Source organism: Hevea brasiliensis, chromosome 8 (genome assembly GCF_030052815.1).
Source record: "Hevea brasiliensis isolate MT/VB/25A 57/8 chromosome 8, ASM3005281v1, whole genome shotgun sequence".
NCBI classification, from domain to species: domain Eukaryota; kingdom Viridiplantae; phylum Streptophyta; class Magnoliopsida; order Malpighiales; family Euphorbiaceae; genus Hevea; species Hevea brasiliensis.
The window spans coordinates 32,196,801-32,268,889 of record NC_079500.1 but is presented as its reverse complement, the minus strand read 5'-3'; the positions used below and the strand labels follow the sequence as shown (position 1 = coordinate 32,268,889).

At 36.1% G+C, this 72,089-nt stretch overlaps 1 protein-coding gene across 3 annotated transcripts; it reads left to right on the top strand.

Annotated features, from left to right (window-relative positions):
• The first annotated feature begins 47,533 nt into the window (after window positions 1-47,533).
• LOC110672860 (cationic amino acid transporter 8, vacuolar) lies at window positions 47,534-71,336 on the top strand. 3 transcript variants are annotated; one of them, XR_009150674.1, is made up of 3 exons: window positions 47,534-49,488; window positions 51,914-52,016; window positions 71,186-71,325. XR_009150674.1 is itself a non-coding variant. In XM_058151527.1 (2 exons), exon 1 carries the CDS (start codon window positions 47,678-47,680, stop codon window positions 49,484-49,486), a length of 1,809 nt encoding a protein of 602 aa, XP_058007510.1. In that variant the 5' UTR covers window positions 47,534-47,677; the 3' UTR covers window positions 49,487-49,488; window positions 71,186-71,336. The 3 variants fall into 3 exon arrangements, 2 of the variants coding, with proteins under 2 accessions (XP_058007510.1, XP_058007509.1); XM_058151527.1 differs by lacking the exon at window positions 51,914-52,016 and having other exon boundaries at window positions 71,186-71,336; XM_058151526.1 differs by lacking the exon at window positions 71,186-71,325 and having other exon boundaries at window positions 51,914-52,436.
• Window positions 71,337-72,089: the final 753 nt, after the last annotated feature.

Below are 72,089 nucleotides of genomic sequence, written 5' to 3'. Positions count from 1 at the left end.
CACAATACAATTCAATTCAAAGTCAATTCCAATATCCAATAATTTTTATGCTCATCACAATTCAAAACATAAGTTTGCATTTTTCCATGCAAATTGCCCATCACAATTCAAAACATCTTCTATCACAATTTTCCAAAATATAATTTATTCAATCCACAACAATGCTTAATACTTATTGAAATACCATATCACAAAGCTAAATTCATACATATTATAATCATTTCAATAATCATTGAATTAAATTCAATACTTAGTAAATATAATACATAAGGAAAATAACTTTATTTAATCATATAAAATATTTAGAACAAAATCAATTAAAAACTAGTTGTGCACAAACCTCTGAAGAGTAACTTCTTAGCCCTGACTCAGTGTTTCCTTCCCCTTTCCTGAGTCTTTGCTAACTGAAACACACAATTTGAAGTGTTTCAGTACTCATTTAAACTGTTTCTAGCAATAAGGTTAAATAATTAATTTATTTAATTCTATTGTTTTCCTTAGTCAACCTATAATGTTGACCCTTGATGCACTCTAGGTGAATTAGATTTAATGTTACCAATATGTCACATTTTACATTTCAATATGCTACCAATATAGTGCAATTTACCATTTTTACAAGTTGGCATTTATTGCCAAATTATTTCAAGCATCATTGTATGTAAATGTCAAGTTCTTAATTTTTGTGTGATAGATTGGTCTAGCTTAAAGTCTTATTTCTCTTAGTTTTTAGCTTCTGGTCAAAGAAGCAAAATTGTAGCTCTATGTCTTATCGCACTCAGGGCAAAATTTCAGGTCATTCTGAGTTGTATAGACCAAGATATGGTCAATTTACTAAAGCTGGATAGATTGCACTAAAATGGCAACTTTAGGTCATTTTTAGGTCATTTCTGGTTCTGGCAATTTTTATACCCAAACTTATGCAAGTCTTTTGACTTTCTTATGTTCATTTCTGGGTTTTAGTGTCTTCATAAGAGTTGTAGCTCTGTGTCTAATCTATTCATGGTAAAAATTTCAGGTCATTTGGACCTGTATTGAGTGAGTGATGGTCAAAACACTAACTGCTGCCCAAATGGTCAATTTTCAGGCTTTCAAGTCACTAATCCTAATTTGGTCATTTTTAAGGTCAGTTTCTAGGCAGAATTTTAGCAATATTTCTACATGAAAGTTGGCCTATTTGGTGTCTAGTTTCACCCTCCATTGGCCTTATACCAATTGGGTTCACAATTTTGCATTTATGACCTAATTTATGTGCTGCTAATATACACAACCTGCACAAGACAATTACACTTCCAATTTGACATTCCTCCTCCTCCTCATGACTTCATTATTTATTCATAGCACTTCTACAAATACTAAACACAATTCCAGCAAGCATATTGGGCAAAACACTCAAGTGCTCAATGTACACAATACACCATTAATGTTTAACATTTACTTCAACCCAAATTCAATGTACAACAACACATATATCACACATACACTTCCATGGCAATTACACAAACTGCCCACCATTCAACACCATCATATTTCATTGATAAATTTCATAAACTCACACACAAATTCATGATATTTAAGTTTGCCCAACATGGCAGTTTACTAAAGCATCAAAGTCCCACTATTAAACCCTTAATTCAAGCACTAATATACACATACTTGGATATTAACTTACCACAACTTCCATTTGAGTTAATCAACCTTAATTCCCATCTATTAAATATAAGAATAAGTCACTAACCATGCATTTACATGGCTGCCAAAACTAAGGTTCACCAATACTCAATCCTTTCCTCAATTTTTCTTAGCAATTCAACTTACCCAAAGCTCAACACAAGGATTAGTGAAGGAAAATGGGAAGATTAAGCACTAACCTTTATTTGGAGCTTGCAAAACCTCATCAAAACTTCTTCTTTTTGCTGCCTATGTGTTACCCAGATGTATAGACTAACTTTAATGAAGAACTCTTGAAGAAACTAGAGCTTGATCATGGAGGATTGGAGCTTCATGCATGAATGGCCATGGAGTTTTATGGGAGAGCATTTCGGCCATGGATGAAGAATTGAATGAAATGAAATGAGTTAGTGGAGAAATATGTCCACTTTAGCCCTTTTATACCCCATTATCTTTAGGTTAATTAATATATATTATGCTCCACTAACCTTAGGTTAATTAGTTTAATAATCCACTTTTAATTATTCTAAATTATACCACTCATTTTTCCTTAATTGCATTTCATGTATAATTTCATTTTTCATGAAATTTTCAAAATTTAATACTACATATTTTTAATGGACATTTAGGCCAAAAGTCAACTCTAAGTGTCAATTGACCAAAATGCCCCTCTTTGGGTCAAATTCAGACTTTTCCGATTCTACCGATTTACTCCTTGTACCGTCGATTTCTTTAATTTTTGTTTTTCATTTATACTGACTTACTAATTTTTTTCTTGGACATTTCTAATGTCAATTATACCTCAGTAGATCTTTCATTATGTCCTCAAAATATTTTCTCGGGTTTCCCGCGATTGAGGGCTAGTCAACGGTCATCGCCGTAACTTTCCGGTGCGATCACCCATCGTTACAGGTTCGGCTCGTTTAACTTAGTCACATTTTACCTCTTTTATTTTTTTCTTAATTTTTCTTATCACATATTTCATTATTTTATGCTTCCTCACTGTCAATTAAGTGTAGTTCCAGACATTCCGACTTTTCGGGGCAGACATTAGCTGTCGGAACAGTAGGATGTACAGGCTACGAAAATGAGGGTGTTATAACTCTTCCCCTCTAAAAAGGAATTTCGTCCTCGAAATTCATCGGATTCAAAGAACTAAGAATATCATTATCTCATAATTTTATTCACTCCCCCCATCATTGTTTTCTTTTGCCTTTATTATTTCTACTCATGAAAGTCTATTATTCATTAGTTCTCTAATTTCTCATACTGGAATCCTTACTGGTCCTTCAGTCTCTTTTACCAATTCTAACTCTGTTAAATTACCCTTTGTCTAGGTATTCTGCATTTATCTCATACAAGACCTTATACCTTGGTATCTTCATGCTTATTTAATAAATATCACTATATACAAACTCTATCAATGAAAGGTATTTATTCTTACTTCCAGAGGGAATAGCACTACAACTTCTAAATATATTTTCAAATACCTCAATCATTCTTTTTTGAAAAAAATATCAAAATAATTATAAGACTCTATATCAATGTCTAGATATCTTTTCCGAACTCAGTTCAACGTACTAGTGTTCTGCACTTTCTGCCATATAAAGCTTCATATGGAGGCATCCCAATGCTTGATTGGTAGCTATTGTTATAAGCAAACTCAATCAAAGGCAAGTGCATATCCCAACTAGCTTCAAACTCAATCACACAAGCCCGTAGCATATCCTCCAATATCTGAATTACCCTCTTAGACTGGCCATCCGTATGTGGGTGGAATGCCGTGCTGAAGTTCAATCTAGTTCCTAGGGCTCTCTGAAGACTACCCCAGAATCTAGAAGTGAACCTAGGATCTCTATCTGATACAATCAATACTGGCACTCCATGCAGTTTTACAATCTCATTTATGTACAATCTGGCCAATCTCTCCAAACTATAGTCCATCCAGACTGGCAAAAAGTGAGCAGACTTGGTTAGTCTATCAACTATGACCCATACTGCATCATGACTATTTTGTGTCCTCGGAAGTCCCATCACAAAAATCCATAGTTATCCGTTCCCTTACAGTGCTTCATAGGGTGCCGTTTGTATGCTAGCTTAACACTTATTATTGTATACAAATTCTGTTAGTGGGAGGTATCTGTGCCATCTCCCCTCAGATTCAATGACACAAGTTCTCAGTATATTCTCGAGGGCTTATTACATTTAACTGGTTATTATCATTTCATTTCATTTCATTGTTTACAGAAACTCAATGAGTTTCAAAATTTACCTAAATTACTTGTTTCGACTGTCCATCCATCTGAGGATGATAAGTCGTACTGATATCTCTAAACTTATAGCAATTACTATGGTACAGGTAGTTCACATTATCGTAACCGAGTTACTGACTCCAGCTACCGTACAAGTGTAGTCTTTCGACAGGCTAGTTTTGAAGTTTTAAATTTCTGACTAAAATTTTCATATTTATTTCCCGTAATAGTACTCTATTCAGGCGTAGCTGTATCAATTTATAGATTACTTACAAATATTCTTATTTTATTGTATCACGAGGAAGCACATAGCTCTACACAATAATCTTGTGTCAGTACTGTAATCTGCAGCTTACAATACAAACATCGAGAACATTACATAGTCACTACGTTATAACTTTATGGACTAGGTTTTCTAACATCTTATCTGTACACTTATTTCCTTCTCTGTCTTTTAAAGTCATATCAGTGGTCTCTTCATGTAATTATTTAAATCTAAAACTCATTTCTTATATTTATGTCCAAGTAACCTATCAAAGCACTTGCAGGCGTTACGTATCGCCGTCCCCGCAAGCCCCTTCTCTGTCTTTGGTGGCAATTAAGGGTACCTATCAAAGCATTTGCAGGCGTTACATATTGTAACACCCTCCCGGTAGCAACTCCGTACATTCTACTGTTCCGGTGACTAGTGTCGGTTCGGACAGCTAGAACATCCGGAAAAATATTTAAACTAAAGTGAGGAACCATAATTAACTTAAATATTAATAAGAAAAATTTAGGAAAAATTTTAGAAATAAAATACAACCAAGTTAAACGAGCCGGTGCCCTAGCGATGGGTAACCCAGAGGAAAGTTGCGGTTCTCGCAACTAGGAGCCCTAGACCCGGGGGAAAAATCATAAAATAATTTTTGAGACTCCGGAGAAGGGTCATTGAGGTCCCTATGGCATTAGAATGCCAAGAAAATATTTAGAAAAATTTTTCAATCGGTACAGACAATTTTAACCCGTTAAGCCAAACGGAGGGCATTTTGGTCATTTCGCCTTCAGAGGTGATTTTTGGCCGACTTGTCCAGTTAAGTAAATAATTATTATGACATAAAATATGAATAAACATTACTAAAAATTAAATTGAAAATGAGTAGTGATGAAAAGAAAAGAAAAATCAAAATAAAGCAAATTATGACATATGATGATGTCATTTAAAAAGCTACCACCAATCACATTTAAACAAACATTTAACTAACTAATAAAAAGAGATAAATATGACTAAAATAATTAAAAAAAACCAGCTGCCTTCTTCCTCCCAAACCAGCCGAAACCCATGCCTAGCCAAACCTCCATTGATTTTGCAACCAAAGCTTCATTTCTCCCTTTGTTTCACTACTAAACCCTAAAGCCCTTTCATTAAAACTTGTCCACTCATCTTGGGAAAGTGTTTGGCAGCCTAGAAGAGGAAAGAAAGTGAAGTTTGAGCTTGGAAAATTCTTCCCTACAAGAGGTTAGTGCACATATATACCTTAAACTCTTTATTTCCATGATTAGAGACTTGAATTAAGTAAGAAATTGTAACTTAAATGAATAAAAATTTTGTGTATGTCCACCATGAATTTCAGCAGCCCTAAGGAAGGGATAGGGTTGATTGTTTTGATGGATTTAAAGTGGACTAGAGATCATGTTTAAAGCATGTATGTATGTGGTTAGTGAATGAGTTAGTAAATTAAGGCATCTTGTGTGAATCATAATGGGAAGCTAGGGTTTTGAGAGTAAAATGTGGACTTGGCCTATGAAATTGTTAAAGAACATTCTAATGGTCAATTAGTGACCATTTGAGGTAAGTTGACCATAATTTGGACTGAAATATAGCATGGCAAAGTGAAATGGTAGGCTGCCTAGGGACAGCACCAAGGAGGCTGTGAATCCAGCCTGTTTGGACTGCCATATCTTTGGCTGTGTAGGTCCAATTGGTGTTTGGCTAATTGGACATGAAACTATACTTATAATAGCACAATTTTTCTGAAGAAACCATGTCCAAAAGACCAAAGCAAGAGGACCAAAAGTTGGCCCCAATCCGGATACCCTGCAAACAGGTTCTGCAGAATGACCAAATGAACAGTAAGGCCATAACTCACTGTAGAATGGTCCATTTGACCTGAAATTTTTACAGCAACAAGATGAGATATAGAAAAACAACTTTTATGAAGAAACCTACCCCAAATTATGACCAGAACCTATTCAACAAGGCAGTGGCAATCACTGTTCATGGTACTGTAGATTTGGTAAATTCTGCAGATTGGAAATCCGGCCAGCTGTGGTTTTTGGACCATATCTAGAGTTACAAAACTCCAAATGGAGTGATTCAAAAAAGGAAATTCAACTAGACAAAATAAGGAATAACTTTTATGTTTACCATTTCCTCAAATTTCCAATGTAACAGTCCCTAATGGAACAGTAAACTTATGGTACAAAAACTGAAAATTCTGCCCCTTAGTGCTAAGCTTGGAAATGGATTTGGTGATTAATTCCAACAAGTTTTAAATGTAAAATGTGGTACATTGGGAGTGTCAAAACCAATGTACCTATTTTCTATCAAAAAGTCAACATTTTTGTTGACCAATGAGGTGAATAGTGACACCAAAACTTGAAATTCAAAATTTGAAGAATTCAAAAGTATCAAATGCCCTAGTATACCTAACAAGATTGGTTTGGATAGTTTGGCATGCCAATAGAGTTCAGTTAGCAGTACTGCACATGGCATTATGCCATTCTGTGATTTTATGGCTTTTAGCCATTTTGATATTGTGTTGAGACTTGGCCTCGTGCCAAATATTATTTACCGCTTGTTAGCTGTTCTGTTGCACACCGGGAGATACATATGTGACCGATGGTGTGACGGCCCGAGGTACTTGATACCCAGTGCCAGTTTACCCGTTTATCCAGTCCAGTCGTTCAGTAAAGGTTACTTGGGCAACCAAATGAATGAAAGTGGACAAAGTTAACGAAATAAATGGATATACAAATACAAAACAAATAAGACATATACATTCAATGCATATTTATTTCTGTTATTTCCTTCTATTTTATTATTGCACCACTAAGCATCATTGCTTAGCTCGTTGCTTTTGCCACGCGTAGGTTCTGGAGATACTGATCGTGAGCCCAGTAGACCGCAGACTGGGTGAGTCCATCCTGCAGCTCTGCACAGTGTCCGTGTCACCTCACCTTCTACACTGCATTGGTAGGACACTAGGTTTCATTTTGGTATTTTGTAACTAACTTTTATTTTCTCATATGTATTTGAAATTATGTAATGTATTTTGATATTCATGTAAATAATGAGAATTGTGTTTGTGAATGGAAAATTTTGAATATTTGTTTATTGCTTATGTTTGAATACTATGAGAAATGAATGTTTGAGTAATGGAAAGGTTGTTGAAAGTCATGTTGAGACTTTGTTGATAAAATGGAGTTGGGATTGATTGGAAATGATTTTGGAAGTGTTTTTCACAGGTTCCGAAGAACTGTTTTCTCCATTTTTAGCTGGTACTCTGCCGGATTTTTCTTTAAAATTTTCGGAACCTCAAGTAAATAATAATTTCGATAAATGGCTTAAATAAATTATATTTCATAAACTATACTCAAAACTATGACAAAAATTGATTAAGGTAAAATAGAGGGTGCCGATACACCGTGTGACATTGCTTACTCGGATATACTGTACACGGGTAAGGGGTGTCACATTTAGTGGTATTAGAGCACGGTTTAGGCGTTTCTGGGCCTAGATTGAGTCCATACCATGCATTGCATTTGTAAGAGTCGATGTGACACTAATGCAGATCTGTTTGTCTTTCTTATTTTGAATAGGATATGGACCCTACATCTCAGAGGGCAGTTGAGGAGGAAGTGGAGAGTCATGCTCCGCTCTGCCAGCTCAAGCAGAGCCTGCTCAGCCTCCACAGGCCATGTTCCAACAAATGGCCGAATTCTTCAGACAAATGGCTAGGGTAATGCCAGCAGTACCACCACCACCACCACCTCCACAACCAAAATCACACCTGGAAAAATTGAGAAAGTATGGAGCAGTGGACTTCTTTGGCAAGAGAGAAGATGATTCTGTTGCAGCCGAGAATTGGTTGAACAGAATAGGCAGAGTCTTAAAACAACTCCACTGCACTCCAGAGCAAAATCTAGAAGCTGTTGTATCTCTGCTGCAAGACGACGCATATGAATGGTGGGATACTGTGTCTAGTAAAGTACAGCCAGAAGCTATAACTTGGGACTTCTTCCTCTCCGAATTTAAGAAGAAATATGTGGGTACTGTATACCTAGAAGAGAGAAGAAGGGAATTCATTAACTTGAGGCAGAGACAGCTGTCAGTGGCCGAGTATGAGAAGGAATTCGTTAGATTAAGCCGCTACGGAAGGGAGATAGTCCCTAATGAAGCTGAAAGGTGTAAGAGATTTGAAGAGGGACTAAATGACAACATAAAGATCCAGCTCACTGCCCTGGGAATCACAGAATTTACCAAGTTAGTGGAAGCTGCAATAAAGGTTGAAAAAGTAAGAATCAGTGAGCAGACCAGAAGGGATAGACAGCAAAAGAGGGGCCCGGGTCAGTCTAGTTCATCTCCTGCACCTGGGAAGAGGTTCAAGGGTCCATCTGCACAGAGTTCAGTCCAGCCACAAGGTCAAGGTCAGTCTCAGGGGCCCAGGCCACAGTTTACCCCTAGGAGAGGTCAGTCCACACCATCAGTGGGCAGCTCTCCAGGGATGGGGTTCAGGGGACCAGCCCCAGCATCTTCTGCATGTCCACATTGTCTGAAGTGGCACAAGGGGGAGTGTTGGAGAGTGACTAGTGCCTGCTTAAGGTGTGGGTCAACAGAGCATCGATGAAGAAGCGTCACGCAGAACTACTCTGTTTGCTCCAACACAAGCGCACAGACCTACTCCTGCACCACGGAGGGTAGAAAATCGGCAAATCGAGGCCGTGGGACCATCACGAGGCTGCGTGCGAGCCGTGAGAGAGGCACGACGGACCACCTGCAAGAGCTTATGCCATTAGAGCTCAGGAGGAGCAAGATGCCCCGGACGTCATCAGGGGTACGTTCTCCCTCTACAATATACCTGTGCATGCATTGGTGGATCCAGGATCCACTCATTCATACATCTGCATCAACCTACCCGTAGAAAGGGGGATACTAGTAGGGGAGAGTGACCAAGACATTCTGGTCACAAATCCATTGGGCCACAGTGTAGTGGTGAACAAAGTATACAAGGGTTGCCCGTTAAGGATTCAGGGGTATGAATTCTTAGCAGACCTAATTGAGTTGCCCTTCCATGAGTTTGACGTGATTTTGGGAATGGACTGGTTGTCACGTCATCAAGCAATAGTTGATTGTAAACTGAAGAGGATTTCTTTGAAAACTTCTAAGGGTAATGAGATCACAGTTGTGGGGGAAAGGACAGATTTTTTATCCAACGTTATCTCAGCCACAGTTGCAAGAAGAATGATGAGAAAAGGCTGTGAAGCCTACCTAGCACATGTGGTGGATACTAGGCAGGCTAAGCCAAACCTGAGTGATATACCCACAGTAAGAGATTTCCCAGAGGTATTTCTGAAGAGTTGCCTGGTTTGCCACTAGAAAGGGAAGTTGAATTTGCTATTGAAACACTGCCGGGTACAGCACCCATTTCCATTGCTCCTTATAGGATGGCACCCATGGAATTGAGGGAGTTGAAAACTCAGTTGCAAGAGTTGCTTGATAAGGGGTTCATACGCCCCAGTGTGTCACCATGGGGAGCTCCAATGCTGTTTGTGAAGAAGAAGGATGGGACTTTGAGGCTATGCATTGATTATCGGCAGTTGAATAAAGTGACTGTGAAGAACAAATATCCGTTGCCTAGAATTGATGATCTATTTGATCAGTTGAAGGGAGCAGGAGTATTTTCTAAGATTGATCTCAGATCAGGGTATCATCAGTTGAGGGTGAAGGATGTAGATGTGCCCAAGACTGCATTCAGAACCCGATATGGGCATTATGAGTTTCTAGTGATGCCCTTTGGCCTAACAAATGCACTAGCAGCATTCATGGACCTTATGAACCTTATCTTCCATCCACACTTAGATCGGTTCGTAGTGGTCTTTATTGATGATATTTTGGTGTATTCCAAGACCAGGGAAGAACATGATGAACATTTGAGGATCGTTCTGCAAACCTTGAGAGAAAAGAAGCTGTATGCTAAGTTGTCCAAGTGTGACTTCTGGTTGAATGAGATTGCATTCCTTGGACATATAGTGTCAGCTGATGGGATTAGGGTGGATCCCAAGAAAATAGAAGCAGTGATGGAATGGAAGCCTCCCAGAAATACAACTGAGGTCAGAAGCTTCTTGGGGCTAGCTGGGTATTACAGGAGATTTGTGAAGGGATTTTCCTTAATAGCTGCTCCAATGACCAAGTTGTTACACAAGAATGTCAGATTTGACTGGATGACAAGTGTCAGACCAGTTTTGAGAAGTTGAAAGCTATGTTGATAGAGGCACCAGTGTTAACACAGCCAGTGTCAGGAAAGGACTTCGTGGTCTACAGTGATGCCTCTCATAATGGGTTAGGGTGTGTATTGATGCAAGAGGGGAAGGTGGTCACTTATGCTTCCAGGCAGCTAAGGCCACATGAACAGAACTATCCTACCCATGATCTAGAGCTTGCAGCAATTATCTTCGCACTGAAGATATGGAGACATTACTTGTATGGTGAAAAGTGCTACATTTACACGGACCACAAAAGCCTAAAATACTTGCCAACCCAGAAGGAGCTCAACCTTAGACAGAGGCGATGGATTGAGTTCCTGAAAGACTATGATTGTGTAATTGACTACCATCCTGGGAAGGCAAATGTAGTTGCTGATGCTTTGAGCAGAAAATCCATGACAACTTTGAGATCATTGAATGCCCGTCTATCTTTGGTTCGAGATGGAGCCATTTTGGCTGAGTTGCAAGTGAGGCCAAACCTGCTACAGCAGATTTTAGATGGGCAGAAAGTAGATGAGAAGCTAATGGCTATTATGAGCAAAATCTTAGAGGGAAAAGCAACTGATTATGGGGTGAAAGCAGATGGGTGTCTGTATTACAAAGGAAGACTGTGTTTACCAGATAATGGGGAATTGAAGGCCAGTATTCTAAAAGAGGCACATAACAGTGTTTATGCTATGCACCCAGGAAGTACAAAGATGTATCATGATCTGAAGCTTGATATTGGTGGCACAGTATGAAGAAAGACATAGCTGACTACGTGACTAAATGCTTGACATGTCAGCAAGTCAAGGCAGAACATCAAGTTCCATCGGGTTTGCTACAGCCTATACGCATACCTGAATGGAAATGGGATCGGGTCACCATGGATTTTGTAAGTGGACTACCTCTCACCCGGAAGAAACATGATGCAGTATGGGTGATAGTGGATAGATTGACTAAGTCAGCACACTTTCTCGCGATTAGGGTGACTACTCCTTTGGAAAAGTTAGCAGAATTGTATATCAGTGAGATAGTTAGACTGCATGGAATTCCACTTTCCATCATATCTGATCGAGACCCAAGGTTCACATCGAGATTTTGGAAGAAGTTGCATGAGTCCTTGGGTACACAACTCCACTTCAGCACAGCTTTCCATCCTCAGACGGATGGGCAATCAGAAAGAGTAATCCAGGTAAACAATTGAAACCAATGGAATTGATACAAATATTGAATTAAAATGATAATAATAACATGAAATATATGTCAGGTCCTTGAGGATATGCTGAGGAGTTGTGTCATTGAATTTGAGGGGAGTTGGGATAGATACCTCCCACTGGCAGAATTTGCATACAATAATAGCTACCAAGCTAGTATCCAAATGGCCCCGTATGAAGCACTGTATGGGAGAAAATGTAGAACTCCAGTGTGCTGGACTGAATTGGGCGAAGACAAACTGGTGGGGCCAGACCTGGTGAAACAGACTGAGGAGAAAGTGAAACTAATCAAAGCCAATCTAAAGGTTGCCTCAGACAGACAGAAATCTTATGCCGACCTGAAGAGAAAAGAAATAGAATATGCTGTTGGTGATAAAGTGTTCCTCAAGGTGTCATCGTGGAAGAAGGTATTGAGGTTTGGAAGGAAAGGTAAGTTAAGCCCTAGGTTCATTGGCCCATATGAAGTCATTGAACGTGTGGGTCCAGTGGCCTATAGGCTAGCTTTACCACCAGAGCTGGACAAGATCCACAATGTGTTCCATGTGTCCATGCTCAGAAGATACCGCTCAGATCCTTCACATGTCACCTCCAAGGAAGAAATTCAAATACAACCAGATTTGACATATGAAGAAGAACCTCTACGGACCCTGGCTCGGGAAGTAAAAGAGTTGAGAAATAAGCAGATTCCACTGGTGAAAGTGCTTTGGAGGCACCACAAAATCGAGGAGGCAACTTGGGAAAGTGAAGAGACGATGAGGCAACAGTTTCCTCAACTGTTTGCATCAAGTAAATTTCAAGGACGAAATTTAAATTAGAGGGGAAGAGTTGTAACACACTCCCGGTAGCAACTCCGTACATTCTACTGTTCCGGTGACCAGTGTCGGTCCGGACAGCTAGAACATCCGGAAAAATATTTAAACTAAAGTGAGGAACCATAATTAACTTAAATATTAATAAGAAAAATTTAGGAAAAATTTTAGAAATAAAATACAACCAAGTTAAACGAGCCGGTGCCCTAGCGATGGGTAACCCAGAGGGAAGTTGCGGTTCTCGCAACTAGGAGCCCTAGACCAGGGGAAAAATCATAAAATAATTTTTGAGACTCCGGAGAAGGGTCATTGAGGTCCCTATGGCATTAGAATGCCAAGAAAATATTTAGAAAAATTTTTCAATCAGTACAGACAATTTTAACCCGTTAAGCCAAACGGAGGGCATTTTGGTCATTTCGCCTTCAGAGGTGATTTTTGGCCGACTTGTCCAGTTAAGTAAATAATTATTATGACATAAAATATGAATAAAAATTACTAAAAATTAAATTGAAAATGAGTAGTGATGAAAAGAAAAGAAAAATCAAAATAAAGCAAATTATGACATATGATGATGTCATTTAAAAAGCTACAACCAATCATATTTAAACAAACATTTAACTAACTAATAAAAAGAGATAAATATGACCAAAACAATTAAAAAAAACCAGCTGCCTTCTTCCTCCCAAACCAGCCGAAACCCATGCCTAGCCAAACCTCCATTGATTTTGCAACCAAAGCTTCTTTTCTCCCTTTGTTTCACTACTAAACCCTAAACTCCTTTCATTAAAACTTGTCCACTCATCTTGGGAAAGTGTTTGGCAGCCTAGAAGAGGAAAGAAAGTGAAGTTTGAGCTTGAAAAATTCTGCCCTACAAGAGGTTAGTGCACATATATACCTTAAACTCTTTATTTCCATGATTAGAGACTTGAATTAAGTAAGAAATTGTAACTTAAATGAATAAAAATTTTATGTATGTCCACCATGAATTTCGGCAGCCCTAAGGAAGGGATAGGGTTTATTGTTTTGATGGATTTAAAGTGGACTAGAGATCATGTTTAAAGCATGTATGTATGTGGTTAGTGAATGAGTTAGTAAATTAAGGCATCTTGTGTGAATCATAATGGTAAGCTAGGGTTTTGAGAGTAAAATGTGGACTTGGCCTATGAAATTGTTAAAGAACAATCTAATGGTCAATTAGTGACCATTTGAGGTAAGTTGACCATAATTTGGACTGAAATATAGCATGGCAAAGTGAAATGGTAGGCTGCCTAGGGACAGCAGCAAGGAGGCTGTGAATCCAGCCTGTTTGGACTGCCATATCTTTGGCTGTGTAGGTCCAATTGGTATTTGGCCAATTGGACATGAAACTAGACTTATAATGGCACAATTTTGCTGAAGAAACCATGTCCAAAAGACCAAAGCAAGAGGACCAAAAGTTGGCCCCAATCCGGATACCCTGCAAACAGGTTCTGCAGAATAACCAAATGAACAGTAACTGTTCATTTGGCCATAACTCACTGTAGAATGGTCCATTTGACCTGAAATTTTTACAACAACAAGATGAGATATAGAAAAACAACTTTCATGAAGAAACCTACCCCAAATTATGACCAGAACCTATTCAACAAGGCAGTGGCAATCACTGTTCATGGTACTGTAGATTTGGTAAATTCTGCAGATTGGAAATCCGGCCAGCTGTGGTTTTTGGGCCATATCTGGAGCTACAAAACTCCAAATTGAGTGATTCAAAAAAGGAAATTCAACTAGACAAAATAAGGAATAACTTTCATGTTTACCATTTCCTCAAATTTCCAATGTAACAGTCCCTAATGGAACAGTAAACTTATGGTACAAAAACTGAAAATTCTGCCCCTTAGTGCTAAGCTTGGAAATGCATTTGGTGATTAATTCCAACAAGTTTTAAATGCAAAATGTGGTACATTTTGAGTGTCAAAACCAATGTACCTATTTTCTATCAAAAAGTCAACATTTTTGTTGACCAATGAGGTGAATAGTGACACCAAAACTTGAAATTCAAAATTTGAAGAATTCAAAAGTATCAAATGCCCTAGTATACCTAACAAGATTGGTTTGGATAGTTTGGCATGCCAATAGGGTTCAGTTAGTAGTACTGCACATGGCATTATGCCATTCTATGATTTTATGGCTTTTAGCCATTTTGATATTGTGTTGAGACTTGGCCTCGTGCCTAATATTATTTACGGCTTGTTAGCTGTTCTGTTGCACACCGGGAGATACATATGTGACCGATGGTATGACGGCCCGAGATACTTGATACCCAGTGCCAGTTTACCCGTTTATCCAGTCCAGTCGTTCAGTAAAGGTTACTTGGGCAACCAAATGAATGAAAGTGGACAAAGTTAACGAAATAAATGGATATACAAATACAAAACAAATAAGACATATACATTCAATGCATATTTATTTCTGTTATTTCTTTCTATTTTATTATTGCACCACTAAGCATCATTGCTTAGCGCGTTGCTTTTTCCACGCGTAGGTTCTGGATATACTGATCGTGAGCCCAGTAGACCGCAGACTGGGTGAGTCCATCCTGCAGCTCTGCACAGTGTCCGTGTCACCTCACCTTCTACACTGCATTGGTAGGACACTAGGTTTCATTTTGGTATTTTGTAACTAACTTTTATTTTCTCATATGTATTTGAAATTATGTAATGTATTTTGATATTCATGTAAATAATGAGAATTGTGTTTGTGAATGGAAAATTTTGAATATTTGTTTATTGCTTATGTTTGAATACTATGAGAAATGAATGTTTGAGTAATGGAAAGGTTGTTGAAAGTCATGTTGAGACTTTGTTGATAAAATGGAGTTGGGATTGTTTGGAAATGATTTTGGAAGTGTTTTTCAGAGGTTCCGAAGAACTGTTTTCTCCATTTTTAGCTGGTACTCTGCTGGATTTTTCTTTAAAATTTTCGGAACCTTAAGTAAATAATAATTTCGATAAATGGCTTAAATAAATTATATTTCATAAACTATACTCAAAACTATGACAAAAATTGATTAAGGTAAAATAGAGGGTGCCGATACACCATGTGACATTGCTTACTCGGATATACTGTACACGGGTAAGGGATGTCACACATATCGCCATCCCTGCAAGCCCTTGGGTGGTACCTATCAGAGCACTTTGCAGGCGTTACGTATCGCCATCCCTGCAAGCCCCCTAATACCGATATTCATTGTCTTTTAAAATCATATCAACCATATAATATCAATCCATGACTTTCCATGTAGGCAGTACTGCTATCTGTAATCCCTAATTGGTATACAAATCGATCCATACAATATAAATAAGCCTAGGTTTACTTTGAGCAATTAAGCATTATCAATTGTCTAACAAAATCTTCATGTCCATGTATTATGGAAAAGGTGGATCCTGCATCACTATTTCATGTGATTTAGCATGTAGTGGTAACGAAATTTCCATGTCAATATACAGTGGGAAAGTGGGTCCCACATACCTATTTCAAGTAATTTTGTATATAGTGACTTAGTAGAGAAAAGCCAATAATGTTTTTCAAGAACCTTTCTTTAGGTTCAATTTCGAGATTTTAAATTTCGAGATTTTAACTTTGCATATCACTTTGGACAGTTTGTGGCCACTGTTTGGCCCCATTTCCTAAAAGGAAATTGTTCTTTTATGTCTTGCTTTTATTTCCCAAATGACTATTCGAGCTCTACTCATAGGTTTCTCCCTCTTCCCTATTTCATGTTGCACTTGTGGGGTTGGGTTTGTACTTGGGCTAGGGCTGACAGATTATCAGTCATTTGTTGAAAGAAAGTGGCCATTTGCTAGGCCATTTGTGCAGCAATTTATACAGGTGGAGTTGATAAAGTCGGACTTCTGACTCTCTGAGAGGCTGGGGCCTCACCTTGTACTTTCGCCGTCAGAGACTGTTCTATTATCTTATTCTTCTCTTCCATATCTTATCACAGGATTTTCTATTCTTATACAACCAACACAAGGAGATTTCTCTCCATTAGATCATATTATGATGTAATGTACTGTATGTATCAAAAATTTGAGCAGTTGTATTTACCGACAAAAAGATTTCAAATTCACAGTTCAAAATTTACTTTAAAACTATTGCTCTGATCCCACAAAACATGTCACACCCTGCTCCCCCGTAAGATGTAACATGATCCCATTGTACACCTAATGAATTACCGTACTTCGCCTACCGATAACCCATTAGATATACTATAAGGGATTTTAAAACAATTTTCATGAAATTTAAATCATCGATTAAAATCTGATATTATAAAAATTTTTTCAAAATTTCGGCAAAGTGCCGGCTATGTTTTGAGAAAACAGTTCTTCGAACCTGAAAAGGAAAACACTCCCAATATGTTTTCTCAAATACAACTCCAATAACTTCATTTCAACTCACAATTCAAATCTCAATAATCAAATCAATTCATTTTTAAACCAATCTCATCATAAAGAATATTTAATTAATTACAAGACTCAACATTTATATCATAATAATTTACATTTAATTACATATCAAAATATTTTACAAGAGTTTTTATACAACTGCTTAAATAATTTACATACATATTATCACATGCATACATCAAAACCTATGTACATGGGTATACCTATGATATACCTGGAGCTAATCTGAATGTGTCTTCAAAGAAGCTTACTCAACTGCTCTATGCTCTTTTCACCTGCGACAGCATACAAAGCTATCGCTGAGTGGTGAACTCAGTGGTGCACAACTATAACTTAAAGCATAGTTCAATATACCTTAGCAAAATTACAGCAATTAATTTGGAAATCAAGATATTCATCAAATTCCAAAAATCAAATTATTCATTGCCAATAACATAAATCATTTGTATGAAATGACTTTGATCATGAAATTCAATTTATCCAATCATAACCAAACATTTAACGTAATTCTAACAAAATCAATTATACATAAATCATAATTGAAATCATAATTCTTTACCATTCAAAAACCATTCTTTATCTCACTAATTATGCAAGACTAATCTGAAAGGGCCATCTTTGGGGTGATTCTAACTGCTTATGGTCGAGGAGGTCGAATCGGATTCTAATTCCCTATGGTCGGGGAGGTCGAATCATCGTATACAGTACACATCACAATAATGAAACTTCCGAAAGGGCCGTAACATATAAACTTAGATCTAACCTCTAATAAGAGGAGAATCTAAGCCTGTGCACGTACCATGGTAATCAAAACAAAACTAACTCCATTGTCTCCGCAACAAATGAGAGAGACGGGTAATAACCTAGTCAAGCATCTATAGTGAGATTTATGCAACACCCCTATTTGTATAGCCTGGTATATTTCACTATTCTGGTGACCGATATCGGTCCGGACAATTAAGGGGGACTAGAACCACACTTAAGACAACTAGAGAAGCCTTAAACCCAAATAATTAGTAATTGTCAATTAGTTAAGTATAAATAAGAAAAACAAAACATAAGAAGTTAAACGAGCCGAGAGTCACAGCGATGGGTGACCTTCTTGGGAAGGACTGCGAAGTCATTTTAAACACAAATTTCGAACCGTAAAATGTGACGCCGCGGTCCTTAGGACCATTACGAACACAGTGGAAAAGAGAAAATCACGAAAAAAAACTGTTAAGCCAGTCAAGTAATTAGGTCAGGGAGCCGGAAGAAACATTGAATTATTTACAAACTGGGTTGAACTGGCGAGGGGCAATTTGGTCAATTGACCCCGAGAGCTAACTCCTGACCTAACTATCAAACAAAATTCGAGAAAAGAAAATTTTGGAATCGAGAATTAAATTAAAGAACTAATAGAAAAAAAGAAAGAAAATGAAAAAGTGAAGGAAGATGAGATCATGCATGATGCTATAAATCCTATAATTAATAAATTTAATTAAATGGATTTTTGGGTCTTCCATAAGACAAAATACATAAAAGAAGAAAGAAAAAAAAAAGACAAAAAGTCATCTTCCTCACATGTTGCCGTCTCCCAACTCTCTCTCCCTCTCCATTGTTAAGCCTCCATTAAAGCTTACACTCAAGCTCAAAATTCTTCACTAAACCTTAATAGCTTCCATAAAAACCTCATTAGAGCTTGTTTTAGTCACTTGAGAAGAAGATTGAAAGAGGAAAGAAATACAAAAGATAGAGATTTGAAGGAATTGAAGTTCTAAGAAAGGTTGGTAAGCAAACTTTATAAATTTAGTTAATTTCTATATTTTTAGCTTGATTAACTTGTAAATAAACTTAAAATGAAACAAATTATTGAGGGACTAAGCTGAAATTCGGCCAGCATGTGTATGGGGGTTTATTGCATGATTTGAATGGTTTGAAAGGGTATATGAACTTTAATTAGTTGAATGGTTATGATTAAAGGCTTTGAAACTAGCTAAATGCAAGAGTTTGTGAATTAGGGTTTTGGACATTAGGGTTTAGAGACCAAAAATTTGAGAAACTTGTAAATGATGTTTTGGACCTAATTTGAAGTGAGAAATGGTCATTTTTGACTAAATGAAGTGTGTAGGAATGGTTGGAGTTAAGGCCAAATTCGGATTGAGTGTGGTCATGTTGCTGTCAGCATGACCAAGTCAACTTTGAAGGAACAAAAATGAAAATTTACAAGTCCAATTGGTATGAGACTAATTGGGAATGAAAATAAACACTAAATGACACAATTTTCATTTAGGAAGCATGCCCAAAAAGTGACCAAAACCTAGTGAACAAATTAACCAAACTTGAAAAATCATAGTCTGCCTCTGTACAAAATGACCAAATGAATAGTGTTTGTTTATTTGGCCATAACTTAAGCTAGGCAGATCTAAATGACCTGAAATTTTACCATAGGACAGTTGAGATATAGACCTAAAACTTTCATGAAGAACGTAAACCCAAATTATACCATTAACTAAGTCATTTGGCCACCCTAAGTTGGCGACCTAAAACTGCCAGAACCAAAATTTGCCCAAAAAACTGGGTTGAATCCAATCCGGCAGCCATAGTTCAAATAGCTATAACTTGGACTACAAAACTCCAATTTGAGTGATTCAAAAAGGAGAATAAATTTAAGACAATAGGGAACATTTTCTATGAAGGAAGTTTTGCCAAATTCTAACAGAAAAAAATGACCAATGGAACAGTGTCACCTTAGACACCAAAACTAAAAATTATTAAATTTGCTTAAAAGACTTAGAATTTGAATAAACAACCAAAATCAATAAATTTAGTGACCAAAATGTGGTATGTGGGTGAAGTTGGAATTCCTATACCTATTAAGCCTTAGAAAGTCAACAATTTGACTTGAATAGTGTAGTGAATAGTAATCCCAAAACACAAAATTTCAAGAACATCGAGTTTAGCACGTTAGAGCTAGGTAAAAGTGAAGTTAAATTTATTTTTGGATTTATGCTAAGTTATGGTACTGAAATACTGTAAAATTGTGTGTTCCAATTGAAAAGAATACCGGGAAAGAACCCGAGGAACTGAGTCAAGGTCAAGAGGCAACTCGCTTGAGGTTTGTGCACAACATCACTATGCTTTAAAATTCATTGATAAAGTGAATGAAATATGTATTTTACTTTTGCTTTGAATTTTTGAAAGTTTATTTGTGATATTATTTATGGTGTTTTGATTTAAATTGTGAAAATTATTGTGTATATTTGAAATAGCAATGTTTAGCAAATTGTTAAGATAAGTTTTGAAACCACAGTGTCATGGCCATATATTTGAACACCTCACTAGCATGACTAGTGGGGGTAATTAGTTTCGAATTTTGATTCCTTCTCTAGAGAAGTGTTGAGGTGTGCCAGTAGAAGAGGATGTGAATGGATATCCATATATTTGAGCTAGCTAGCCTTGTGATGTGATTTCTCTTTAGCCTCTGGCTATTGAGATTCTATTTGTTTCGAATGGCATGATCTAACTGTGGGTTTTATGAAATGTGATTTGATACTTCAAAATGAAATTGTTTGGAATTAAAATCTCATAATGCATGATTTGTATTTAATTCTCATGTTCAGTTAAATTTTTGAATAAATGTGATTTAAGTTCTGCATAAAGATCATTTTAGTATGTTGTGCACCACTGAGTCCTAGTACTCAGCGATAGCTTTTATTGTTGTCGCAGATATAGAGACTAGAGGAGCAGCAGACTAAGTTGCTGAGGATTGAGGATTTATCAGCTTAAAGTTATCGGGTATAATTTATACCCTGACTATAAATATTTCTTTTGATATATGTATTGCACAAAAATGTATGCACATGTAAATTCGGTCTTGAGCAGCTTGTACAAAGCTTGTATAAAGCTTCTGTAAAGTTTGCAATAAATCTTAGTTGAATTTCTCTTAATGTAAATTTTGTAAGGATGTATATAAATTGTTTTGTCCTTAATGAATTATGAATGAAACTATTTTATTTATTTTGAATTGAATGAAATTTATTATTAGCATTTGATGATTGTTGGATATTGAAAATGGTGGATTTGATTTTTTTTTTGGAAATTGATAAATGAGTTGAAATTGATTGAGATTGATTATGAAATTGAAGTAGTGGTTGAGAAAATTTATTAGAAGTGCTTTTTACAGGTATTTAAAGAATTGTTTTCTCAAAATACAGACGAAACTCTAGCAAAATTTTTATAAAATTTGCTTAAAAATAAAATGGACAAAAAATATTAACTAGTTTTAATTTTAATTAAATGTTTTAAATACCTATTAGAAAATGCTCACCACTTAACAAAAGTAAGAAAATTGTTTTAAAATCTCTTATAGGGTACTTAATGAGTTATCGGTAGGTGAAGTGCGGTAGTTCATTAGGTATTCTACGGGATCATGTTATGCCTTACAGAGAGCTAAGGTGTGACACGTTTTAGTGGTATCAGAGTAAAAAAATTTTAAGTATGTTTTAACTTGAGAATTTGTGTCTTTTTTTGTTAAGTACAACTACTCAATGTCCATATTTGTTACATACAGTGCATTAAATCATGAATATGAACTAACGGAGGGAAATCTCCTTGTGTTACTTGTTCAGGAGATACTCTAACTTCAGACTAAAATGGAAGAAGGGGATCGCTCAGCCGAGCAATCTGTTGAAGCTGAGGCTGTCACACCTTACCCCTCTGTAAGGCATAACATGATCCCATAGAATACTTAATGAACTACCGAACTTCACCTACCGATAACTCATTAAGCACCCTACAAGGGATTTTAAAACAAATTTCTTACTTTCGGTAAGTGGTGAGCATTTTCTAATAAGTACTTAAAACATTTAGTTAAAATTAAAACTAGTTAATATTTTTGGCCCATTTTATTTTTACGCAAACTTTATAAAAATTTTGATAGAGTTCCCTCTGTATTTTGAGAAAACAGTTCTTCAAATACCTGTAAAAAGCACTTCTAAAAGTTTTTCTCAACAACTGCTTCAATTTCATACTCAATCTCAATCAATTTCTCAAGTTCAAAATTCAATAATCTTCAAAATACTAGCAATACATTTTATTAAAATTAAATAAAATAGTTCCACTCATATTTCATTAAAGACAAAATAATTTATACACATCCTTACAAATTTATATCAAAAGAAACACAAACTAAACTTTATTACAACTTCATACAAATTTTTGTACAAGCTGCTCAAGACCCCTTTACATATCCATACATTTATATGTAATACATACATCAAAAAAAATATTTACAATTAGGGTATAAATTATACCAGATAGCTTCAAAACAGGAAGATCCTCAATCCTTAGCAGCTCAGTCTGCTGCTCTTCTAGTCTTTGTATCTGCGACAGCAGTAGAAGCTATCGCTGAGTACTAGGACTCAGTGGTGCACAACATACTAAAATAATCTTTATGCAAAACTTAAATCACATTTATTCAAAAATTTGGCTGAACATGAGAATTAAGTACAAATCATGCATTATGAGATTTTAAATGCAAAACAAGTTCATTTCAAAGTATCAAAACACATTTCATAAAATCCACAGTTAGATCATGCCATTCGAAACAAATAGAATCTCAATAGCCAGAGGCTAAAGAGAAATCACATCACAAGGCTAGCTAGCTCAAATATATGGATATCCATACACATCCTCTTCTACTGGCACACCTCAACACTTCTCCAGAGAAGGAATCAAAATTCGAAACTAATTACCCCCACTAGTCGTGCTAGTGAGGTGTTCAAATATATGGTCATGACACTGTGGTTTCAAAACTTATCTTAACAATATGCTAAACATTTTCATTTCAAATATACACAATAACTTTCACAATTTAAATCAAACATCATAAGAATGCCATAATTCAATATTTCACATTATTCAAAACAGTATGCAGAAGATAATTATAAAAAGTATACGTTGTGCACAAACCCCAAACGAGTCGCCTGTTGGCCTTGACTCGACTCCTCGGGTTCTGTCCCGATATTCTTTTCCACTGAAACACATAATTTCACAGTGTTTCAGTACCATAACTTAGCATAAATCTAATAATAAATTTAACTTCACTTTTACCTAGCTCTAACGTGCTAAATTCGACGTTCTTAAAATTTTGTGTTTTGGGTTACTATTCACTCACTATTCAAGTCAAATTATTGACTTTCTAAGGCTTAATAGGTATGGGAATTCCAACTTCACCCACATACCACATTTTGGTCACTAAACTTATTGGTTTTTGTCATTTTCTCAAAACTTAGGACTTTTAGGCAAAATTGCCAAATTTTCAATTTTGGTGCCCCTAATTGTACTATTTTATTGGTTAGTTTACTGTTGGAATTTGGCAAAACTTTCTTCATAGAAAATGTTCCTTATTGTCTTAAATTTATTCTCCTTTTTGAATCACCCCAATTGGAGTTTTGTAGCTCAAGTTATAAGCAAATTTTTTTTACTATTCATGCTGCAGAATTTTATTCTGGCAGATTATTGATTTCAACTTCGTTCAGCAATTTGATCAAGTTAGGTCCATAATTTGGTCTAATTTTCTTCATATGAAATGTTCTACTATGTCTTAGGTTTCCATCGGTTCAAGAATCGCCTAAATCAGAGTTTTCTAGAGAAAGTTATAGCCATTGAAACTTTACTGTTCAAATGGCAATTCTGCAGTTTTGCAGGTTCAGTAACTCAACTTTGCTCATGGCAATTCTGCAGTTTTGCAGGTTCAGTAACTCAACTTTGCTCAATAATTTGATTAGGTTAATGGCATAATTTGGGTTGGTGTTCTTCATAAAAGTTTTAGATCTATATCTTATCTAATTACTGGTAAAATTTCAGATCATTTTGACCTTCCTAGCTCGAGTTATGACTAAATGAACAATTATATTGTTCATTTGGTCAGTTTGTGCAGTGGCAGACTGCTCTTAACCAACTTTGGTCAATTGGTTCACTAGGTTTTGATCAGTTTTTGGGCATGGTTCCTTCATGAAAATTGTGTCATTTTATGTCTATTTTCATCCCCAATTGGTGGCATATCAATTGGACTTGTAAAATTTTCGTTTTGGTCCTTCAAAGTTGGCTTGGTCATGCTGCCAGCAGCATGACCATTTACCCTACGAATTTGACTTCCATTCTAACAATTCCCACACATCTCCTTTGGTCATTATTGACCATTTTTTCACTTCACAATAGGTCAAACATGCCATTTACTCATTTTTCCAAATTTTGCCTCAAAACCCTAGGCCTCCAAACCCTAATCACACTAAAATGTTGCATTTATTCACATTTATGCATTTCCATCTTACTACCATTCTCATGCAAGTTTACTAACACATTTAAATCCATCAAACCATACAAAATCATACTCCCCTTCAACAGGCCAAAATTTCAGTTTGGTCCTCCCCCCATATTTTTATTTCATTTTAAGTTTATTTACAAGCTCTTGATGCCATAGAAACACTAATTAAACAAAAAAAAAATTGAAGTTTATATTACTAACCTTGAGCAGAATTTTCTTCCTCATTTTCTTCAAATTTTTCTTCTTTCTTTTCCTTGAATCCTCTTTCCTAGTTGCCCAAACAAAGTTTACTTATGGTAGGACAATTTTCTATTGTTGGATTTTGGTTCTTCAAGCTCAAAAATGAGCTTTAATGGTGGTTTAAGTGAGGGAGAGGGTGAGGGAGAGAGAGTGACGTTTTGAAAAAGAAGAAAACTTGTGTTTTTTTTTTCTTTCTTTTTATCTATTTTGCTTATGGAAGACCACAAAATCTAATTTAATAAATAAATTAATTAATTTATTTATGGCATCATGCATGAGGTCATGCATGATGTCATTACCTTTTTACTTTTTCATTTTCTTTCTTTTTTTTTCTCTATTAGTTCTTTAATTTAATTTTCGATTCCGAAATTTTCTTTTCTCCGATTTTATTTGACAGTTAGGTCAGGAGTCAGCTCTCGGGGTCAATTGACCAAATTGCCCCTCACCGGTTCAACCCGGTTTGCAAATAATTCCATATTTCTTCCGGCTCCCTGACCTAATTATTTGGCTGACTTAACAGTCCTTTTTCGTGATTTTCTCTTTTCCACTGTGTTTATAATAGTCCTAAGGACCGCAGCGTCATATTTTACGGTTCAAAATTTGAGTTTAAAATGACTTCGCAGTCTTTTCCGAGAAGGTCACCCATCGCTGTGACTCTCGGCTCGTTTAACCTCTTATGTTCTGTTTTTCTTATTTATACTTAACTAATTGAACATTACTAATTATTTGTGTTTATGGCTTCTCTAATTGACTTAAGTGTGGTTCTAATCCCCTTAATTGTCCAGACCGACACCGGTCACCGGAACAGTGAAATCTACCAGGTTATGCAAACGGGGGTATTACAATTCTCCCCTCCTTAAAATAAATTTCGTCTCGAAATTTTACCTGGTATCAATCTCTGAACAGCTGTGGGTGCTGTCTCCTCATGTCCTCCTCTCGTTCCCAAGCAGCCTCCTGGCCCGAATGATGGTTCCACAGCATTTTCACCAACGGTATCTGCTTGTTCCATAGCTGCTTCACCTCATAAGCCAGAATCTCTATGGGTTCTTCTTCATATGTGAGGTATGGATTTACTTCAATTTCCTCTACTGGTAGTACATGAGATGGGTCTGATCGATACCTTCTCAACATAGACACATGGAAGACATTATGTATCTTTTCCAACTCTGGAGGTAATGCCAACCGATATGCCAAAGGACCCACTCTTTCCAGAACCTCATATGGCCCAATGAAACGAAGACTCAGTTTCCCCTTTCTGCCGAATCTCATAATTCTCTTCCAAGGAGAAACCTTGAGGAATACTTTCTCACCCACTGCATACTCAATATCCCTTCTTTTCAAATCAATATAGGACTTCTAACGGTCTGATGCAGTCTTAAGTCGATCTCGAATCACCCTGATTTTCTCTTCAGTTTGTTGAACAATTTCGGGTCCAATCATTTTTCTTTCACCCACGTCACCCCAACACAACGGGGTTCTACATTTTCTGCCATACAAAGCTTCATATGGAGGCATCCCAATGCTTGATTGGTAGCTGTTGTAAGCAAACTCAATCAAAGGCAAGTGTATATCCCAACTGCCCTCAAACTCAATCACACAAGCCCGTAGCATGTCCTCCAAGATCTGAATTACCCTCTCAGACTGGCCATCTATCTGTGGATGGAATGCAGTACTGAAGTTCAATCTAGTTCCTAGGCCTCTCTAAAGACTACCCCAGAATCTAGAAGTGAACCTAGGATCTCTGTCTGACACGATGGATACTGGCACTCCATGCAGTCTAACAATCTCATCGATGTATAACTTGGCCAATCTTTCTAAACTGTAGTCCATCCGAACTGGTAGAAAATGAGCAGATTTAGTCAGTCTATCAATAATGACCCAAACTGCATCATGACTCTTCTGTGTCCTCGGAAGTCCCATCACAAAATCCATCGTTATTCTCTCCCATTTCCACTCTGGTACTGGTAGTGGATGTAACAACCCAGTTGGTACTTGATGCTCTACCTTTACTTGCTGACAAGTTAGGCATTTGGATACAAACTCTGCCACATCTCTTTTTAAAACCATCCACCAGTAATGCTCCTTTAGCCCTCTATACATTTTTGTGCCACCAGGGTGCATGGCAAAAGGAGACTCATGTGCTTCCTTCAAAATGATCTTCCTCAATTCAACATCATTGGGAACACATATTCTGCCTTGGTGTAGCAGTAGACCGTCATCTCTGTTTGAGAATTCTGGTTTCTTGCCCTGTCGGACTTCTTCCATCAACTTCTGATACTTCTGATCATTCTGAGCAGCCATTCTAATCTGATCAATCAACACTGGCTGTACATGCCATGCAACTGCTGTCTGCCCATCATCATTAATCTTTAAGCTGGCATGCAATGATCTTAACTCATGTACCAAAGACAAAGGAGTAACCCGTAGACTTGCCATAGTCTTGCGACTTAAGGCATCAGCCACAACATTAGCTTTTTCTGGCTGATAGTCTATCAGACAATCATAGTCTTTTATCAACTCTAACCATCTCCTCTGTCTCAAGTTCAGCTCTTTCTGAGTGCCCAAATACTTCAAACTCTTATGATCTGTATAGATGTAGCACTTCTCTCCATACAAATAATGTCTCCAGATCTTAAGAGCAAACACTATAGCTGCAAGCTCCAAGTCATGTGTCGGATAATTCCTCTCATGCGGTTTTAGCTGGCGTGATGCATAGGCAATGACATTTCAATCTTGCATCAATACACAGCCTAACCCATTGTGAGAAGCATCACTATATACTGTGTATTCTTTACCCGGAGTAGGTAAAGTCAGAACTGGAGCTTCAGTCAAACATCTCTTCAATTCATCAAAACTCTGCTGGCATTTGTCCGTTCACTGAAATTTTACATCTTTTCTAAGCAGCTTGGTCAATGGAGATGCCAACATAGAGAATCCCTTCACAAATCTACAGTAGTATCTAGCTAAACCTAGAAAACTATGAATTTCTGTGACATTTCTGGGTGGCCTCCAATTAAGGACAGCTTCAATCTTACTTGGATCTACCTTGATGCCCTCTTCTGATACTACATGCCCCAAGAAAGATATTTCTTTCAGCCAAAATTCACACTTCGATAATTTGGCATATAGTTGTTTCTCCCTCAAAGTCTGCAGTACAATCCGCAGATGTCTATCATGCTCTTCTGCATTCCTCGAATAGACCAATATATCATCTATGAATACCATAACAAACTGATCGAGGTATGGTCTGAAGATAGTGTTCATCAGATCCATAAAAGCAGCTGGAGCATTAGTTAACCCGAATGGCATGACTAGGAATTCATAATTGCCATAGCGGGTTCTGAAGGCAGTTTTAGGAATACTCTGCTCTTGTACTTTCAGCTGATAATAACCTGATCTCAGGTCAATTTTGGAGAACACAGCTGCACCCCTCAACTGATCAAACAAGTCATCAATACGGGGAAATGGATATCTATTCTTTATTGTCACCTTATTCAACTGCCGATAATCAATACACAAACGGAGAGTGCCATCTTTCTTCTTTACAAACAATACTGGCGCTCCCCAAGGTGACACACTAGGGCGGATAAAGCCCTTGTCAAGCAACTCTTGCAATTGTACTTTCAACTCCTTCAATTCTGCAGGTGCCATTCTGTATGGTGTTATGGAGATTGGTTCCACACCAGGCATAACATCAATCTCAAACTGCACCTCTCTTTCTGGAGGTAATCCTGGTAATTCATCAGGAAATACATATGAAAAATCACATACAGTAGGGATGTCCCTTAGTGCTGGACTCCCCACTTGGGTGTCTATTACATGTGCCAAGTATGCTTCACACCCCTTTCTGATCATTCTTTTGGCTAGTGCAGCCGAAATGATGTTTAATGGCAGTAAATGCCTCTCCCCGTGTATTACCATATCACCGTACAAAGGGAGACCAGAAGTGACTGTCTTCAGTCTACAGTCAATCATAGCGTGATGCCTGGCTAACCAATCCATGCCTAAGATGATATCATACTCTCTGAAAGGCATTTCAATCAAGTTTGACAGGAAAACATGTCCTTGGATCACCAAAGGACAGTCTCTATAGATTCTGTTGACCCGGACCTCTTGTCCTAACGGACTAGTTACTAGCACTTCAAAACCCATTTGCACACATGGAACAACAAGTGAACTGACTATGCTAGCACTAACATATGAATGAGTTGAACCCGGATCAAATAATACAAATACTTCTTGATCAGAGATAGAGAATGTACCAGCTACCACATCAGAAGTCTCAGCCTCTTCTCGCTGTCTCATTGTGTAGATTCTGGTTGAAGCACTTCCTTGTCCTGACTGACTAACTGTCCCCTGACTGCCTGAAGCAGTGCCTCTACCTCTGCCTCTTCCTCTGCCAAATGACTGTGAACCTCTGGGAGTGGGACTCTGAATAGATCCCTCGGCAGTAGTAGGAGCTGGACCATATCTCGAAGACGGAGCACTAGTGCAGTCTCTTGCTAAATGACCCTTGCCTCCACAGTTAAAGCAGGCTCCAGTGGCCCAATAACACTCCCCCCCATGAATCTTGCCACAAGTCTCACAGGGGCGGGCAGAATGTGAACCCCTGCTCGACTGCTGACCAGACCTAGGGGGTCTCTGTCCGAAAAATCGGCCCCTACCAAATCTTCCACCTCGACCCCTGCTGGGTCCACTAAACTTCTTTCTCTTTCCAGAGGTAGCACCAGAACTCTGTTCAACTGATTTTTCCCCCTTGTCTTTTTCTGATTTCTCAGCTTTTTCTGATTTTTCTTTCACTGGGGTTGCTTCTGATTCAATTCTCTCTAGTTCAAGTGCTTGAGACATAAGCTCTGAGAAGTTGCTGTGTCGAAATCCCACAACTTGCATCCTTATGCTGGGCTTCAAACCCGTCTCAAATCTCTTGCATCTTGCCTTGCTGGTAGTAAGGAGACTCCCCGCATAGTGACTCAGGCGGGAGAACTCCCTCTCATACTCTGCCACCGATCGGTTTCCTTGTTTCAAACTCAAAAATTCTTGCAGTTTCTGATCAATATATGCATCTGGGATGTATTTCTGTCTGAACTCTCTAATGAAGTCAGCACTGGTGGTTCAACCAAGCTATGGGGGATGGTCTTCCACCAATCATACGCATCCCCTTGCAGTAGCGACACAGAGTATTAAAACTTCAGTTCATCTTGGCAGTGCAGCTTCTTAAATACTCTGTCCATTCTTTCAAGCCATTGCTCTGCCTCCAAAGGGTCCACTGTACCCTTAAATTCTGTAGCCCCATACTTCAATAACTTATCATACTGTCTGGCTGGAGGCAGTGATTGTGCCACAGGTGGTTGTGGTGGAGTTTGAACAAGCATACCCCCAGCCATTTGTTGAAACATTGCCGCCATCTGCTGTGTAAACTGTGCAGGAAACTGCGGCATTTGCGGGACTGGTGCTACTGACCCACTGACATTCGGTAAAGCTGGGGCTTCCACTTGTGCCTCAGCTCCAACAGACTGCTCAACTGAGCGATCCCCTTCTTCCGTTTCAGTCTGAAGTTAGGGTATCTACTGAACAAGTAACACATGAAGATTTCCCTCTGTTAGTTCATATTCATGATGTAATGCACTGTATGTAACAATTATGGACATTGAGCAGTTATACTTAACAAAAAAAAAGACACAAATTCATAGGTTAAAACATACTTCAAAAACTTGCTCTGATACCACTAAAACATGTCACACCTTACCCCTCTGTAAGGCATAACATGATCCCGTAGAATACTTAATGAACTACCGAACTTCACCTACCGATAACTCATTAAGCACCCTATAAGGGATTTTAAAACAAATTTCTTACTTTTTGTAAGTGGTGAGCATTTTCTAATAAGTACTTAAAACATTTAGTTAAAATTAAAACTAGTTAATATTTTTGGCCCATTTTATTTTTACGCAAATTTTATAAAAATTTTAACAGAGTTCCCTCTGTATTTTGAGAAAACAGTTCTTCAAATACCTGTAAAAAGCACTTCTAAAAGTTTTTCTCAACAACTGCTTCAATTTCATACTCAATCTCAATCAATTTCTCAAGTTCAAAATTCAATAATCTTCAAAATACTAGCAATACATTTTATTCAAATTAAATAAAATAGTTCCACTCATATTTCATTAAAGACAAAACAATTTATACACATCCTTACAAATTTATATCAAAAGAAACACAAACTAAACTTTATTACAACTTCATACAAATTTTTGTACAAGCTGCTCAAGACCCCTTTACATGTCCATACATTTATATGCAATACATACATCAAAAAAAAATATTTACAATTAGGGTATAAATTATACCCGATAGCTTCAAAACAGGAAGATCCTCAATCCTTAGCAGCTCAGTCTGCTGCTCTTCTAGTCTTTGTATTTGCGACAGCAATAGAAGCTATCGCTGAGTACTAGGACTCAGTGGTGCACAACATACTAAAATAATCTTTATGCAAAACTTAAATCACATTTATTCAAAAATTTGGCTGAACATGAGAATTAAGTACAAATCATGCATTATGAGATTTTAAATGCAAAACAAGTTCATTTCAAAGTATCAAAACACATTTCATAAAATCCACAGTTAGATCATGCCATTCGAAACAAATAGAATCTCAATAGCCAGAGGCTAAAGAGAAATCACATCACAAGGCTAGCTAGCTCAAATATATGGATATCCATTCACATCCTCTTCTACTAGCACACCTCAACATTTCTCCAGAGAAGGAATCAAAATTCGAAACTAATTACCCCCACTAGTCGTGCTAGTGAGGTGTTCAAATATATGGTCATGACACTGTGGTTTCAAAACTTATCTTAACAATTTGCTAAACATTTTCATTTCAAATATACACAATAACTTTCACAATTTAAATCAAACATCATAAGAATGCCATAATTCAATATTTCACATTATTCAAAACAGTATGCAGAAGATAATTATAAAAAGTATACGTTGTGCACAAACCTCAAACGAGTCGCCTGTTGGCCTTGACTCGACTCCTCGGGTTCTGTCTCGGTATTCTTTTCCACTGAAACATATAATTTCACAGTGTTTCAGTACCATAACTTAGCATAAATCCAATAATAAATTTAACTTCACTTTTACCTAGCTCTAACGTGCTAAATTCGACGTTCTTGAAATTTTGTGTTTCGGGATACTATTCACTCACTATTCAAGTCAAATTATTGACTTTCTAAGGCTTAATAGGTATGGGAATTCCAACTTCACCCACATACCACATTTTGGTCACTAAACTTGTTGGTTTTTGTCATTTTCTCAAAACTTAGGACTTTTAGGCAAAATTGCTAAATTTTCAATTTTGGTGCCCCTAATTGTACTGTTTCATTGGTCAGTTTACTGTTGGAATTTAGCAAAACTTTCTTCATAGAAAATGTTCCTTATTGTCTTAAGTTTATTCTCCTTTTTGAATCACCCCAATTGGAGTTTTGTAGCTCAAGTTATAAGCAAATTATGTTTACTGTTCATGCTGCAGAATTTTATTCTGGCAGATTATTGATTTCAACTTCGTTCAGCAATTTGATCAAGTTAGGTCCATAATTTGGTCTAATTTTCTTCATATGAAATGTTCTACTATGTCTTAGGTTTCCATCGGTTCAAGAATCGCCTAAATCGGAGTTTTCTAGAGAAAGTTATAGCCATTGAAACTTTACTGTTCAAATGGCAATTCTGCAGTTTTGCAGGTTCAGTAACTCAACTTTGCTCATGGCAATTCTGCAGTTTTACAGGTTCAGTAACTTAACTTTGCTCAATAATTTGATTAGGTTAATGGCATAATTTGGGTTGGTGTTCTTCATAAAAGTTTTAGATCTATATCTTATCTAATTACTGGTAAAATTTCAGATCATTTTGACCTTCCTAGCTCGAGTTATGACTAAATGAACAATTATATTGTTCATTTGGTCAGTTTGTGCAGTGGCAGACTGCTCTTAACCAACTTTGGTCAATTGGTTCACTAGGTTTTGATCAGTTTTTGGGCATGGTTCCTTCATGAAAATTGTGTCATTTTATGTCTATTTTCATCCCCAATTGGTGGCATATCAATTGGACTTGTAAAATTTTCGTTTTGGTCCTTCAAAGTTGGCTTGGTCATCTTGCCAAAGAAGATGACCATTTACCCTACGAATTTGACTTCCATTCTAACAATTCCCACACATCTCCTTTGGTCATTATTGACCATTTTTTCACTTCACAATAGGTCAAACATGCCATTTATTCATTTTTCCAAATTTTGCCTCAAAACCCTAGGCCTCCAAACCCTAATCACACTAAAATGTTGCATTTATTCACATTTATGCATTTCCATCTTACTACCATTCTCATGCAAGTTTACTAACACATTTAAATCCATCAAACCATACAAAATCATACTCCCCTTCAACAGGCCAAAATTTCAGTTTGGTCCTCCCCCCATATTTTTATTTCATTTTAAGTTTATTTACAAGCTCTTGATGCCATAGAAACACTAATTAAACAAAAAAAAATTGAAGTTTATATTACTAACCTTGAGCAGAATTTTCTTCCTCATTTTCTTCAAATTTTTCTTCTTTCTTTTCCTTGAATCCTCTTTCCTAGTTGCCCAAACAAAGTCTACTTATGGTAGGACAATTTTCTATTGTTGGATTTTGGTTCTTCAAGCTCAAAAATGAGCTTTAATGGTGGTTTAAGTGAGGGAGAGGGTGAGGGAGAGAGAGTGACGTTTTGAAAAAGAAGAAAACTTGTGTTTTTTTTTTTTCTTTCTTTTTATCTATTTTGCTTATGGAAGACCACAAAATCTAATTTAATAAATAAATTTATTTATTTATTTATGGCATCATGCATGAGGTCATGCATGATGTCATCACCTTTTTACTTTTTCATTTTCTTTCTTTTTTTTTTCTCTATTAGTTCTTTAATTTAATTCTCGATTCCGAAATTTTCTTTTCTCCGATTTTATTTGTGATTAGGTCGAGTCACTCGGGTCAATTGACCAAATTGCCCCTCACCGGTTCAACCCGGTTTGCAAATAATTCCATATTTCTTCGGACTCCCTGACCTAATTATTTGGCTGACTTAACAGTCCTTTTTCATGATTTTCTCTTTTCCACTGTGTTTATAATAGTCCTAAGGACCGCAGCGTCATATTTTACGGTTCGAAATTTGAGTTTAAAATGACTTCGCAGTCATTCCCGAGAAGGTCACCCATCGCTGTGACTCTCGGCTTGTTTAACCTCTTATGTTCTGTTTTTCTTATTTATACTTAACTAATTGAACATTACTAATTATTTGTGTTTATGGCTTCTCTAATTGACTTAAGTGTGGTTCTAATCCCCATAATTGTCTGGACCGACACCGGTCACCGAAACAGTGAAATCTACCAGGTTATGCAAACGGGGGTATTACAGAGGCACAAGGGGAAGCCCCAGCTTTACAGAATGTTAGTGGATCAGCAGCACCAGGCCCACCAATGCCACAGTTTCCTGCACAGTTTGCACAGCAGATGGTTGCGATGTTTCAACAAATGGCTGGGGGTATGCCTGCTCAAGCTGCACCCCAGACACCTGTGGCACAACCACTGCCTCCAGCCAGACAATATGATAAATTACTGAAGTATGGGGCTACAGAATTTAAGGGTACAGTGGACCCTTTAGAGGTAAAACAATGGCTTGAAAGAATGGATAGAGTATTTAAGAAGCTGCACTACCAAGATAAACTAAAATTTGAATATTTTATGTCCTTACTGCAAGGGGATGCGTATGATTAGTGAAAGACCATCCCCCACAGCTTAGCTGAACCACCAGTACTGACCTGGGATGACTTCATCAGAGAATTCAAACAGAAATACATCCCAGATGCATATATTGATCAGAAATTACAAGAATTTTTGAGTTTGAAACAAGAGAACCGATCAGTGGCAGAGTACGAGAGGGAGTTCTCCCGCTTGAGTCACTATGCGGGAGTCTCCTCTCTACCAGCAAAGCAAGATGCAAGATATTTGAGACTGGTTTGAAGCCCAGTTTGAGAATGCAAGTTGTAGGGTTCAGGCACAGCAATTTTTCAGAACTCATGTCTCAAGCACTTGAGCTAGAAAGGATTGAATCAGAAGTGACCTCAATGAAAGAAAAATCAGAAAAAGTTAAAAAAATCAGAGAAAGACAAAGGGGAAAAATCGGTTGAACAAAGTTCTGGTGGTACTTCTGGGAAGAGAAAGAAATTTAGTGGACCCAGCAGGGATCGAGGAGGAAGATTTGGAAGGGGCTGATTCTCTGGACAGAAACCCCCTAGGTCTGGTCAGCAGTCGAGCAGGGGTTCATATTCTACCCGCCCCTGTGAGACTTGTGGCAAGATTCATAGGGGGGAATGCTATTGGGCCACTGGAGCCTGTTTTAACTGTGGAGGTAAGGGCCATATAGCTAAAGACTGCACTAGTGCTCCGAGATATGGTCTAGCTCCTACTACTGCCGAAGGATCAATTCAGAGTCCTGCTCCCAGAGGTTCACAATTAGTTGGTAGAGGAAGAGGCAGAGGTAGAGGCACTGCTTCTGGCAGTCAGGGCACAGTTGGTCAATCAGGACAAGGGAGTGTGTCAGCCAGAGTCTACACGATGAGACAGCGAGAAGAGGCTGAGACTTTCGATGTGGTAGCTGGTACATTCTCTATCTCTGATTAAGAAGTATTTGTATTGTTTGATCTGGGTTCAACCCATTCATATGTTAGTGCTAGCATAGTCAGTTCACTTGCTGTTCCATGTGTGCAAATGGGTTTTGAAGTGCTAGTAACTAGTTCGTTAGGACAAGAGGTCCGGGTCAACATAATTTATAGGGACTATCCTTTAGTGATCCAAGGACATGTTTTTCTGTCAGATTTGATTGAAATGCCCTTCAGGGATTATGATATTATCTTAGGCATGGATTGATTAGCCAGGCATCACGCCATGATTGACTGTAGACTGAAGACAGTCACTTTTGGTCTCCCTCTGTACGGTGATGTGATAATACATGGGAAGAGGTATTTACTGCCATCAAGCATCATTTCTGCTGCACTAGCCTGAAGGATGATCAGAAAGGGGTGTGAAGCATATTTGGCACATGTGATAGACACCCAAGTGGGGAGTCCAGCACTGAGGGACATCCCTACTGTATGTGACTTTCCGGATGTGTTTCCTGATGAATTGCCAAGATTACCTCCAGAAAGAGAGGTGCAGTTTGAGATTGATGTTATGCCTGGTGTGGACCCAATCTCCATAACACTATATAGAATGGCACCTACATATTTGAAAGAGTTAAAAGTGCAATTGCAAGAATTGCTTGACAAGGGATTTATCCGCCCTAGTGTGTCACCTTGGGGAGCGTCGATGTTGTTTGTTAAGAAGAAGGATGGCACTCTCCGGTTATGCATTGACTATCAGCAGTTGAATAAGGTGACAATAAAGAATAGATATCCATTGCCCCGCATTGATGACTTGTTTGATCAGTTGAGGGGTGCAGCTGTGTTCTCCAAAATTGACCTGAGATCAGGTTATTATCAATTGAAAGTACAGGAGCAGAGTATTGCTAAAACTGCCTTCAGAACCTGTTATGGCCATTATGAGTTCTTGGTCATGCCATTCGGGTTAACTAATGCTCCGGCTGCTTTTATGGATCTGATGAACACTATCTTCAGATCATACCTCGACCAGTTTGTTGTGGTATTTATTGATGATATATTGGTCTATTCGAGGAATGCAGAAGAGCATGATAGACATCTGCGGATTGTACTGCAGATTTTGAGGGAGAAATAGCTATACGCCAAATTGTCGAAATGTGAATTTTGGCTGAAGGAAATATCTTTCTTGGGGCATGTAGTATCAGAAGAGGGCATCAAGGTAGATCCAAGTAAGATTGAAGCTGTCCTTAATTCGAGGCCACCCAGAAATGTCACAGAAATTCACAGTTTTCTGGGTTTAGCTGGATACTACTATAGATTTGTAAAGGGATTCTCCATGTTGGCATCTCCATTGACTAAGCTGCTTAGAAAAGATGTGAAATTTCAGTGGACGGATAAATGCCAACAGAGTTTTAATGAATTGAAGAAATGTTTGACTGAAGCTTCAATCCTGACTTTACCTACCCCGGGTAAAGAATACACAGTTTACAGTGATGCTTCTCACAATGGGTTAGGCTGTGTATTGATGCAAGATCAAAATGTCATTGCCTATGCATCACGCCAGCTGAAACCGCATGAGAGGAATTATCCGACACATGATTTGGAGCTTGCAGCTATAGTGTTTGCTCTTAAGATCGGGAGACATTATTTGTATGGGGAAAAGTGTTATATCTGCATAGATCATAAGAGTTTGAAGTATTTGGGCACTCAGAAGGAGTTGAATTTGAGACAGAGGAGATGTTTAGAGTTGATAAAAGACTATGATTGTCTGATAGACTATCAGCCAGGGAATGCTAATGTTGTGGCTGACGCCTTAAGTCACAAGACTATGGCAAGTCTACGAGTTACTCCTTTGTCTATGGTACATGAGTTGAGATCATTACATGCTAGCTTAGCGATTAATAATGAGGGGCAGACAGCAGTTGCATGGCATGTACAGCCAGTGTTGATTGATTAGATCAGAATGGCTGTTCAGAATGATCAGAAGTATCAGAAGCTATTGGAAGAAGTCAGACAGGGCAAGAAACCAGAATTCTCAATAAGAAATGATGGTCTACTGCTACACCAGGGCAGAATGTGTGTTCCTAATGATGTTAAATTGAGGAAGATCATTTTGAAGGAAGCACATGAGTCTCCTTTTGCCATGCACCCTAGTGGCACAAAAATGTATAGAGGGCTAAAGGAGCATTACTGGTGGATGGGTATGAAAAGAGATGTGGCAGAGTTTGTTTCTAAATGCCTAACTTGTTAGTAAGTAAAGGCAGAGCATCAAGTACCCACTGGGTTGTTACATCGACTACCAGTACCAGAATGGAAATGAGAGAGAATAACGATGGATTTTGTGATGGGACTTTCGAGGACACAGAAGAGTCATGATGCAGTATGGGTCATTATTTACAGACTAACCAAGTCTGCTCATTTTCTGCCAGTCCGGATGGACTACAGTTTAGAAAGATTGGCCAGGTTGTACATTGATGAGATTGTAAGACTACATGGAGTGCCAGTATCCATCGTATCAGAAAGAGATCGTAGGTTCACTTTTATATTCTGGGGTAGTCTTCAGAGAGCCCTAGGAACTAGATTGAACTTTAGTACTGCATTCCACCCACAGATAGATGGCCAGTCTGAGCGGCTAATTCAGATCTTGGAGGACATGCTACGGGCTTGTGTGATTGAATTTGAGGGCAGTTGGGACACACACTTGCCTTTGATTGAGTTTGCTTACAACAACAGCTACCAATCAAGCATTGGGATGCCTCCATATTAAGCTTTGTATGGCAGAAAATGTAGAACCCCATGGTGTTGGGATGACATGGGTGAAAGAAAGGTGATTGGACTTGAAATTGTTCAGCAGACTGAAGAGAAAATCAAGGTGATCAGAGATCAACTTAAGACTGTATTAGACAGTCAGAAGTCCTACATTGATTTGAAAAGAAGGGATATTGAGTATGCAGTGGGTGAGAAAGTATTCCTCAAGGTTTCTACTTGGAAGAAAATTATGATATTCGGCAGAAAGGGGAAACTGAGTCCTCGTTTTATCGGGCCATATGAGGTTCTGGAAAGAGTGGGTCCTTTAGCATATCGTTTGGCACTACCTCCAGAGTTGGAGAAGATACATAATGTCTTCCATGTGTCTATGTTGAGGAGGTATCGATCAGACCCATCTCATGTACTACCAGTGGAAGAAATTGAAGTGAATCCAGACCTCACATATGAGGAAGAACCCATAGTGATTCTGGCTTATAAGGTGAAACAAGTAAATACCGTTAGTGAAAGTGCTGTGGAACCATCATTCGGGCTAGGAGTCTACTTGGGAACGAGAGGAGGACATGAGAAGGCAACACCCACAGCTGTTCAGAGATTAATACCTGATAAAATTTCGAGACGAAATTTATTTTAAGGGGGGGAGAATTGTAACACCCCTATTTGTATAGCCTGGTATATTTCACTATTTCGGTAACCGGTGTTCGTTCGGACAATTAGGGAGACTAGAACCACACTTAAGACAACTAGAGAAGCCTTAGTAATTATCAATTAGTTAAGTATAAATAAGAAAAATAGAATATAATAAGTTAAACGAGCCGAGAGTCATAGCGATGGGTGACCTTCTCGGGAAGGACTGCGAAGTCATTTTAAACTCAAATTTCGAACTGTAAAATGAGACGCTGCAGTCCTTAGGACCATTACGAACACATTGGAAAAGAGGAAAACACGAAAAAGAACTATTAAGCCAGTCAAATAATTAAGTTAGAGAGCAGGAAGAAACATTAAATTATTTGCAAACCGGGTTGAACCTGCGAGGGATAATTTGGTCAATTGACCCCGAGAGCTGACTCCTGACCTAACTGTCAAATAAAATTGGAGAAAAGAAAATTTCAGAATTGATAATTAAATTAAAGAACTAATAGAAAAAAAAAAAAAGAAAGAAAATGAAAAAGTGAAGGAAGATGACATCATGCATGATGCCATAAATCCTATAATTAATAAATTTAATTAAATGGATTTTTGGGTCTTCCATAAGACAAAATACATAAAAGAAGAAAGAAAAAAAAAAGACAAAAAGTCAACTTCCTCACATGTTGCCGTCTCCCAACTCTCTCTCCCTCTCCATTGTTAAGCCTCCATTAAAGCTTGCACTCAAGCTCAAAATTCTTCACTAAACCTTAATAGCTTCCATAAAAACCTCATTAGAGCTTGTTTTAGTCACTTGAGAAGAAGATTGAAAGAGGAAAGAAATACAAAAGATAGAGATTTGAAGGAATTGAAGTTCTAAGAAAGGTTGGTAAGCAAACTTGATAAATTTAGTTGATTTCTATATTTTTAGCTTTATTAACTTGTAAATAAACTTAAAATGAAACAAATTGTTGAGGGACTAAGCTGAAATTTGGCCAGCATGTGTATGGGGGTTTATTGCATGATTTGAATGGTTTGAATGGGTATATGAACTTTAATTAGTTGAATAGTTATGATTAAAGGCTTTGAAAGTAGCTAAATGCAAGAGTTTGTGAAATAGGGTTTTGGACATTAGGGTTTAGAGACCAAAAATGTGAGAAACTTGTAAATGATGTTTTGGACCTAATTTGAAGTGAGAAATGATCATTTGTGACCAAATGAAGTGTGTAGGAATGGTTGGAGTTAAGGCCAAATTCGGATTGAGTGTGGTCATGCTGCTGGCAACATGAACAAGTCAACTTTGAAGGACCAAAAATGAAAATTTACAAGTCCAACTGGTATAAAACCAATTGGGAATGAAAATAGACACTAAATGACACAATTTTTATTTAGGAAGCATGCCCAAAAAGTGACCAAAACCTAGTGAAAAAATTAACCAAACTTGAAAAATCACAGTCTGCCTCTGTACAAACTGACCAAATGAACAGTGTTTGTTCATTTGGCCATAACTTGAGCTAGGCAGGTCTAAATGACCTGAAATTTTACTAGTAGACAGTTGAGATATAGATCTAAAACTTTCATGAACAATGAAAACCCAAATTATGCCATTAACTAAGTCATTTGGCCACCCAAAATTGGCAACCTAAAACTGCTAGAACCAAAATTTACCCAGAAAACTGGGTTGAATCCAATCCGGCAGCCATGGTTCAAATGGCTATAACTTGGGCTACAAAACTCCAATTTGAGTGATTCAAAAAGGAGAATAAACTTAAGACAATAGGGAACATTTTCTATGAAGGAAGTTTTGCCAAATTCTAACAGAAAAAATGACCAATGGAATAGTGTAACCTTAGACACCAAAACTGAAAATTATCAAATTTGCTTAAAAGACTTAGAATTTGAATAAACAACCAAAATCAACAAATTTAGTGACCAAAATGTGGTATGTGGGTGAAGTTGGAATTCCCATAACTATTAAGCCTTAGAAAGTCAACAATTTGACTTGAATAGTGTAGTGAATAGTAACCCCAAAACACAAAATTTCAAGAACATCGAGTTTAGCACGTTAGAGCTAGGTAAAAGTGAAGTTAAATTTATTTTTGGATTTATGCTAAGTTATAGTACTGAAACACTGTAAAATTATGTGTTCCAGTTGAAAAGAATACCGGGAAAGAACCCGAGTAACCGAGTCAAGGCCAAGAGGCGACTCGCTTGAGGTTTGTGCACAACATCACTATGCTTTAAAATTCATTGATAAAGTGAATGAAATATGTATTTTACTTTTGCTTTGAATTGTTGAAAGTTTATTTATGATATTATTTATGGTTTTTTTTATTTAAATTGTGAAAATTATTGTGTATATTTGAAATAGCAATGTTTAGCAAATTATTAAGATAAGTTTTGAAACCACTGTGTCATGACCATATATTTAACACCTCACTAGCATGACTAGTGGGGTAATTAGTTTCGAATTTTGATTCCTTCTCTAGAGAAGTGTTAAGGTGTGCCAGTAGAAGAGGATGTGAATGGATATCCATATATTTGAGCTAGCTAGCCTTGTGATGTGATTTCTCTTTAGCCTCTGGCTATTGAGATTCTATTTGTTTCGAATGGCATGATCTAACTGTGGGTTTTATGAAATGTGATTTGATACTTCAAAATGAAATTATTTGCGATTAAAATCTCATAATGCATGATTTGTATTTAATTCTCATGTTCAGTCAAAATTTTGAATAAATGTGATTTAAGTTTTGCATAAAGATTATTTTAGTATGTTGTGCACCACTGAGTCCTAGTACTCAACGATAGCTTTTATTGCTGTCGCAGATATAGAGACTAGAGGAGCAGCAGACTGAGTTGCTGAGGATTAAGGATTTATCAGCTTGAAGTTGTCGGGTATAATTTATACCCTGACTGTAAATATTTCTTTTGATGTATGTATTGCACATAAATGTATAGACATGTAAATTCGGCCTTGAGCAGCTTGTATAAAGCTTCTGTAAAGTTTGTAATAAATCTTAGTTGAATTTCTCTTAATGTAAATTTTATAAGAATGTATATAAATTGTTTTGTCCTTAATGAATTATGAATGAAACAATTTTATTTATTTTGAATTGAATGAAATTTTTTATTAGCATTTGATGATTGTTGGATATTGAAAATGGTGGATTTGATTTTTTTTTTTGGAAATTGATAAATGAGTTGAAATTGATTGAGATTGATTGTGAAATTGAAGTAGTAGTTGAGAAAATTTATATTGGAAGTGCTTTTTACAGGTATTTGAAGAACTGTTTTCTCAAAATACAGACGGAACTCTGGCAAAATTTTTATAAAATTTGCTCAAAAATAAAATGGACAAAAAATATTAACTAGTTTTAATTTTAATTAAATGTTTTAAATACCTATTAGAAAATGCTCACCACTTAACAAAAGTAAGAAAATTGTTTTAAAATCCCTTGTAAGGTACTTAATGAGTTATCGGTAGGTGAAGTGCGGTAGTTTATTAGGTATTCTACGGGATCATGTTATGCCTTACAGAGGAGTAAGGTGTGACAATATAAAACAATATCATGAATCTCTTTGTCCTTTTTGTGAGCATAAATTACAATACAATAAACAGTGCCTCTACCTGAGTCTACCTCAAATTAGGTCATCACAATATCCAATAATTTTTATGCTCATCACAATTCAAAACATAAGTTTGCATTTTTCCATGCAAATTGCCCATCACAATTCAAAACATCTTCTGTCACAATTTTCCAAAACATAATTTATTCAATCCACAACAATGCTTAATACTTATTGAAATACCATATCACAAAGCTAAATTCATACATATTATAATCATTTCAATAATCATTGAATTAAATTCAATACTTGGTAAATATAATACATAAGGAAAATAACTTTATTTAATCATATAAAATATTTAGAACAAAATCAATTAAAAACTAGTTGTGCACAAACCTCTGAAGAGTAACTTCTTAGCCCTGACTCAGTATTTTCTTCCCCTTCCCTGAGTCTTTGCTAACTGAAACACACAATTTGAAGTGTTTCAGTACTCATTTAAACTGTTTCTAGCAATAAGGTTAAATAATTAATTTATTTAATTCTATTATTTTCCTTAGTCAACCTATAATGTTGACCCTTGATGCACTCTAGGTGAATTAGGTTTAATGTTACCAATATGTCACATTTCACATTTCAATATGCTACCAATATAGTGCAATTTACCATTTTTACAAGTTGGCATTTATTGCCAAATTATTTCAAGCATCATTGTATGTAAATGTCAAGTTCTCAATTTTTGTGTGCTAGATTGGTCTAACTTAAAGTCCTATTTCTCTTGGTTTTTAGCTTCTGGTCAAACAAGCAAAATTGTAGCCCTATGTCTTATCGCACTCAGGGCAAAATTTCAGGTAATTCTGAGTTGTATAGACCAAGATATGGTCAATTTACTAAAGCTGGACAAATTGCACTAAAATGGCAACTTTAGGTCATTTTTAGGTCATTTCTGGTTCTGGCAATTTTTTATACCCGAATTTGTGCAAGCCTTTTGACTTGCTTATGGTCATTTCTATGTTTTGGTGTCTTCATAAGAGTTGTAGCTCTGTGTCTAATCTATTCATGGTAAAAATTTCAGGTCATTTGGACCTATTTTGAGTGAGTTATGGTCAAAACACTAACTGCTACCCAAATGGTCAATTTTCAGGCTTTCAAGTCACTAATCCTGATTTAGTCATTTTTAAGGTCAGTTTCTAGGCATAATTTTGGCAACATTTCTACATGAAAAGTTGGCCTATTTGGTGTCTAGTTTCACCCCCCATTGGCCTCACACCAATTGGGTTCATAGTTTTGCATTTATGACCTAATTTAGGTGCTGCCAACATACACAACCTGCACAAGACAATTACACTTCCAATTTGACATTCCTCCTCCTCCTCATGACTTCATTATTTATTCATAGCACTTCTACAAATACTAAACACAATTCCAACAAGCATATTGGGCAGAACACTCAAGTGCTCAATGCACACAATACACCATTAATGTTTAACATTTACTTCAACCCAAATTCAATGTACAACAACACATATATCACACATACACTTCCATGGCAATTACACAAACTGCCCACCATTCAACACCATCATATTTCATTGATAAATTTCATAAACTCACACACAAATTCATGATATTTAAGTCTGCCCAACATGGCAGTTTACTAAAGCATCAAAGTCCCACTATTAAACCCTTAATTCAAGCACTAACATACACATACTTGGATATTAACTTACCACAACTTCCATTTGAGTTAATCAACCTTAATTCCCATCCATTAAATATAAGAATAAGTCATTAACCATGCATTTTCATGGCTGCCAAAACTAAGGTTCACCAATACTCAATCCTTTCCTCAATTTTTCTTAGCAATTCAACTTACCCAAAGCTCAACACAAGGATTAGTGAAGGAAAATGGGAAGATTAAGCACTAACCTTTATTTGGAGCTTGCAAAACCTCATCAAAACTTCTTCTTTTTGCTGCCTATGTGTTGCGCAGATGTATAGACTAACTTTAATGAAGAACTCTTGAAGAAACTAGGGCTTGATCATGGAGGATTGGAGCTTCATGCATGAATGGCCATGGAGTTTTATGGGAGAGTATTTTCGGCCATGGATGAAGAATTGAAGGAAATGAAATGAGTTAGTGGAGAAATCTGTCCACTTTAGCCCTTTTATAACTCATTATCTTTAGGTTAATTAATATATATTATGCTCCACTAACCTTAGGTTAATTAGTTTAATAATTCACTTTTAATTATTCCAAATTATACCACTCATTTTTGCTTAATTGTATTTCATGTATAATTTCATTTTTCATGAAATTTTCAAAATTTAATACTATATATTTTTAATAGACATTTAGGTCAAAAGTCAACTCTAAGTGTCAATTGACCAAAATGCCCCTCTTTGGGTCAAATTCGGACTTTTTCGGTGCTACCGATTTACTCTTTGTACCGTTGATTTCTTTAATTTTTGTTTTCCATTTATACTGACTTACTAATTTTTTTCCTTCGACATTTCTAATATCAATTACACCTCAGTAGATCTTTAATTATGTCTCAAAAATATTTTCTCGGGTTCCCTGCAGTCGAGGGCTAGTCAACCGTCATCACCGTAACTTTCCGGTGCGGTCACCCATCGCTACGGGTTCGGCTCGTTTAACTTAGTCACATTTTACCTCTTTTTTTTTTTTTTTAATTTTTCTCATCACATATTTCATTATTTTATGGTTCCTCACTGTCAATTAAGTGTAGTTCCAGATATTTTGACTTTTCGAGATAGACATTAGCTATCGGAATAGTAGGATGTACGGGCTACGAAAATGAGGGTGTTACATAATTGGCAATTACTAATTATTTGTGTTTATAGCTTATCTAGTTGTCTTAAGTGTGGTTCTAATCTCCTTAATTATCCAGATAGACATCGATCACCGGAATAGCAAAATATACCAGGCTATGCAAATAGGGGTGTTACACAGAACCTAATGGAACTTGGACAATTTGCTAGGACAAATCAGTATTCTAAATTTTGAAATTGAACTACATAGCCACTTGACCCCAGAACAACATTTATATCATATCTCCCACTAGAAAACTCCAATTGGGATGAGCCAAACTTTTTTGGAAACCTAAGAAACAAGAATCCAACTTTGATTTAGGAACTTTCCTCAAATTTTGAGTGTAAGAACTCTAAAATGAGAATCAAAGACACTGACCTGAACCTGAAATCCTGAAGGCACAGGGTTCAGGAGTCCAGTCAATTAATTGGCTATAACTCACCCTACATAACCTAAAAAACTGTGATTATTGAACCTATGTGACCCTAAGACATAGGGGAACAACTCATATGAAGGACATTAGGCTTAAATATGACTGTAACATCCCCAAATGACTAGACAAAGTTTGACTCTATAATCTACCTGGTTCTGGAACCATAAAGGGTCAATGGACCAGTCTTAGAAAATTGACCATAACTTAACTTCTAAAACTCCAAATTGAGTGATTTAAAAAGAGAAATCAAAGTTTAAACATAGAGGAGCAATTTCCATGAAGGAAGTGTGGTCAAACAGACCCTACATCTTAGCCAAATTGCTAGGGAAAGATAGGGGACAGAATCTGGACCTAAAGAAAGGTTCAAGGAATTATTTGATACATGATATATAAATTACCTAAATGATTTGCCAAATACATAAGTTACATAAAAGTGAGATTGGAACCTATTTTTCCATTACAAATGACATAAAATTACTATAAAGCACTAATAGTGCTTAACATGAAATAATAAGTCTATAAGTACTTAATAACACTAATTTGCCCAAAGTATACACAGACTTATATATATAGCTTAGATCAATTGATATACTAACTAGGGACTACAGATTGCAGTACTGCCCACTTGAATGATCATTAATAGACAATATCTGTCTGATATGGTTATTCCTCAGGCTTTATGCCTGCTCGTTGGTCATTGTGCCTAATATAATTTCTGGCTTTATGCATACCCGCTAGCCTTGTGCCTGACTTGACCGATGTATATATGATAGACATACGGATGTCTAACTGGTTTACTCCCGTGTATCCAGTCTTTATAGTCTGTTATAAGTTACTTGAATAATGATATGAATTTAATAAGACTAAATATGTAATAAATGAGCAGAGAATATCCTAATAAGCTTATTTGCTCCCAAAGTTCAATAAACACGTAAATGATTTTAAATTTATGAAATCTACATTTCTTTATGAAATTATACATGGGATAATTATCTATATATATTTAGTTATTTTTACTTTATTTTATACACCACTAAGCAATTCACTTAGCGCGTTGGTTTACCACGCGTAGGTATTGGAGACCAGCAGCAGCCGCAGCAGCAGTAGTGCTCTGATAGAGAGTTTGATCATATCTGTATTAGAGTTGGAGTCAGTTGTGTACTTGGTAGGGCCCATGGTTATATGTTTTGTACTTTTTGTTCATTGTCTATAAGTAAAAGATGTAATTCATTTTGGGATTGTATAATAGTTTATAAATATTGTACATGATTTTATGTAAATGAAATGAAAAGTATTTACTTGAAAAAAAATATGAGAAATGTGTATGAGCAAATGATGATATGATATGATATGATATGATATATGGAAAAATGAGATGGATATGAAACTATTTTTAACAGGTAAATAGTGAAACTCGCCAAACGCTAATAACGCAGATGAGACTCTGTTCGGGTCTCCATAAAAATAAAATGTGATAAAAAAAATTTCAACACATAGGATAATATGAATAAATGGAATTTAAATTAATAATGTACACGACAAGATAAGATAGGGTGCTCCGGTACCGAATGTGTACACCTTACTCGATTACATTGTAGACCGGGTAAGAGGCGTTACAAGACCAAAACAGGGGAGGAAGGGGAACCTTTGGTTTTAAATCTGTAGGCTATAGAGTCCAAATTAGGAATAACAAGGGGTGAGATTTTTAAAGAGTACTCGATGCGATTAAGTTAAACTGATTAATATATAATTGAGTTTGTGATGTATTCAGATTTAAAAAATAATATTTATGATTTGATTTGTTCAGATTTTACATATATAGGAATATTCGTTATCTGAACCTATATATATAAATATTAAATAAAATATAATTTAAATATTTTATGTAAATTATTATCTTTTTAAAATATAAATTATTAATAAATAATTTTTTTCTATAAATTATTAATTAAAATATATAAAATTAAATAATTTTAAATATTTTCGAATAATGATTTGGAACAGATTCGAAAATATTAGCTAGGTTAAGATTGGAGTAGAGCATTGTCCAAATTCTTAATTTTTTTTATACAATTAATAATTAAATTTAAAACATAAAATATAATTTAAAACGATAAATCTCAGTAGAAAAAAAATCTGAATCTGACGATTCGATCCGAGTACCAGATTCCATAACCAAATCACAACCAGATTCTATTAAAACCAAAACAGATTCTATTAAAACCAAAACTTTCAAATGAAGTCCCACAAACATCTCTCAGAATTCAACTCTTGTAATCATAGCAAAACTCTCGCTCTTCTCTTCCTCTCTCTCTCTTCATTCCATGTCTGAAACTATATCAGCAGCAGATCCCATACACAAGCCATTACTCACCTCAGCAACAATGGGTTTGGAAGAATTTCAAGACCCACCAAAGAAAACTTACTGGAGATGGAGCAAGCAAGATTTCTTCCCGGAACCCTCTTTCGAAAACCTCGTCACCTACAGAAATGCTCTATCTCACACCTTTCCTCGCCTCAAGGATCGTCTCCTCTCTCGCTCTACCGACACCAATGAACTCGTCACTCTCCAGAAAGAGAGCGAAAACCCCATGCGCAAATGCCTCAATTGGTGGGACCTCATGTGGCTTAGCTTCGGTTCGGTTGTTGGGTCTGGCATCTTCGTTATCACCGGCCAAGAAGCTCGTGATGATGCTGGTCCTGCTGTAGTTCTTTCTTATGCTGTCTCTGGTATCTCTGCATTGCTTTCGGTCTTCTGTTACGCTGAGTTTGCTGTTGAGATTCCTGTCGCAGGTGGGTCTTTCTCCTATCTTCGGATTGAATTGGGTGACTTGATTGCTTTTCTTGCTGCTGGGAATATTCTTTTGGAGGCTGTTATTGGTGCAGCTGGGCTTGGACGTTCTTGGTCCTCATATTTTGCCAGCATGATCAATACTAACAATCCTGATTTCTTGAGAATCAGAGTTAAATCTCTCCCAGATGGATTTGATCTTTTGGATCCAATAGCTGTTGTTGTCCTTTTGATGGCTAATACCGTAGCAATGACTGGAACAAAGAGGACTTCTATTTTGAATTGGATTAGTTCTATTCTCAGTGCTACTATAATTGTGTTTATTATTGTTGTTGGGTTTATTCATGGCAAGAGCTCGAATTTGGTGCCATTTTTTCCATATGGACCAAAGGGTGTCTTTAAAGCTGCAGCTGTTGTATACTGGTCTTATACTGGGTTTGATATGGTTGCTACTATGGCTGAAGAGGCAGAGAAGCCATCAAGGGATATACCAATTGGGTTGGTTGGTTCAATGTCTATGATCACTGTGGTTTATTGCTTGATGGCTTTGGCACTGACCATGATGGTGAAATATACTGAAATTGATCCAGATGCTGCATATTCTGTTGCTTTTTCTCAAATTGGCATGAATTGGGCTAAGTATTTGGTGAGCATATGTGCCCTCAAGGGAATGACTACAAGTTTGCTGGCTGGATCTATTGGACAGGGAAGATACACCACTCAGATTGCAAGGTCTCATATGATTCCTCCTTGGTTTGCTCTAGTTCATCCAAAAACTGGAACACCCATTAATGCTACTCTTTTGGTAACTATACTTAGTGCTATTGTAGCATTTTTCACTAGTTTGGACGTTTTGTCAAGTGTCTTTTCCTTGTGTACACTCCTTATTTTCATGCTTATGGCTGTTGCATTGCTTGTGAGGCGATATCATGTGAAAGATGTTACTTCAAAGAGTCATTTGGTTAAATTTCTTATGTCTTTATTCATCATTATTGGTTCTTCAATTGGAGTAACTGCTATCTGGAGTTCAAATGGGAGAGGATGGATAGGATATGTGGTGACTTTTGTTCTTTGGTTTTTGGGGACCTTGGGGATGGCGTTGCTAGAAAAGCAACGTGTTCCAAAGGTTTGGGGAGTTCCTCTGGTTCCGTGGTTGCCTTCATTATCAATAGCCATGAATTTGTTTCTAATTGGATCTTTGGATTATAAAGCATTCCTGAGGTTCATAATTTGCTGTGCGGCAATGATTTTCTACTATTTGTTTGTTGGTGTTCATGCAACTTATGATGTAGCTCACAAGAACCAGGAATCAAGTTTGGGAAATGCTGCAGGAGTTATCTAATGGTATGTAGTAATATTTGATGGCTAGTTTAGTTATTTCTTATATTTTAGATGTCAATACTTAAGATATTATTATTTTCAATGTTCTGTAATACAGGAAGGAAATATTTGGCATCTATTCAATTTGTAATGATTTGCTCATTTTATCTCTTTCTCAACAATTTGTTTTGAAAATTTAAATTCATAAAGTTATCAATGTGATTCAACATTCCATTGAAATTTTCACGCCATAACAATTGGAGGTCCTTAAGAATGCAATCTTGATTATGTGATTGTGGAATAGAATATTTGCTTAATATTTCAGCATCCATTTCTGCCACATAAACATGACTTACTAATATGTGGAATAAGATTCTAATCAGAATGCCCATAGCTTCTGGATTCTAATTGGAGTTTGCTCCCTTATGGCAAACATGCATATCTCATCAATGGAGGTAGGCAACAACTTATGGATTGTCATGGAACATTACTTTGCCTGAATTATTTTCTCAGATTACAAAACAATATGAATACATAAATGCTGATTTTGGACATTTAATATAGTCCTTAACTCATGCTTGATTATATGTATTGATTATCACATAAATGATGGAAATTTTGTCATTCATTTGTCATATGAGTTCAATCTCAATCAGAGAGTTGCCCACTGTAAAACACCAGTAGTAATTGAAGATTACTATAAGTTACTCCAGAATATTGTAGAAAACAGAAGGCAGGAATTGTTGTTAGGAGTTTGTTAGCAAACAGATGATGTGTCATTTAGTGATTGGGTCAAGTGTTGTATATAAACAGTAGCAAAGTAAAGAAATGTCAGATGCTCATATTCACAATTCATTTTTCTTCTCTGCACGTTTTTCATCAGCTCCTAAGTATCAAGAGTCATAATAGCGTTTGATGTAGCTCCCAAGTTTCTGTGTTAGGTGATTGGCAAGCTTGTAGATCTGTTTTGTCTATTTTGCTTCTTAAAATTCACAGCAAGAAATTGATAACTGAAAGTGGGATGAAGATTTATATTGAGTAGTTGTGCTTTGAAAATCTAAATATCGTTGTTACATATAAAAGGAGAAAGAAGCGAAATATGGGGATTGCTGAGTTGTTTGGATAAGGGGTCAGATTGCTGAGTTGTTTGGATAAGGGGTCAGATTGCTGAGTTGTTTGGATAAGGGGTCGAGATTGGTAGGTAATTGGAGGGAAATAAGGAGAATAATTCTGTTGGAAGGGATAGAATTGGTTAAGGTTGGTTTAGTAGTTGTTAGAGGTTGTTATTAGAATAGTTATAACTGTCAATTGCAGTTACAACAGCTGATGGTAGCTGGATCTTTTATAAAAGGGCAGGAAACCCTTGTATTAGATCATCTGCATGCCTCTGTTCAGTAGATTGCAGATTGCAGAATTGCTCTTCCAATTCTGCAACCCTAACAGCCTCAGGTCCCTCCACCACACTCTGGTTAATCTTGTGACGCCAGTAGAAAGGATTGGAAGCAAAGCCCACATGCCAAATTGTCACAGAAACCCTTAGATTAGGGTTACTGCTTCTCGAGAATAAGAAAGAAAGAATTAGAGAGAAAGAGAATAGAAAAGAGAGAGAAGATAAAAGAGAATAGAAAAGAGAAAGATAGGAATTTTATTAGATTCTTCAAATGATCTAATACAAGGGTTCCCTTTCCTTTTATACAAGATCCGGCTGCCATCAATTGTTGTAACTGCAATTGACAGTTATAACTATTCTAATAACAACCTCTAACAACTGCTTAACCAACCTTAACCAATTCTATCCCTTCCAACAGAATTATTCTCCTAATTTCCCTTCAATCCCTTATCCAAACACCTCAGCAATCCTATTCAATTGCGAACTCTTCAATACCCCATATTTCTCTTCTTTCTCCTTTTATATGTGACAATCGTTTCAGTTCCAAATTTAGTTGTGAGAAAGATTCGTTCTCCTTTTTCAATCCATCCTCTTCGTGCAGCTGTACGTTGATAGATCAGAAAAACAAGATGGCTGATTTTGTTACTTGCTTAGCTAAGTGGAAACCAATTTGAGTTGTGTAATTTCACAGTTGAAGCTCTCAGGTCAGCATTAAGAGAAGACATTTTTGTGGCTTCCATTATTGTGGTTTGATATTATGGGATTCGATTCAATAAATTTAAGAAAACTCCAATTGTTGTATGTGGTTTTTTAATTCTAAAATCACTATAATACAAGATGCATTTAATATATAATAGTATTTGAAGGACGTCACGCAATTCCATTGATTCATTTTTCTAATTTTTTTTTTCAATGTCAATTGTTCCCCACTTGTATTTAGAGGTCCCATTTACATAACTATTTTTCATGCTTTAGGAAATAAAGCTTCAATTCTTTATGAAATTTTAGAGGCGAAGATCACTAACAATTATTGAAAAATATTACAATTGGGAAACACAGCGGATGGTGACGTTCAGGGGTGCACATGGTTAAAAGAAGAACACATGCTGTTTCAAGATTCATTAGGAGTCCAGAGACTTGTCAAATTGCAGTAGTTTGAACTGTAAGTTCTTTTGAATATCTTTCATTATAATGACAAGACAGTTCAGATAAGATTGCTAATCAAATAGGATAAAATGAAATGGATTTGATTCATCTTTCATTTAGTGATGAGAAAAATCAAGGGTAATTTAGTGATGAGAAAAATCAAGGGTAAACTAAGGGCGCACGAGCGATGGAAAATCCATATCTAGTGAGGAAAATATTTGAATATCTTTCTTGTTCACATAACTATGTGAAGTGTTGGAGGCCATAATTCTTCCAAAATACTGTTTGATGAAAGCATTTGCTAGTACTATAATTTTATGGCTATGGGTAGCAGAAAGTGTTAATCTGTTATGGAGCCAGCTACTTCAGATCAGTAAGGGACTGCAGATCAGCAAGGGATTATTCAGGTTGCACAAGCTCAAAGCATACTATTTCAGGGAGTGGCTGATAGAAGAAATGTAACATTCTCCCGGTAGCAACTCCATACATTCTCTTGTTTACATGATATAGGTACTATAGCAACGTCGGAAAAATATTTAAACTAAAGTGAGGGACCATAATCAACTCAAATATTTTTAAGAAATATATAGTAAAAATTTTAGATAGAGAAAATAAAGAGAGATCTGGAAAGAAAAAAGAAGATATTTATTATGTTATTGATTATTGATTGATTGCTTACAGGTATTTCTTCTTTATTTATAACAGTTGTAATGTCTTCTAACAGAAAATTATCTCAACAAAATATCTGCTCTTATTCTTCAGTTAACTCCTCTCATCTCCCTTCTTCCTCAACCACCTAGTCCTCTTATATGTAACATAAGTCGAACAATCCTAGCAGGCTGGCACATGAAATAACAAAATAGCCAAAAAATGTGTGAATAACTATAAAAGGTTTTACAATACTACTGCATCCAATATTTCCATAACCTAAACGTGCAAATGATATATGAAGAATTTTAATAGAATTTAGTCCAGCCATCTATAATATCATTTTTGGCATCAAATCTTTTTTTTAAAAAAAAAAAGGAAAGAAAAGCCAACTCAAGAAAGAAAATCCAAACCTTTTTGAGAATTGCAATTTAATCCAATGGCTTCATTTGTTACAATTTAGGCTAAATTGAGAAAATTGGTTGTAACTTTATCTAGTTGACCTATCAACCTCTCCTCCTTCTTTATAATTGTATTGAGAAAAATTGGTCAAAATTGAAAGCATAATTTTGGTTAATTGAATAAAATTGCAACCAATTTGAATAAAATTGCAACCAATTTACTCAAATTGGCCTAAATTGCCAAAATTGAAACAACCATATTAAATTGCAATGTTGTAAAAAGGTTTGGATTTTTTTATCATTAGGACAGAAAGAAAACCCAGATTATGCATTACTTGAATAATAAACAATGCCTTGTATCTATAGTAGCAATCAGAGATCAAAAAAATATCCAAGCAATTTACTTTGCAATTCATCTTATTGACTGGTCCTTTCAATCAAAGGGCATTGTGCTAGAATCACTGCTTGCTTGATTGCTGTTAAAGGGATAGCACCACCCAGACTACTTTTTTGATTGACTGCTGTACTAATTCTAGATTCATTAGCATTCTATAGTAACTTTCGTGGTTTGTCAAATAATTCATGTTGGCACAACTGCAAAGTTTCTTTATTAATTGTGGAATCATGGCTATTTGATAAGCTTCTATTGACAAGAAGCACCCTTTGTGCCTTTGGTTTTACCTGTAACCAGTATTGATTCCAGAGGTAAGCATGAATTCCTATAGATTAATAATAATAATAATAATAATAATAACCTAATGCATATTATGGTAGCCAATAACCACAGTGAGAGAAAGTTGAATCTCAGCTGATCCAAAATGTGGTATGACACACTAGAAATGCTTCAGATAAAAAATTAAAACAAAAAAAAGCTTTCTACAATTAAGAACTACTAGAAGACTGGGAATCCAATCAGGTATTTGTTGTGCAAACACATAACATTCAGGCCATCACTCATGCACATTAATTGAAAATGTCATTCTAATAATTGAAAGAACAACATCCTATGTTGAAGCATAAATATTTAGATTTTTTTAAATAAGAAATGAGAGTAAAAGCATTTGCAAAATCATAAAGGCTTGATATATTGAAGGAAAAAGAAACTGGATCGCACCCATAAACAACCTGGAAGGTAGTAGCGCAGAGAGCTGAATGGAACCAAGTGTTATAGTAATATTCTGTCCATGGTAGCCAATCCACCCAACTCTTTCATTTATCACCCCGAAAACAACAGAAATACAATTTCAATTTTGTGATTGACCATTTAGTTTGTCCATTGGATTGAGGATGATAGGTAGATGGAAAGGACAATTTAGTACTATAAAGTCGAAATAATTCCCTCCAAAAGTTACTTGTGAAAACGTCTTGATCACTAATTATTGTTTCTGGCAACCCATCAAGACGAAATATATTGCTGAAAAATGTACGAGCAACACTAACTATTGTATAAGGATGAGAGGAGTAAAAAGTGAGCATATTTCTGTTATGGAAAGGCAATATGGATTTATATATTCCTAAATAAATATGATTTGTATTCCTAACTCAGAGATATTTAATGTAGGACTTATATTCCTAGATCGGTAGGTTTTACATTCCTAATTAAGTATCGTAGTTATAGGAGATTTATATATATAAATTGTAATCATTTATTTTATAGAAATAATTAGAATAAAGATGTAGTCTTTGTGCTTTTTTTCCTATTCTCTTCCTTTCTTCATTTTTTGTCTTTTTTTTTTTTATTTCTTAAATCTTAATATGATTGTCACACCCTACCCCTCTGTAAGGCATAACATGATCCCGTAGTATACCTAATGAATTACCAACTCCGTCTACTGATAACCCATTAAATACACTACAAGGAATTTTAAAAACTTTTCTTACTTCTTTTACAGTGGTGAGCACTATTTACAGGTGTTAAAAACCTTTTTGAACTGAAGTGATAGAACTAAGACATTTGAATTATTTAGAATTTCTGTAAAAATTTTGGCAGAGTGCCATCTATATTTTGGATAAAACAGTTCTTCAGAAAAACCTGTAAAAAGCACTTCAATATATATTTCCAAATCTCAACTCCAACATGTTTCTCAACACAACATATTTCTCAACTCAATTCCATAGTAATTTTTCAAAGACTGAGATACAAGAAATATAATACAATTTTTACAAGTCAAAATAACTCATAATTTATTTTACAACTTTAATGTACAATTTTATTTTACAACTGCTCAAAACCAAGAACAATATATGCATGTACAAAATGCAAAATGTGGTATGTTCATTCACATGTCCAACCTTCACACCACTATACATACATTCAAACTGCCATAACAACCAACACATTTTAACATCATTATTCCATAAACCAAGCATGAATTCCAGCATTCTTTAAGAGTTAACAAACTGCCATAATGGTACACTTACATTCCATTACTTTCCAAGCTTTAAATCTCATTTTACATTTACATATACTAAGTATACATTACCCAAATAATTGCCTACACAATATACATTTAATCAATCATTTAATTCACCATTTACAAGTACAATTAAAGCGCCTTCAAGGTGTTTCCATGGCCAAAAGTGCACATTCCCATTCAACATCAAAACTCAAAAATTTCGCCATACATCAAACACCCATAACACCCTTACAAACTTTAACAAAGCAACAATCAAAAACTCAAACTTACCTATGGATGAGACTTTTTAAATCTTCACCAAAACTTGGTCTTCTTGCTGCCAATCTACTGCCCAAGTGGTGTAGACTAACTTTGATGAAGGAAGGTAGAAGGAAAGAAGCTTGAATCTCATATGCATGGAGCTTCAACCATGCGTCAATGGAGTTTTTTGGGAGCAAATTTTCTGTTGGTTCTAAGGTTGAAGATGAAGATGTATATTCTGTCCAAATGAAGCTTTAGTGGTCCACTTAAATGAGTTAGTGGACCACTATGTAAAAATTAAATCATTGTTTATTCTAAGGTTTCATTTTTCCACATTTAACTCCCAATTTTTGCTATTTACATTAGGTACCACCAATTTAATTTTTCATGACATTTTCTAAGTGTAATATTATTTATTTTTAATGGACATTTAGGTCAAAAGACAATTCGGGATGTCCAATGACCACAATGCCCCTGTTAGGGTTGCATTCCCGATTTTTCTAAGTAACAGGGTTTTGTCAGTTTTCGATTTCCCACTTTTCTTTGTACTAATTATTTAATTTTTCTTTGATATTTCTAATGATATTTCTACTTCAATTGATGTCTCTTTAACTCCTAAAAATATTTTTCAGGGTTCTCCGCGGTCCAGGGCTAGTCAACGGTCCACGCCGTGACTTCCCGGTGCGGTCACCCATCGCTAGGGTTCTCGGCTCGCTTAACTTAGTTGCATTTCTTTACTATTATTTTTCCTTTATTTTTCTTGTATTTTCTTTTCTTGTATTTCATTATTTAATGTCTCCTCACTCATATCGAAGTGTAGTTCTAGACATTCTAGCTGTCCGGACAACACCAGTTCTGAATAGTAGAACGCACTCTAGAACTTAGGGTGTTACAATTCTCCCCGCCCCTTAACATATATTTCATCCACGAAATTTTTCCCAATAGCCATCTTACAATAGTCATACGTTTATTTTCTCCTTTCTATATGATTGTATAATCTTCTTTTCCTCAAATTTGTATAAGACTTTTAACAATCTAATACAACATTTAATTTGTTTGTATATCACCAATCTTCTCTTACTATTGTCCTGTCTAATATTTCGATCCATGTTCCTTCTTGAATGACCCTTGAGGTCATGTTAGAATCATTTATCTAGTCATTGGTCATCTGACCATTCTAGTCCATAGTCTTCCTCACATTCGTAACATTTCTTTGTTATATTTGAACCAATTGTTCGAAATTTTATTTTATTTTTATTTTTTTATTTTTTTATTTTTATTTTTTATTTTTTTTTACTTTCATAACTCTGTTTATCTGTCAATATTCTATAACGTACTTCCTTTTGTACTGAACTATAACCTTTCGATATTCTAACCTTTGAGTTTTAGATCCCTAAGTAGGATTTTCAAACTTATTTCTAACAATTAAATTCTGTCCTGGCATAACTATACCAAAACAGATGCTGTTGGCAACTATTCTCATCTAGGTGTGCTATCGGGTAGTACGTAGTTCTACACAATAATCTCAAGTTAGTACTGTAATCTGCAGCTTACAGTATAAACATCAAGAACATTGCATAGTTACTACGATACATCCCAATAGATCAAATTTTTCGATATTTTATCCTTTTCGAATTTACTGATATTCGAATCTTATTCTGATTACAATATCCATCAGCAATTTCTAACAGTAACCTCCTTGCCCTCATCTAGAGCAATTCCATTACTGCATCTTACTTTTACGTCCTCTTGCCTTCCATTAAGTAAGCTCGCCAATTAGCTTTATAATTTATGGTGTGTTAGAAAATACTTTTCGCCGATAAACTTCTTCAAAACTAATTTCACTTATTATCACAATCCTTATCTTAAAGGACTAATCACTAATGCATCAAAATTTATTCCCTTGTAAAGGAATAACAATAGAATATATAGTTCTAACACTAACATAAAAGTATGCAAACTCCAGGTCAAACAATACATATGTATATCTTAATTGTTGATTGAGAAAGTACCAGCAATAATGTCAAAAGTCTCAGCCTCTTCTCTCTGCCGTATAGCGTATACTCCAGCTGGAGCATCACCCTGTTCTGGCTGATTCACAGTACTTTGACTTCTAGGTGTACTGCCCCTACCTCTACCTCTACCTCTACCTCTACTAACTGATGGTGAACTCTTTGGGGTGGAAACTTGGGTTGATCCCTTTGGTGTAGTAAATGATCTAGAACGACCTGGATTTACACAATCCCTAGCAAAATGACCAGCCTCTCCATAGTTAAAACATGCTCCTATGGCTCTATAACATACCCCACTATGTGGTTTACCACAAGTTTCACAAAGTCGATCTGATAGCGCATTCCTAGGTTTCTGTTGAGTTTGCTGATCGAATCGAGGTGGTTTCTGTCCAAAAGATCTATCTCTACCGGACTTCTTACTATCTCTGTTGTATCCCCCAAAGTTTTTCCTCTTCCCAGTAAGACCACTAGAACCACTTCTCTTGACTTTCCCTCTTTTCTGCCTTCTCGATTTCTTTTCTCATGAGCCGCTTCAGATTCAATTCTTTCTAATTCTAGTGCTTGAGAAATAAGTTCAGAGAAGTTGTTATGTTTGAATCCGACCACTTGTAATCTGATACTAGGCTTCAAGTCCGTTTCAAACCTCTTACATCTCTCTCTACTGGTAGAAAGTAGACTTGCTGCATAATGGCTCAGGCGGAAAAATTCCCTTTCATATTCAGCCACCGATCTACTCCTGTTTGCACTTAGGAACTCTTGCGATTTCGATCTACATAAGCATCGAGGACATATTTTTGTCTGAATTCTGAGAAAGTCACTCCAGTTAGCACTGCAGTTCTACGGCATGTGGGAATGGTTTTCCACCACATAAGCATCCCCACAGAGCAAAGATCGAGTATTCAAATCTGAGCTCCTGCATGCGATCTTGATTTCTTGAATACCCTATCCATCCTTTCTAACCACTGTTCTGCCTCTAGAGGATCTACTGTCCCCTTGAACTCTGTAGCCCCATATTTCATCAATTTGTCATATTGTCTAGCAGAAGACTGTGGTTGTACCACTGGTGTCTGTATTGGGGCTTGAGTAGGCACATTACCAGCCATTTGTTGGAACATTGCGACCATCTCTTTGGCGAGCGAGGAGGCGTGGTACAACGGGTGGTCTTCTTGAACCACGACATTATGTAGGGTGGGGCATCCTTGCACCTCGGCCTCTATAGATTGATCATTGAGCGATCACCCTCTTCCATAGTCAATACGAGGATCTTAAACCTCCTAAACAAATAACACAAGGAGATTTCCTCCCGTTAGTGCATATTTATAATGTAATGTACTGTATGTATCAGACAATGATATTGAGCAGTTGTACTATGAAGAAAGAATATTCAAGTAACATGTGAAAACAGAATTTAAAAAACTTTGCTCTGATACCATTAAAACATGTCACACCCTACTGGAGAACATGATCCCGTAGTATACCTAATGAATTACCAACTCCGTCTACTGATAACCCATTAAATACACTACAAGGGATTTTAAAAACTTTTCTTACTTCTTTTACAGTGGGGAGCACTATTTATAGGTGTTAAAAACCTTTTTGAACTGAAGTGATAGAACTACGACATTTGAATTATTTGGAATTTCTGTAAAAATTTTGACAGAATGCCATCTATATTTTGGATAAAACATTTCTTCAGAAAAACCTGTAAAAAACACTTCAATATATATTTCCAAATCTCAAATCCAACATGTTTCTCAACACAACATATTTCTCAACTCAATTCCATAGTAATTTTTCAAAGACTGAGATACAAGAAATATAATATAATTTTTACAAGTCAAAATAACTCATAATTTATTTTACAACTTTAATATACAATTTTATTTTACAACTGCTCAAAACTAAGAACAATATATACATACAGTGAACATACATTACAGTACAAAATGCAAAATGTGGTATACTCAATATACCCGATGATCTCTCAATGTAGTACTAGCGACCTAGTCTGCGCCTGTCGATCTGTCTACTGCGGCGGCAATGAAAACTATCGAGTAAAATTTACTCGTGGTGCACAATAACAATTTGAAATGCGATATATAAATCTTTTATTGGCAGTTCACAAATCAAATGATTCACAATTTACAAAATTCACCTAACACAAATTTGATCAAGTAATTGAATAATACCGTTTGCAAATCAATAACACAATTCGATCAAATAACTGAATAATACCGCTTTGCAAATCAATAACACAATTCAATCAAATAACTAAATAATACAATGTTGCCAATCGATAACATAATTTAAGCCATTACACAATTTTCCACACATGCTAGTGTTGTACACCACGACAAGACACACTCACCCCAATAATCAAAATCAATGAGGAGGAAGCTAGTGAATAATGAGTACTCATCCACACTCACCTCGGTGGGAAGTCAAAGAGGGAGGAACATAATCACACTCACCCTAGACTGATAAGTCAAAGAGGGAGGAATATATCAACAGTGTCATGCCAAATGTGAATCAAAACAATTTCAAATCACAATATTTCATACAAACCATAAATCACATTTTATCTCAAAATTTCCATTTGCAAAGTTGGCAATACAATAAGTTCCAAATAATATTCCCAAAACCAAAGCAATCAAAACTTATTCATAACTCATTTCTCTACATAAATTTGCTAGTAAGCGTGAATATAAAAGTATTGTGCGGACACAATTTAAAACTATAATGTTGAATTAAATTTTTAAGTAGAAAATCAGAAGTCAAACTTATTGTGCACAAACACAATTTAAAATAATAACATAGAAATAATCATAATTTATTTCAATTGAAAAATTCAAAAGAAATACTTATTATGCACAAACCTCTGATAACTGTCTCTTGGCTCTGACTCAGTGTTTCCTTCCCCTCCCTGAGTCTTTGCTAACTGAGAAACACAATTTGAAGTGTTTCAGTACTCATTTAAACTGTCTCTAACAATAATGCTTGATAATTAATTCACTGAATTCATTTATTCGCTTAGTCAACCTACTATGTCGACCCTTGGTACATTCTAGGTAATTTAGGTTTTAATGTCATTAATATGTCACATTCGATAGTCTTTTAGGGTTGGTACATGTTACCAAATTCATTTCAGGTATACTGCATTTTCTTGCGATTTGCTGGATTCCGGAATACTAGTTTGACCTAGCCGGACGACCTAGTTCCCTCGGTTTTCGAATTTTGGTCAAAACTACAAACTTGTAGATCTATGTCTTATGGAACGCGGGCAAAATTTCAGGTCATTCTGAGTTATGTAGGCCATGTTATGGTCATTTTACTATTGTTGGTCAAATTACACAAAAATTGGTCATTTTAGATCACTTTAAGTCATTTTAGGTTCGGCCAGTTTTTGGACCCGAATTTGTGCAAGCTGTTTGACTTACTTATGGTCATTTCTGGGCTTTGGTGTCTTCATAAGACTTGTAGATATGGGTCTTAACTATTTATGGTTAAAATTTCAGGTCAATTGGACCTGTTTTGAGTGAGTTATGGCCTAAACACTAACTGCTGCCCAAATGGTCAATTTTCAGGCCTCATTTGCACTTAATCCGGATTTGGTCATTTTTCAAGCTACCTTGCAAGCAGAATTTTGGCAAGCTTCCTTCATGAAAGTTGGCACATTTTGTGCCTAGTTTCACCTCAAATTGGTCTCATACCAATTGGAGCCACACACTTAAAGTTATAGGCCTAAAATACAAACTGCCTTATTGCAATTCTTGCATACATATCAAACATCACTTTTAACACTCACCAAACTTAATATTCAAACTAATTCTGGTTGTACCATGACCTAAACATAATTCACAACACATTATAGGTCATTTTGGCAGCTTACAATTACATTCAATGTGCACCAACAAGTGCAGAATTTGCCCAACTCAATTTACAACAATTTAACTCCATAACCAAGCTCATTCACATGTCCAACCTTCACACCACTATACATACATTCAAACTGCCATAACAACCAACAAATTTTAACATCATTATTCCATAAACCAAGCATGAATTCCAGCATTCTTCAAGAGTTAACAAACTGCCACAATGGTACACTTACATTCCATTACTTTCCAAGCTTTAAATCTCATTTTACATTTACATACACTAAGTATACATTACCCAAACAATTTCCTACACAATATACATTTAATCAATCATTTAATTCACCATTTACAAGCACAATTAAACTGCCTTCAAGGTGTTTCCATGGCTGCCAAAAGTGCACATTCCCATTCAACATCAAAACTCAAAAATTTCTCCATAAATCAAACACCCATAACACCCTTACAAACTTTAACAAAGCAACAATCAAAAACTCAAACTTACCTATGGATGAGACTTCTTAAATCTTCACCAAAACTTGGTCTTCTTGCTGCCAATCTACTGCCCAAGTGGTGTAGACTAACTTTGATGAAGGAAGGTAGAAGGAAAGAAGCTTGAATCTCATATGCATGGAGCTTCAACCATGCGTCAATGGAGTTTTTTGGGAGCAAATTTTCTGCTGGTTCTAAGGTTGAAGATGAAGATGTATATTCTACCCAAATGAAGCTTTAGTGGTCCACTTAAATGAGATAGTGGACCACTATGTAAGAATTAAATCATTGTTTATTCTAAGGTTTCATTTTTCCACATTTAACTCCCAATTTTTGCTATTTATATTAGGTACCACCAATTTAATTTTTCATGACATTTTCCAAGTGTAATATTATTTATTTTTAATGGACATTTAGGTCAAAAGACAATTCGGGATGTCCAATGACCACAATGCCCCTGTTCGGGTTGCATTCCTGATTTTTCGGTAACACCGAGTTTTGTCCGTTTTTCGATTTCTCACTTTTCTTTGTACTAATTATTTAATTTTTCTTTGATATTTCTAATGATATTTCTACTTCAATTGATGTCTCTTTAGCTCCTAAAAATATTTTTCAGGGTTCCCTGCGGTCCAGGGCTAGTCAATGGTCCACGCCGTGACTTCCCGGTGCGGTCACCCATCGCTAGGGTTCTCGGCTCGCTTAACTTAGTTGCATTTCTTTACTATTATTTTTCCTTTATTTTTCTTATATTATTTTTTTGTATTTCATTATTTAATGTCTCCTCACTCATATCGAAGTGTAGTTCTAGGCATTCTAGCTGTTCGGACAACACTGGTCACCGGAACAGTAGAATGCACTACCGAACTTAGGGGTGTTACAATGATATCAGAGCTTAGATAAATTTTTGATAATTTTATTTTTGAAATTTTGTCCTTGGTTCTCCTTAACCACTTGCTATCATAGTAACATAAGAATTTTTGCCTCTTTTTTTTTGCCCTGCTTCTCTATGTTGCCTACTGCTACCTTAGGTGACTGACCTAGGGTGTACTACTTGCCTCACTGCCCACCTGAAAGGAAAAGAGGTTATTGATCGGCCATCCACCCAAGTCTGGTGATTGGAAGGTTGGCAAGTGGTAAATGCGCCCTTTAATGTTCCAGCACTGATCCAAGCGCTGGCTTGTGCAGATGCGTCCAACATCTTCTCAATCTCTACAACATTGTCCGACTTCACCCTGGTGTTTGAGTTACAACACAATGTGCTAGCTATTGAACTTGGAGTTGTGATTTGTTAACACCCATTCTATGATAACTTGGTGGCATTTTGAACTGCTGTAAGGAATATTTTGAGGGTGTTTTGGGTAAATAAAAGCTGAATCTTATGACCTATTGCTATTTTCTTATGACCTTAATTTTCTGCATCACCATGAGTTGTAGTTGAGGTAGGCTTGTTGATTTAGGCTTGGGGACCTGTTGACAACTCTGTAACTTCCTATAGGTTCTGAAACTTCATTTTTCTTGTTTTGTGAGTTGGTTCTTATGGATTTTGGTTCTTTCATCTTGGTCTTGCTTTTTCTTTGTTTGGATTTTGCTAAGATATTTTAGTTACAATTTTGAGTGCTACAGGGACTGGTACTTCAGTAACATTTTAAAACTCCCGTTAAACTTTGTTGAAGTTTGGATAGCCACTATATTGCTACCATATAAGCTGTTTGAATAAATATTCATCTACTATCATCCTAGCATTGCCTTTGGAGAGGGTCTTTGTACTAATATTTTCTCGCAGGCATTGCCTTTGGAGATGGTTTGTCTTTTGTGTTTTGGCCTCTGTATAGGTGTTTTTGAATTCAATACACTGTTACTCTGTGTTTTTGAATACAATACAATACTGTTTGTAACACCCTCCCTGTAGCAACTCCGTGCATTCTACTATTCCGGTGACCAGTGTCGGTCCGGACAGTTAGAACGTCTGGAAAAATATTTAAACTAAAGTGAGGAACCATAATTAACTTAAATATTAATAAGAAAAGTTTAGTAAAAATTTTAGAAATAAAATACAACAAAGTTAAATGAGCCGGTGCCCAAGTGATGGGTAACCCAGTGGGAAGTTGCGATTCTCGCAACTAGGAGCCCTAGACCAGGGGAAAAATTTATAAAATAATTTTTGGGACTCCAGAGAAGGGTCATTGAGGTTCCTATGGCATTAGAATGCCAAGAAAATATTTAGAAAATTTTTTCAATCGGTATAGACAATTTTGACCCGTTAAGCCAAACGGAGGGCATTTTGGTCATTTCGCCTTCAGAGCTAATTTTTGGCTGACTTGTTCAGTTAAGTAAATAATTATTATGACATAAAATGTGAATAAACATTACTAAAAATTAAATTGAAAATGAGTAGAGATGAAAAGAAAAGAAAATAAAAGAAAATACCTAATAATGACATCATATGATGTCATTAAAAACCTATCCACCAATCATAATTAAGCACCACTTAAATTAACCTATTAAAGAGGATAATTGAGACAAATAAAAACAAAAGCCATCTGCTCTTCCTCACCCAAAAACGTTACACTCTCTCCCAAACCCATTCCTCCATGGAAGCTTAATGGAAGCTTGAAACAACCCACCAAATCACCTTGAAACCACAACCTTGCTTCACTAAAAATTGATTTTGCAACTTGAACAACCTCTAGCCAGCAAAAAGAAGAAGGAAGAAGGGAGTTTTGGAGACTTGGAAAAGTTAGCAAAAGAGGTTAGTGCCCAAATTATTCTTTCTCACTCAATTCATGTTTAAGAACATGATTTAAGTTGAAATTGTAAGTTTAATGTATAAATTGAACTTTGAGAACTTGGAGACTTGAACAAAAATTAGGGTTTGCTCATGAAATGGTATATGAACATTCTAATGGTCAATTAGTGACCATTTGAGGTAATTTGATCATAACTTGGAGTGAATTGTAGCATTAGAAAACTGATTTGGTATGCTGCCTAGTGAAACCAGCAGGGTGGCTGTGAGTCCAGCCTGTTTGGACAGCCATAACTTGGGCTGTATAGGTTCAATTGGTATTTGGCCAATTGGACATGAAACTAGACATATAATGGCACAATTTTGGTGAAGAAACCATGCCCAAAATACCAAAGCAAGTGGACCAAAAACTTGCCCCCATCCGGATGTCCTGCAACCAGATTCTGTAGAATGACCAAATGAACAGTGATTGTTCATTTGGCCATAACTCATTGTAGAATGCCCAATTGACCTGAAATTTTTACAGCAACAAGTTAAGATATAGACCAACAACTTTCATGAAGAAACCCACCCCAAATTATGACCAGAACCTATCCAACAAGGCGATTCTGATCCTTGTTCACTTTGCCTTGTAGATATGTCGATTCACGAAATTTTTCAATCCGGCCAGTTGTGGTTTTGACCATAACTTGAGCTACAAAAATCAAATGGAGTGATTCAAAAAAGAAATTCAACTAGACAAAATAAGGAACAACTTTCCATGTTTATCATTTTCTCAAATTCCCACTGCAACAGTAATGAAAACAGTAAAATTAGGGTATAAAAACTGAAAATTTTGCTCCATTAGTTTTAAGCTTAGAAATGGTATTGGTGATTAATGCCAACAATTTTTGAATGCACAATGTGGTATGTTGGGAGTGTTGAAACCAATGTACCTATTTTCTATGCAAAAGTCAATATTTTTGCTGACTAATGAAGTGAATAGTAACACAAAGCTTGAAATTCAAAAATTTCAAAATTCAAAAATATCAAATGCCCTAGTATACCTAACAAGATTGGTTTGGATAGTTTGGCATGCCAATAGGGTTCGATTAGCGATGCGCACATGGCATTATGCCATTCTGATTTCATGGCTTTTAGCCATTCGACGTGTGTTGAGACTTGGCCTTGTGCCTAATGTTATTTACAACTTATTAGGCATTACATTGCACAGGAGATACATATGTGACCGATGGTGTGATGGCGAGTATGATACCCATGCGGTTGCTCGTTTATCCGATCCGATGCGTCAAAGATAGGTTACTTGGGCAGCAAACATAAAAGTGGACAAATTTAATGAAATAATGAATATAACAAGTACAAAATAAGTAAGATTACAAATATTCATCGAAAATTTATTTGAAATGAAACATCAATACATTCACTGCATATTTACTTTCTATTATTTATTTTTATTTTATTATTGGCACCACTAAGCATTATTGCTTAGCACGTTGCTTTTGCCACGCGTGAGTTGGAGATCTTGGCCAGAGCCCAGTAGACCACGTGGGTGAGACCTCTGTGACTCTGCATAGTGTCCGTGTCACCTCACCATCTTCAGTGCATTGGTAGGACACTAGGTTTCATTTTGGTATTTTGTAACTAACTTTTATTTTCTCATATATAATTGAAACTTATGTAATGTATTTTGGTATTAATGTATATAGTGGAAATTGTGTTTGTGAATGAACAAGTGAATATTTATTTATGACTTTTACATGATTATCATATGAGATGAATGATTGAGAAATAGAAATGTTGTTGAAAAATATTGAGATTTTGATGATATTGGAGTTTGAGAATGATTGAATATGATTATCGGAGGTGTTTTTCACAGGTTCCGAAGAACTGTTTTCTCCATTTTTAGCCGGTACTGTGTCGGATTTTCTATAAAATTTTTGGAACCTCAAATAAATTATAATTTCAATAAATGACTTAAATGAATTATATTTCACAAGTTATATTCAAAACTATGATAAAAATTAATTAAGGAAGAATAAAAATGATTAAGATAAAATAGAGTGTTCATTTTACCGTGTGACATAGCTTACTCGGATATACTGTAGACGGGTAAGGGGTGTCACATTTAGTGGTATCAGAGCACGGTTTAGGCGTTTCTGGGCCTAGATTGAGTCTATACCATGCATTGCATTTGTAAGAGTTGAGGTGACACTAATGCAGATCTGTTTGTCTTTGTTATTTTGAATAGGATATGGACCCTACATCACGGAGCGGTTGAGGAGGAAGTGGAAAGTCATGCTCCACTGCGGTGAGGCCGGGGTAGGGGAGAACTGCTCATTGAGACTAAGGAGAAAGTGAAGTAGGATAACACGGAAAGGTGAAGAAATAAAGAGGTATTAGCTCCTTGGCTATTTACATTGGGTAAATTTCGAGGACGAAATTTAAATAAGAGGGGAAGAGTTGTAACATTCTCCCGATAGCAACTCCGTACATTCTACTGTTCCGGTGACCGGTGTCGGTCCGGACAGCTAGAACGTCCGGAAAAATATTTAAACTAAAGTGAGGGACCATAATCAACTCAAATATTAATAAGAAAAATATAGTAAAAATTTTAGAAATAAAATACAACTAAGTCAAATGAGCCGGTGCCCAAGCGATGGGTAACCGGAGGGAAGTTGCGGTTCTCGCAACGAGGAGCCCTAGACCCGGGGAAAAAATTATAAAATAATTTTTGGGACTCCAGAGAAGGGTCATTGAGGTTCCTATGGCATTAGAATGCCAAGAAAATACCTAGAAAAATTTTTCTATCGGTACAGACAATTTTGACCCGTTAAGCCAAACGGAGGGCATTTTGGTCATTTCGCCTTCAGAGGTGATTTTTGGCCGACTTGTCCAGTCGAGTAAATAATTATTATGAACTAAAATATGAATAAATATTGCTAAAAATTAAATTGAAATGTGGTAGAAAAGAAAAGCAAAGAAAAATCAAAATAATGCAAATAATGACATCACATGATGTCACTCAATCACTCCCAACCAATCACAAGTTAATAAGCTTTATTAAAACACTTAAAAGAGTCAAAGAAGACCAAAAATTCTGGTCATCTTTTTTCTTCTTCTTCTTCCTCAAGACGTGAAACCCATCTTCCCCTCTCCCTCCATTGAAGCTCTTGTTTCAAGCTTGATTCCCTTCACTTCCCACCATAAAATCTCTTCTTCTTTTCATTAAAATTTGTCCACTCATCTTGGGAGAGTGTTTGGCAGCAAAGAAGAGGAAAGAAAGTGAAGTTTTGAGTTGGGAAATTCTGCCCTATTCAAGGTTAGTGCTTACTTATGCTAATATTCCTTTATTTCCATGTTAAGGACTTGAATTTAGTATGAAATTGTAAGTTAAATGGACTAAATTCATGTGTATACATACCATGGATTTCAGCTGCCCTAAGGAAGGAATAGGATTGAGAGTTGATGATAGACTTAGAATGAATTAGAGTTTATGTTTAAAGTGTATAAACACATATATAATGAATGGAAGTGTGTAACTAAGGTGTATGGGTGAATTGCAATGAGAAATTAGGGTTTTAAGGGTGAAAATTGGACTTGGCATTTGAATTGAGTAATGGACATTTTAGTGGTCAATTAGTGACCATTTTAGGTATGTTGACCATGAATTGGACTGAAAAATAGGATTGCAAAGTGAAGATGTAGGCTGCCCTAGGAGCAGAGGAGAGAAAAAAATTCAGTCCAATTACACAGTCATAACTTGGGCTGTGTTGGTCCAATTGGTGTTTGGCCAATTGGAAATGAAACTAGGCTTATAATGGCACATTTTTGCTGAAGAAACCATGCCCAAAAGACCAAAGCAAGTGGACCAAAACTTGGCCCCAATCCGGATCCCCTGCAACAGCACCTTCAGAAATGACCAAATGAATAGTAACTGTTCATTTGGTCATAACTCACTGTAGATTTGGTCAATTGACCTGAAATTTTTACAGCAACAAGTTAAGACATAGACAAACAACTTTCATGAAGAAACCTACCCCAAATTATGACCAGAACCTAACCCAAATGGCAGTCACAGTTACTGTTCAAACCTGCAACTCTGTAGATTTTCATTTGAGCAGTAATGTTTGGATGACTATAACTCCCTCTAGAAAACTCGGATTTAGGCGATTCTTGAACCGATGGAAACCTAAGGCATAGTAGAACATTTCATATGAAGAAAGTTAGGCCAAATTATGAACTTAACTTGATCAAATTACTGACCAAAGTTGGACCAAAATCTGCCAAAACCCAAAAGTGCAGCATGAGCGATTGCGTGAACAGTAAACTTATTTTGGCCATAACTTGAGCTACAAAACTCCAAATGGAGTGATTCAAAAAAGGAAATTCAACTAGACAAAATAAGAAACAACTTTCATGTTTACCATTTCCTCAAATTCCTACTAAAATAGTGCCCAATGGAATAGTAAAGTTGAGTTAGCAAAATTGAAAATTTTGCTTCTCTTGGTTTAAGCTTAGAAATGGTATTAATGCTTAATGCCAACAAGTTTTAAATGAAAAATGTGGTATGTTTGAAGTGCCAAAGTCAATGTACATATTTTCTATGCAAAAGTCAACATTTTTGTTGACCAATGAGGTGAATAGTGTCACCAAAACCCAAAATTGACAATTTTGCCAAAATGACCTAAGCTTTGAGAAAGTGACCAAAACCAACAAGTTTTGAATACAAAATGTGGTATGTTGGGAGTATTAAAACCAATGTACCTATTGTTTATGCAAAAGTCAACATTTTAGTTGACTAATGAAATGAATAGTGACACCAAAACTTGAAATTCAAAATTTGAAATTAGAAATGCATCTAGGGGACTTTAAATTGCAATTGGCAATTAATACTAGCAAATGTAAAACTCAAAATGTGGGATCTTGGTGTAATAAGAATTAATATATTCATTAAGTATAAAAAGGTCAACATTTTGGTGGACTAGTAAGGTGAATAGTAATCAAAATGATTAGTAAATTAAGATGAAGACCTAGAACCAATTCTAAGCTTAAATGCTTAGAATTGTATGACAAATATGGACTATGCATCCTAGTCAAAATTGTTAAAAAGAAATTTAGGCTATAAATTTGAAATCCATGAAATATTCATGGATTACTTGAAATATGAAAAATAAGTCACCTAATTGATGTGAATAGATAGTTAGAGCACATATGCTCATCACAAATGGAATTCATAAAATATTAGAAACTCAACTTGAAATATAAAATTTGTAATTACATAAGTAGACTCTTGAATGTATAAATGAAAAAGGAAAAATGTTTTGAATACAATGGTACATGTGAACCATTGTTTAGAATTGGGATCAATATGAATAACATAATGAATGGATAAATAAACCATATTAATGTATGAATGAGACCTTAGTTCTCATTATTGTAAAGAGGAGAAGTATTTTGAGTACAATGGTATATGAATACCATTATTGTGAATTGTGATCAATAGGAATGATGTAAGGAATGTATGAATATTATGATCAATGTACAAATTATGAAATTTATCGTGAAATAATAAAGACATAAAACACAACATATTAATATTTGATGATATTATATGCCCTTGTATTGCCTAGACATGTGTGTCAGATTGGATAGTTTGGCATGCCAATAGGGTATTGTTTTAGCAGTACTGCAAAAGGCTTTATGCCCGTATTCATGGCTTTTATGCCCGTATTCATGGCTTTTATGCCCGATTATGTGATATCATGGCTTTTTAGCCATACTGACTGCATACATGGTTGACGTTCTGCGTCCCATGGTATGACGGCCCGAGGCACCGCGGTGTCCAGTGCCAACGACCCGTTATCCAGTTTAGTCAGCCTGTCGTAGGTCACTTGGGCAGTGTAATTTATTGAAATAAATTAAGACTATTAGTAATTAAAAACATTAGAGATCAAATAAATGAGTTAATAAGACTTCAAAAGAATTAGTTACAATTATGAAATGATCCAAACCACATAAAAATTGTTAAGTAAAATGATAAGAGAGTTGCAAAAATAGGTATAACTTAACTAAATATTTTAAATGTACCTTCTATTGCCATATGAATATAAATTGAGTATTTTTATTAATTCTGTATATTGTACATTATCACTGTGAATTTCGGAATTAAACGCTTCCAAAGCGAAACAAATGAGAACAAAAGATAATTAACATTAGACACATTGTATTAAATTAAATTGATTCTTAAGCATTCAAATTATGCTCTATTCTTTCTTTATTTGTATATATTATTTCTTGTTATATTATTGCACCACTAAGCAGAAATGCTTAACGCGATGGAATTGCTTCCTCGCGCAGGTACTGAAGGTAAAAACCAGTAGACTGTCGACTGAGATTTTTGGAGTCCAGATCTGCAGAAGTGTCAGAAGAGTTCAAGATTGTCACCTCCTCGGCAATGCATGTAGATAGGGCCCATTTTATACATGTTATGTATATTGTTCATTCCTAGCACATTGTAAATTATTTGTATATCTTGTACAAAATAAACTCATGTAATTAACCTATGAATTATGGAAGCTATTCAAAGTAAGTATTTTAGTATGTGAATTGAATTTGAGTTATAATGAGATTATACTTGTGAATATTGAGATATTGAAAATCTAATGAGATTTCTGAGAAATCTGGATACTGTATTGAGATACATTATGATTGAAAATTTATGATACAATAAAGTTTGAGAAATTGAGTATATATTGAAATTGTCTTTGGCAGGTTCAGAAGAACTGTTAGTCCAAATTACAGCCGACACTTTGTCGGATTATCGTTAAAATTTTTGAAATTTCCAATTTAGTTAGATTTTGATAAAAGTAAAAATAGCCTAAATCTTCAATAAAGTTTTTTTTGAATAAATAAATCAAGAACTGTAATGAAATCAGATAAAATAGAGTGCTCCGGCACACTGAGTGGCATAACTTGCTCGGCTACACTGTAGTCGGGTATGGGGTGTCACATTTAGTGGTATCAGAGCGCGGTTTAGGCGTTTCTGGACCTAGATAAACTGCATATCATGCATGGCATTCATAAGAGTCGAGGTGACACTATTGCAGATCTGTATTTCCCGTTTATTTTAGGTTAGGGTATGGAATAAGAGAGTAAAGAGACAATGAGATAGCGAATGGAAATAAGAAGGAGACTATATTTAAGATGAAAAAGGATGAGTACATAACTGTTTGAGGATAGGATTGAGACTAAGGAGAAAGTG

Bases quoted from the DNA above. Each gene is read 5' to 3' on its own strand.
- LOC110672860 (XM_058151527.1), top strand. From the start codon at position 47,678: ATGTCTGAAACTATATCAGCAGCAGATCCCATACACAAGCCATTACTC.